At 37.1% G+C, this 72089-nt stretch overlaps 1 protein-coding gene across 2 annotated transcripts; it reads right to left on the bottom strand.

Annotated features, from left to right (window-relative positions):
• Positions 1–25479: 25479 nt before the first annotated feature.
• On the bottom strand, positions 25480–36353 carry LOC148028185 (UDP-galactose transporter 1-like). Of its 2 annotated transcripts, XM_087689936.1 has the most exons (8): positions 36075–36353; positions 29805–29971; positions 29542–29722; positions 27692–27941; positions 26899–27106; positions 26481–26712; positions 26211–26396; positions 25480–26006 (listed from the first exon to the last, which is right to left on the bottom strand). In XM_087689936.1, exons 3-8 carry the CDS (start codon positions 29650–29652, stop codon positions 25953–25955), a joined length of 1041 nt encoding a protein of 346 aa, XP_087546062.1. In that variant the 5' UTR covers positions 29653–29722; positions 29805–29971; positions 36075–36353; the 3' UTR covers positions 25480–25952. The 2 variants fall into 2 exon arrangements, with proteins under 2 accessions (XP_087546062.1, XP_087546061.1); XM_087689935.1 differs by lacking the exon at positions 29805–29971 and having other exon boundaries at positions 25481–26006; positions 36075–36352.
• Between the last annotated feature and the right edge of the window lie 35736 nt (positions 36354–72089).

Here is a 72089-nt window from a genome sequence, read left to right as displayed (position 1 = left end):
CTCTCAACGAGAGCTCCAAAATGCAAGGAGGGCTCGTGATTTTGGAAACCTCCCATTGATCCTTGTGTCCTATAGGTTTTATTTCTATTATCCAATTTTTCTATTCTTTTACCCTTTCCACCATTGGGAGTTTTAATGTTATCTTTGTATTTTGAGCATTTTGCATCTAGGGACATTTGAGCAACAGGTCCTAGTCAACTTCTTTCATTACAACAAGCTTGTCCTTGAGCACCTTGAAAGGGTGAATTTTATATTTTTCCATGAGTTGAAGTGTACTTATTCAACTAGAGGGTTTCCCCAAGCTCAAAGAACTTCTTGGTTAAGGATGATTAGTCCAACTCCTATATCAAGTATTCCTTACCTTATGGAGTCACCTAGGGCTTCCACTAGGAGGACGACATGATGCTCTACTCCTTCCCAAAATGTATTTACATCCAAGACTCTTAGATTCATAGTGGAAGGGTTAGATTAGGTATTCTATGTCATTGTGGCTTCAAGTGCATCAATCTCATCAACCCAATTCTTAATGCATCACTCCCCTTCAACAAGTTCCTAAAGAAATTTGATGTTTGTGGAAGCCCAATGTACTAGGCTCAATTTCTTGAAACTAAAATTGTTGATGCGCTATACAATCTCTTAGCAATGCATAGATTATTATTGTCATCCTAGTTTCGTGGCTCGACAATAATATTTCCAAGGATATGAGGGCCATTAGAGGGGTAGGTGTGTGATATGTTGTACAAGTCAAGTATAATTGATGCCCTCATCAGCTTGTTCTAACGAGTAGTTCTTTTTGAGTTTTCTTAACCAAATGTTTATTTTTATCTATTATTTCCAATTACTACTCGAGGTTAGGATAGTTTTCTATCTTGTCCATGGTAGCTTTTTCACTTTGGGGTGTAATCATGGCACTTTTTGCACTAAAAGTGGCTATAGTTCCTTGAAGGTTTTTCAATCCTTCACTTTCCAACTTAATCCTAGCACACTTGTCTTTTTGGCGCTTCTCTTTCCTATTCTTGATTACTCATTAGTGATTTTTTGTCTAACAATGTACATTCCTTATATTTTACTTTGCACATGTGGTAGAATTGACCATAATTGGGATCACATCTTTGTCTTGGGTCATCTCAACTCCAAGGAGACTTGGAGGGTCCAATGATACAATTTTCTTACTACTATTAGCTTTTTGTTTGTGGAAACCAAGGTACATATGAGTGATTTTTCATTCAACATACCATTGGTTAGCCTCATTCTCCTTAGATTGTTCTTACTTTTGAGGACATCATGATGACACATGACCTCATCATTTGCAAATCCAACAAGCTATAGTTTCTCACAGTTTAATATTTCCATTTCCCCTTCCACATCCTAATATCATGATAACATCCATGAGGATGGGATGTTCTTCTTCATCATAGAAGATAAGGGGGTTAGCATATGCTTCATCTTTCAATGGTTCCTCAACATAGTATACAAGAGCATTGCTAGGTGCATGGGTGATGACTTAGAGATCTAGGAATTCTTGAGGGATTGATCTCCTCTCTCAATTGATCTATGGTCTATCAGGGCTGTAGTACTAGCTATGATTGCCTTAGAAATGGAGGCCCCAATTGTACTCCTGATTAATTAAAGTTTAGTTTGGGTCATGGGAGTCTTCTACCACCACTATGGATGCATTGCACATTCTATGTGCATAGATGAGATTATTTCAAGGCTCTCATCATTTTTAAGGGCTCCTATTGTTGCCACTTAACATTGGTCATGAGGTCTTGTGTTGCATTTTTCTCAATTCTACTTCTTCTCAAATGAGGATCTTGGTAGAATCCTACACTTTTCTTATCCCTACTCCTTTCTATATGGAGTTTATCAATCTTGATGGCTTCATCTAGCATGTCATTAGTGCTCGATTGATTTAGAACCAAATTTTTTGGCATAATTTCATAGATCTTTGTATCCTATATTCCCTTGATTATTTGGAATTCTTTTGAGTAAACTCCTAACTTTGGAGACATAATCCTCATACTTTCCTCTTCTTATTACTCTGACTTCACTAGGCAAAAGATAATGTTGTGTCCATATCTAGCTTTAGCTAATTGCTCTATGAAGTTGTCTTTAAATATAAGGAGTGAGGATTTCTCAATGGTGTCAAGCCCCATGAACCAAGTTCTACCATTCTCTCCTAAGCATCATCCAAGCGCATGTGCTTGCTTTACATCACATGTGAGATTGTTAACTTCATAGAATTATTCAAATTATTCATCAAAGATACATCAATCATCCTCATGTCTATATTTCTAGTTGCTTGGACACAATGGGAACCTTTTCTTAGTCTCTTGTTCCTAGTGTGTTCCATATTCCTATCAATAAGGTCTTAGCTATGTGCTTTCAAACTTGGAGCATATCTATATAGCCAAAGATTCATCTTTGTACAAGATCCGTATAGTGAGTCTTGAGATAACCTTGTAGCTCCTACATTCAACAACTAATGTCATCCATTTCCATTGACATGCTAGCAAGTTGCTACATTGTATCATTATTGATATCTACCAACCTATTGTGAATTCTAGCTCCTTGGTTCTTCAACTCTATGAGCTTTTGCTCCATATCCTTAGATATCATGTTTGCAATATCAAATGTTGTGGTATTGTTGAAAGCATTCATAAATGCTTCAAAGTCATTTGAGAGATCCCTCAAATGTCCAGATCTGCCCATGGTGCTCTATGGGACACCTATGACTTCTTCATTGATTGGTTCAATGACTTAGTGAATCAATTCCGAAATTTAGGTATTCTCAATATCAAGTGTCGCTATTGGAATGATAGAGACAAGGCTTCCTCTTTGTTGCTATCATAAGGCTAGGGCTAGGGTTAGGGCTTCTTGTGGGAGTCAAGACATCAAGACCACTCCTCAACCACATACACTTCCATGTCTTTCTATGCTCCTCATAAGCTAAATAGATTGTGACAAGCTCGGTCCTTAAAGGTTTAGGTTTAGGCTTTTCCTTTTGTTTGGATGGTTTTTGTTAAGTTATTTGATTTTTTTCTTTTTATTTTCCCTTAGTGAATGGTCTATTCTAACTGAATTGTTATGAAAAAGAATATGTTTTCCTTATAATGATACCCTATGTATAATGGTGATCTTGTGCTCAAACAAATTTTCCCTCTTTGAAAACCAAGTTGTGGGTGCTCTTGTGCTCAATGCCTACATAAGACAATGCACTTAGGGCTATGGACCTAATTGATGTTAGATCCTCAAGAATGTGTTATTAGTCTATGGGATAGATGAGTGAGTAGTCTCACTTCAGTCTAAGGGATATTGGTCTTGGATTACATGGTCCTTAAGGTACATTATGGTGAGTGGCATGGGTGCAGTGGTGCAATACTATTGGTGATCTTATGGTGATGACCTAGGATGTTCAGACATTAAGTGGGCTATGTGATGTGAGGACTTGTGATTGTGTTAACTTAACGTGTGATGTGATTGATACTATGAGAGTAGTTCTAACATAATCTAGGACTTATGATCTAGCCTAGAGACTTGTAAGGGTCCCAACCGAAGTAAGGAGGCATCACCCTAGCTTCCTACATGATAAGGGTTGGCTATGTGCTAACTTGTAAACCCTAGGCTCCTAGTCAAGATTATTATGAATCCTAAAGTCTTGTGGTCCTAAAGTTCCTAGGTTACAATCTAAGTCTATCTAGAGTGGTGGGCTAAGGGATGAGTGTTCTATGTGGAGGTGTAGTATACACCTAAGTCTATCTAGAGTGGTGGGCTAAGGAATGAGTGTTGTATGTGGAGGTGTGGTCATAAACCTAGTTGCAAAGGTTGGGCCTAGGTGGAGTATGGGTTGCCTAAGGTTGTGTGCCTAGATCGATCCTAGATGAACGTGCCTAAATTAATGTGTGGGTGTTGAGTACCTCTTATCTAGGATTGTGCTAGGATAATGTGGTATCCAAGTTGTTTTGGTGTTTACTCATGTCATTAAGAGTATGGTTATGCCTATGTTAGTGTGGAAAGGGGTGTGCACATTTTGCCTCCTAACATCATGTGTGATCTACACTTCTAGATGCAAGTGCATAGGTTATGCATATGTTAGTGTGAAAAGGGGTGTGCACATGTTGCCTCTCCTAACATCATCTATGATCTACACTTTCAGATGCAAATGTACATGTTAGGCCTAATCTATGCATATGCAAATGCTATGACTTGTGCCTTAAAGGTTTCTAATCCTTGCATGGGGATGGTTTCTATATTCATGAGTGTACAATCCTTCCCCATGCATACGAGTGTTTGGAAAGGACTATAAAGGGGCATGTGTGCAAGTGTGCCTAAGAATGTGTGCAACAATACCTAACCTATGCATGTATGAAAGAAACCTTTCCTAACATTATAAAATCCTCTCTTGTGTCCTATGTGGATGTTCAACTCGGGGGGGCAGGGGATGTCACTATATGTAAAACTTTCTATGCTGGGTGCGTTCAAGGCCTATTTATAAACATTCTTATCTATAAATTTTCCTTGAATAAAACAACCCTTTTTTATTCAATCTATAAATAGCCATGTTATTTTACACCCTTTTGTATGTATAAAAATGGTATTTTAAAAATCCCTTATTCTGAAACCACATGGTATATACATATATCCATGAGTGACCCCCCGCCCCCAATTGTTCAACCATCAATTATTTTAGAAATTCTAAAAGCTCCATAAAATCTAGGGGCAATTTTGATATTAGGATTTTTCTCAACATTTTGTTTTTCAATTTTCATCCAAAAACAAAGTTGGCTTTCTTAAATTTCATTTCTTGTCCTTTCAAATCTATAAGATGCATGGCTTTAGCAAGCATCTCTTTTACTTGTTCAAAAATAGTAAAAAATCTTGAACTAGACCATCAATGTTAGCATATTTGATGAGTCGGCATGTGAACTATGTTTATGACAATGGATGGATAAGGATAGATGAGGTGGCAATCACAAAGGTCACACACAAGTGGATAGAATGTATCCCATAAGCAAAAAGAGGGAATAGCAGCATAGTTAAAAAGCTATAAAACAATGTACTAGCTTCACTATCAATTCATTCAATACTATTTTGGTGGCATCATGCTTTTCCACTTGTATTTCTTCTTTCCCCCATAGTTGATCTTCATTTTCTAACTTAAATCATGTTTTGCAACATGGTATCAAAGCCTCTTTCCTTGAGGCTATGAGGTAGAATGGCATCCATAGCTACGCAAGTTTGAAGGAGTTCAATACAAGGAGGAGATGCTTCTCAGGAAGCTCAAGGGTCGAGCAAGGTATAAGGAGACAATCTTTTCTAGGTCCAACATCACATTTCCTTTGAAGTTTTTTGTGGCTACCATTGAAGATTGTAACTATTAGAAGGATCCTCTAGGTATATTTTGCTAGTACTTTGTATTCATTATCATTAAGCAAGGGAATAACTTAAGTCCCCCTACTTAAGGGTTGTGCTTAAGCCCCTAGCTCAAGGGGGTTGCTTGGAGAAGGAGGGAGCCTACTTATTAGTGAAGTAGGGGGCCTAGTCCCTATGACAGAGATAGACAAGTGAAGAGGAAGAAAAGAGAGAAAGCTGCTAATTGGAGCTCATAATCAATCACCCTATTGTCAAAAGACATTCTCCATAGATACGTCATGGCATCAACATCCTTAAGGCTAGCGTTAATTAGGCAATGGCAGTGTAGCTCGATGGCTTGTTTTTCAAGAAGATAAGGTTTCTTTTAAAACCTTTTAATAAGAGCTAAGGTTTAAATAACCCCTTACTAAAAAACCCCTTTCACACTACACCTTCTCAAACTAGCTTATCTTAAGTCCTCTTCACACTAGTTGTTGTTCTATACTTGTTCAAGTCACAAAAAGGTAATTCACACATGTAAGAGGTCAAAGGTTGGCATTTTAAAAATGAAAATGGAGATTATTGTATGTGGGTTTTATTGAAAATCTTTGTAATTACCACAAAATATATTGTACAGAGTTAGACATTATTGGTCATTTGTTTATAAACCCAAAATCTTTGTAATTACCACAAAATATATTGTACAGAGTTAGACATTATTGGTCATTTGTTTATAAACCCAATAAGACCTCTCCATCATGTCAACTCAAGATGTCATTGATAAATTTACGGGATTTGGGTTCCACACTTGGCAATCAAAAATGATGTATCTTCTTATGTGGAATAGCTTATGAGGCATTATCATTGGAATTTGAGAGAGGCACAATAAGTTTGGGAGAAGAATATGAAGAAAACAATGAGAAAGCATTGGGATACATAATAGCAGACTTAGGTGATGAATGCATACATCACATTGATGTATTCCAAGTGCAAAGTTAGCATGGGAGGACCTCGACAAAGTCTTCAACCCTAAATCCAAGAATTCTAAGATGAAGCTACTAATGCAAATTTATAACCTATAGTTCAACCCAAAGGAAGATCTCACAAGTCACCTGAATAAATATGAATGCATTAAACAACAATTGGCTAATATTCTGAAAAGAACACTAGATGAAGATGTGGCCAAGGCTATTTTATTACCAAGCTATGATTTAGATAGTTATCAAAATCTAGTTTAAAATTGTCTAATATGGAAGGCATGAAGCTAACAATATTGAGGCATCCTTATATATATATATATATATATATCCACTATGAACACTTCAACCACTCCTCGAAAATTCAATCATTGTGGACTAACTAATCATGAAGAAAAGAATTGTAGAAATAAAGATAAACATCAATGCACAATCCATAGACACAAGTTTGGTCATTTCGAAAGGGAGTGCTACTCCAACCAAGCAAACTATGCAAACAAGTCACTTGAAAATCATGATGAATCCAATTATTTAGCTCCATCTAATGGATACCTATTCTAAATCCTACAATTGTAATGTCCACCTTTGGCACCAATGATGTAGCCAAGGGGACAATAGCCCAAATCAATCCAAAGCTATTTGCTTACATCCTATTTTTTGTCACACCACATACTTATGACATGATAGAGGACTCAAGGGGGAAATATTATTTTGTAATCACATCCCTAATGATAGTGTCAATCGGTAATGAGATTGACCATGCATCAAGGAGGTCTGTGAGCATATTTGATGCATAGGCATGTAAACTATGTTTATGAAAGTGGATGGATAAGGATAGATGAGATTATAGTCACAAAGGTCACACACAAGTGGATAGAATACATCCCATAAGCAAAGAGAGGGAAGAGTAGCACAGTTGAAAAGCTATAAAGCAATGTACTAGCTTCGCTATCAATTCATTCAAGACTATTTTTGTGGTATCATGCTTCTCTACTTATTTTTCTTCTTTCTCCCATAGTTGATCTTCATTTTTTAGCTTGAACCATATTTTGCAATAATCAATACTTGGAATATGATTAGATAAGTAAAATGCAAGACTAGGTATTCTTCTATCAAAAAAAAATTGAAGTAGAAGAATGTAAGTGTTAGCTATGCAAGTTGTGAAATATTATATGCAAGGAAGAAGACATGAATTGTGCTTTTAGTCCTTCAATTTCACCGTTAGTTTCATGCTACAAAGTGGAACACGTGGCAAATCTAGCAAATCAAATCTCAATCATAAACAACTTTATGGCACACATAATAGAACTTAGTGGAAAAATCTAACAAATCAAACATCTCAACTATTAAATACAAACAATATTATAATACATAAGAGGATTTGAATAACTCAATAGATTGAGAAAGACAAGAGAAAAGCACACGATTGGGTCCAACCTCCCCTATGGCAAAAGCCATGGTTTACCATCCTTAATTATATATTATAGTTTTATATGGATATATGCATTCATATCTTACATATAATTACAAAGAAAATACAAATATCAATTGAAATACAGAGTTTTAAGAGTCAAGAGGTATCCTGTAACACATTGTAGTTGTTGTAGAAAATTCTATACTCTGAATCTTGACGTTTTGACATCACCATCATGTCTGGAGAGTGCCAAAACCCCCAAATGACTCTTGAAGCTTTGAATTTCAATTCCGGATGAGGAAGAAACGAAAAAACTCAGTTTTCATCCTCTTTTCCTGTTTTGCACACAATCATGTTACTTTTATAAAGAAAACTAAAAAAGCCTTCTAAACTTAACCACATTAAGAAAATAGCAAGGTATTCCATAAAGAAAGCTTATTTCAATAAAAGCATATCTTAAATCTCATATTTTAAAATAATGTATATTAAAAATAAATAAATTAATAGTACTAAGAACAATGATCTAATTATTACTAAAGATCAACTGAAGCATTCACAATTGCTTATAAATAAAATAAACAAACAATAGTGATTATCTAGCAGTCTTCAGCACAAATCAACTTCTCACACAAGGAATCCACCTTATGTATGAGCTGCGGAAAATACATATAGTTTTACGGAATCCACCGAAAAACCTTACGGAATCCACCGTGGAATATGCCTCCTGGCATCATTTCAAGATAAGATAATAAACTGAAGTCATTTATAGTCCCAAATTAGCAAACAAGGTAACATTAAAGTTATTGCAAAAACTAGAATCACGATCATAAATAATACCTTTAGTTAAACCATGATGCACAAAAATGGTTTTGAAAAATACATTAGTAGCTTGAGGGGTAATATTACTTACAAAGAAGAAAATAGTCTTGTTCACCAAAATAACCAACAATGGTCGATATCATATTTTATTGAGAAGGGGTAGTTGAAAAACAAGTAATTGAATCCATAGATAATTATTCCCAAGGTAAATAAGGATTAGAAGAGACATAAGTAAGCCATACTATTTTCCATGATTTCAAAAGATAGATTTACATTTTGATAGATTTGGTATTCAAAAACAAAGGTAGCAACTTCTTTATCTATATACTGCCAATGAAGATTTTCCTAAAGATTTTGAAGAGTCCAAATAATACATTGATTGCCTATATGATGAGGGTTATGGACTTCTTGAAGAGGAAGAGAAAAGAAGAGATGAGTTACACAAAGGTATTTTCAAAGAAAAGAAAACTATCAACGTAGGTAAAATCATCAACATGAATCCAATTATTGCAAGAAATATGAAGAAGAATCATGAAAATCAAGATCATTTAAATAACTATCTTTGCTTGAACCCAATAAAGTAGAAGAAATGACAAAAGTATTATATCCGGAAGGGTGATGACTCATAGTATCATTGAGAACATTCTAACAGTCAAGTTGATATTGGTTGAATGGATGAAAAGATTAAGCAAAAGAAGGCCATTAGATATTATATTCAGAATCTTGAGGTTGGGTAAGGAGATGTTTCAAAATTTGTTGATCAATGTTAATCATGATCCCATATATGGTTTCCACATGCATAATGGATGAACAATAGTGAAATGTTTCATTATCATAAGTACTATACAAGTTTACACTTACAACTTGAAAAGGCAATTAGATGTGAGTTTTTGCATTTAAAAAATACCAAATTCAAAATCATTTGCATTAGTAACAATTAAAACGAAAAACAAATTCATTTGCTAAAAGAGATAATTAACTAAAATGAAGGAATTGCAAAATAGGTAATTGGGTGAGTGTATGCTTTAAAAAATAAATTTATTTCTTAAAATAAAGCAACACTGCCAAGTTTTTAAATAGGGAGTAGAGGTTCCTTTCTCAAGCAACATTGTCAAAGGTAAAGCAATCAAAGAGAAATTACATTTGTTTTCTCTTTACTTTCCTTTCCTCAACTCTACATGGCCTAGCTTATCAAAAGTAATCATAATCAAAGTACTCCCCATGGTGCATCTTAATCCAAGTGTTAGTTATCGATCTTATATAAGGTGTAGAAAGAACGAATCACATCGTGTATGTGAAATGTATATTGTCTACACTATCTAGGGTGTAGGTTCTTGGATACATTTGTGCAAAGCACAATGAAAAATTTATTATTCAAGGAGATGGCATAGGCAGGAGATAAGCAAACGATATGCATACCATACAAAGGGGAGGAGCTAGCCTTCCTCCCTGTTGTATTGCACACATATTACTAGTCCCCTACTTACACCCTTAGCTTGAGTAGCCTTACATCATCACTTTTTGCATCAAAAAACTTGCATCCTAGATGGTGCTTGCAATTTTTATTTGAGGCATGCAACATGGTTCATCCACCATACAAATTTTCATAAGATTGATTATGATAAGATACATTGTTTGCATTTAAAAGAGGTAATATTGGTTTAACAGGACATCTTACATTCTGCACACATTTATTAATTTTTTGTGCCCTAGTGCTATGACTTTTGTAATGCATGCTCATTGAAAAGATGTGATGTCCATTCACCACAATATGTAGATCCCTTAAAGGACAACTAAACTTGGATCATCTGTTTACTAAAACTATATTATGCTAGCATAGAATAATTGAGCCTTTTAACTTTAGGCTTCCAACTATTACTTGTAGTTGTGGAGAACCTTATCATTGTAATTATCCATTTGAGCCTTTTGATTCATTCATTACATAGTCAAGTTAACATTTTTATCAAAGAATGACTACATCGTGACATATTGCACTAGCAAAGAACAATGACAACAACATGATCAAAATAGATATCTTGATTATCAAAGAAATGAAAAGAAACAAAGGTTTTATTCTTGAGATAGTCAATGTTAAACCCTCAAATTGAAACGACGTTTCTTTGAGCTTCCAATGCATACTACAAAAGAAATATTTTATGCCATTTATAAAACCTTCAAGAACTTTAAAAATAAGTTTACAAATATCATTGAGGATTGTGGAAGACCTCATCTCCCTACACCTTTTTAACTAGTTGTTCACGTAATATTGAGTATACTAGAGAGTATTTTTTAAAGGATATGATACTGACAATAGTAGTGAACACTTTCAAAGTGCATATGATCCTTTTAAGTGTATATTATCTTTCTCCTATGCAAGCTATCTTATTTGGCTTTCAAAGCCATAAAATTAGTTTTTTTGTGATAATTGGAGCCACTTAGAGAAGAACACAAAACTATGGTTAGAATACTAAATATTTAAATTATCACATCATTACTTGAGATGGGGTACTTCCTAGAAGTTGCATGATTCAAGTTTGACAATGTGCCACAACTTTTGTAAATGGGAATTTTATTGCTCACCACAATTTTTGGTCCCATCAATATTTCAGAGTTCTTATGATATTATCATATGATAGTGGGGATAGATAAAAGATGTGGATGTAGTCAAATGTGGGATAACAATTGTGAATAAGATTCAAATAGATCATTAACAGATAGATGTGAGTAAGTTTTAATCTGATATAACACATGATGGAAGGGGGATGTGTCAAAAGATGAGTTAAAAGAGGATGACTCAATGTCCTCATGGCGATATTTCCTTATCCATTCCCTACATGCCAAATTGTTATTCATTAATCACATTTACAACCTATAAATCAATTAATGCAATTTTATATATACATGATTTATGAATTATGTTGTCATTCACATGCTACACATGATGACATCTTTGTAGAAGATAATATGAGAGGATTTTGGTGTAAATATATCATCATTTGTATGATTACCAATGTATGCAATCTATCATAGCATATACATGTGCTACACCTTTATAGAAAGAAAATAAGAGAACTTTCCAAATATGAGAACTACAAGAAAGTTGAAGAAGAAAATAATTTGGAACATTTGAAAGTTTACTCTAGAAAGGGCAAATCTCATTGGAATTGGAACCTAGTGTGAAGGGTCTCCCAAAATTTTCTAAAACATTGAGTTTTTTGCAAACAAATTATGAAAAAAATCACAAAAATCCATTCTAATTCCATATACATATCACTTTTTAAATTGCCATGTTTTAAAAAACACATGCTTGCCAAGCTACATAAAATGTTGCATTGTTGCAGTTGTTGTACCAATAATAACAATACAAGAAAAATCATATGAATTGACACAAGAAGAAAGAGTGCATTTAGTTATACTTCAAACAAAGGAAGATTCATTGTTATACCCCTCATTCTCAACTTGAGTAATAATGAGGTTAAGAAGTTACTAAAAAGTCACTATGTAATGGCTATAACAAGCTTGCTCTCTTTAATGTGTGATGTATGCTTTTGTTGCTCAATTATGACATAGCCTCCTAATTTCTACACCACACTTCTTTGACTTGCAAAGTGTAACAGCTTAATGATGTGAAAATAACCTTCTTCAAGCAATATAAAGCTAAAAGAAAAAGGAAAGCCCATGTAACTATTGATTTGATGGATTCTTGCACATTAGGTAGCTTTTGTTTGATTTGATATGTAGAGATCAAGTGGTTCCATTAATTATATTGATGGGAAGGGTCATTTGGATTATTATTGAAGAGATTGTTATGCATATGTTCTAGTCTCATTTAAATATTTGTGTTTTTTATATTTAGACAAGTTCTTAGTTGGTGAAGTCTAGTGATTTTTGAACAATGGTCTAGTGGTTAGTCACACATCTATTTCTTGGCTATTTGGGTGACATTTTGTATTCTATCAATTTAGATTGGTTTCTATATTACATGATAAATGCAAGAATCTCGTTGATGTAATCATGTAAATTTTAACATGTAATCATCACAATGTGATTACATTGGCTACTTATGTCTAGAAGATTGATATATCAAGATATCCACTTTAGACTTGTCCATATGAGTTCTAGTTGTGCATTAGAGTGTATTGGATATACATATGTCTAGAGCTTAATCATGTCTTACTTATGCGTATGATAATTTTCTTTTTTACAATGGATTCCTCGTAATGCTTTCAACAATATTCAAATTATAGTTTAGTAGGGTCCTAGTAACAATCGTATATGGACAAACACATTATAGACTAAATGGGGTTGCTACATGAATCAACATAAAAAATTGAGCATAATGTTTGGTATAAGAATCATATCATACTCACAATCCATTGGGGAAAGATTACTTGTCATCCTCAAAAATTATATGTGCCCTTCATGAAATGCATCATCTATATTAGAAAAGGGAAAAAAAGTACTTGGTCTCCTAAGAAACTCATCCATATTATGTCAAATTGCACAAAATTTAAGCTTCTATATACGTGAAATTCAAGGAAAATAAGTGCATCAACATGCTTAAAATCCATATACATTATGTTGAGTATAAACATGACTACATTTTGACATGTAAGCAAAACATGACTACATTTTGACATGTAAGCAAAATTTATAACCAAAACAAGTTGTCATTTTAGGGGCCAAGGTTTTTTCTTCTTCTTCTTCTTCTTTTGGGGGGGGGGGGGGGGGGGGTGTGGTACGTGCACACATGTGTTAGTTCATTCAAAATAATGTAACTTCTATGTATCTTGTTTCTAATTTCTAATTCATGCATATGATTGAGGTCCTTCCTATTAAATCAATATAACTCCCTAAAAGTGATGACTTTGTTTCACTATCATAAATACGCCTCTACCTAGCCACCCCCTAAGGACTAGGCCTCCTTCCAACACCCTTCTTGGCCTTCAATCTAATTCCTTTTATGTACCATCAATAAGGTGAGCTATGCTTGTGATCTATTGCACTCTCACAAACCATGGGGAAAGATAATCTTATAGTTGTGTGTGTGCGTGTGCATGTGCGTGTGCGCATGTGCGTGTGCGTGTGCGTGTGCGTGTGCGTGTGCGTGTGCGTGTGCGTGTGCGTGTGCGTGTGTGTGTGTGTCCCAAAATGTTGTATAGGGGTTCCTACACACACACATATGATTATCTTTCCCCATGTTTTATGAGAAGACAATACAGCATGAGCATAGCTCGCCTTATTGATGGTACATAAAAGGTATTATATTGAAGGCCAAGAAGGGTGTTGGAAGGAGGCCTAGTCCTTAGGGGGCAGCTAGGTAAAGGCATATTTATGATAGTGAAGCAAATTCATCAATTCTAGGGAGTTATATTGATTTAAAGGGAAGGACCCCAATCATCTCATGTAGGAATTAGAAATTAGAAACAAGATACGTAGGAGTTACATTGTTTTGAAAGAATAAACTCAAACATCTTGGGTATGCCAATGGGGTCATTGAATTATATCCTCATGATGGTGAAGTAGTCAAGGCAAACAAAAGGCTAGTGCCTACTAATCTTTGCACATACTCTGAGAGAGAGAGAGAGAGAGAGAGAGAGAGAGAGAGAGAGAGAGAGAGAGAGAGAGAGAGAGAGAGAGAGAGAGTGTGTGTGTGTGTGTGTGTGTGTGTGTGTGTGTGTGTGTGTGTGCGCGCGCACGCGCTTGTGCATGTATATAGTTGTATAATTATTGTACTTTAGCCTATAGGCACATCTAAGTATAACTTTAGTCTACATGCACATAGATATACTTTAGTCTACATGCACATCTCTCTCTCTCTCTCTCTCTCTCTCTCTCTCTCTCTCTCTCTCTCTCTCTCTCTTATGGTATCAACCTATGGAAGTAAAAAGTAAAGAAGAGAAGGAAGAGCTTCTCTCTCACTAGTCCCTTACTTTCTCTCACTTTCTCAATCACCCTCTTCCCCAAACTCAAGCTATGAAGTTGTAAGATTGTAGAAGAGAAGATAGTGAAGAGCAACTCAAAGTTTACACATGCAAGAAGGATCCCTTTATTGGTGTTTAAACATTACACACATAGGGATTCCTTTTGGATGGGCACCCTTAACCCTTTGGTATTTCCCCACTACAATGAAAGAGATAGAGTTCAAGGTGGATCATTGATAAGGAAAGCCATAAGATTGATAAAATGAGAAAAATAGAGCTTACCTCTTAAAAAGGCATATGAGTACATTGAATGCATTAAATTGAGTCCTCTTTGACTTTCTGCCTCAAATCCTTATCCCTATAGCTCAACATCCTCATCTGCCCACTATCTCAAGTCTAATTCATATTACATGTGCATACAAAGAAGGCACCACACACATGGATACACATTTAAATATTTTTAACACTGCCCCTTAGTGCCTTCTTTAGCTACTACAAGGTGGTCAAGTGAATTATAAGATTGATTTTACTAGCCTTAAATATATTTAAAAATTACTCTAGTATTTTTCTAGGCATGCCTCTTGACGCTACTTTCAACAATAATTTAGCATTTTTGTAGTTGCTTTTTCTAACAAAGTTGCTATTTGTAGTAGTTCCTAAAATAAGTTATTATTTGCCTTCTCCTAGATGAGTGTCAATACCTTTGGCACTCACCATATAAGATAGCATTTGGTAGAATGCATTATGTATAATGTGAGGATTGGAGTGATGTAGCTCGATGGAGAAATGATTATTGTCAATATGTACATGTAGCTCATGATGGTGAAGGTGAGACATGAATGTGGCCTCCTTGGGTAGCTCATGATTGAGGATAGAGTGGATGATATTAAGGTTTTGTAGAGGATTATGATGTTTTCCTTGATGGTAATACTTTGATTGGCGGGTCCCTCCCTAAATTTTACCATTTGAGCTATTGGAAAGAGGAATTTCTTAGTGAAGGATGAAACTAGGTTTTGGGTTTGAAAAGGTTGTAGTGCAATTGTATGTGCTTAAATAGGTTAATGCATAAGTGGAAGACAACTTCTTTAGTTTCTTCATTTTGAAGGTTGTTATAGTAGCAAGGGTGATCTTAATGGTGGAGGGATAAGAAGATTGTTGTGAGATAGAGGGCCAAGTGGAAAAACCCATGAGTGACCTATGGTAGTATATATGCACATCTCTAATATAATCACAACCATCAATTGAGATGGCAGCAATGGGTGTAGAAGGAGTCTTCTTGATTGAAGTGTCTTTTTTTCCTCGCCATTATAAGTTCCTTCTTTCCACTAGGATTAAGAATGGTGTTAGAAAAAGGGAGGTGCAAGGGGCTTAGTGAGTCAAGTCTAACACTAAGCACACAAGAACTTATTAGGTGTGTGCTGCCTTGATGTGCCCTAAGCATGTGTGAAGGTAGAGGAGAGGGGCTAGGGGGTTAAAGATGGAGTTAGTCAACCAAGGCCAGTGAGCATCTGTAACTTGAAAACCCCTAAGTGTGATGCATTCTTTGTGGGTGTATGTTTTTTTCCTTTTTTCCCTTTTCTCCTTAATTTTTGTTTTTCCAAAAAGAATACTACACAGTATCATTTTATAAGGCTTCTAGTCTTGTTTAATGGCATTTTCAAGTACAAGGCTAACAAGTGTTACATTTTTAACTCTCAAGGGAATGCCATGCGGATGATGCATATGCAAGATAATATAGTCTAGGGTGATGATAATGTATCGTGTTGGATGGCTTGACTTCTCCTAGCTTTGATCAAGATTTGAAGCAATCAACTTACCTTTTCCTCATTTCCCTTTGGGAATCTCCAAGCTTCGTCTCTTGTGAGATTGTAACTTTTCCTTGGTATTTGCAAATGAACGATAAGAGTAGCATGTACTTGTGAATCCAAATTCATATACATAAAGGTAATGCAATTTATTATTTTACAACCCTCACATCACCTTGTGATGTACCTCCCCCTTCACAACAAATGGGTAATGCTTGTTAATGTTGTAGGGTATGATGCTTGCTTGATGGGCGTTGGTAGTTTTCTTATTGTGTGTTTTATGACTCTTTGTGATTGTTCGAAATTATTTATATACATATGAATTGGATTGATTATTATGTATAAGATTGAGAGTGAACCTAGGCCTTAGGCATCCACCAATTATAGCAATTTCAATTATACTATGGGTTTGCTAATGGGTCTAAGTCACTTGGTTAGCATACTAAGACAGTCCCATATGTGACGACATTTGAAAGTAGGTTAGGCATTCCAAAACAACTTGCTATATGAAGCTATTCTTCTAGTAGGACCTTATTTGGTAGAGGATATGTAATTTTGGTGGGGAATATAGTTCTCACATGACAAGGATGGCTCTAAGAGATGTGGGGATACAATACATTTTGGGTTTACTTGCGTTGCTCAATGCTAGTCATAAGACAACTACCTATGTGGGCAATTTCTACTCTATTCATATACCATTCTCTCAAGAATGGATTATATGAATATGATTCAAGTTTGATTGAGATCCTTGATTTCTCCCTCATCTGAGATATTTATGATCGTAACATAAGGGGAGATGAAACAAAGGGTTCTAGCTTCCTTTTTTGTCACAATCTTTAAGGAATCATCTTCTATCAAAATTCTTTTGAGATACACATGTTCATGATCCTCCTAGGTCATAGACCATAGTGACATACTCTTAACAACATAAGATTTTGTGATATCCATGTCTATCCTCTCATACATTCTTGCTAAGCTATTAAAGATCATGTCAAGCTGAGTGAAATATTTTGTTACAATCATGCTTGGCTTTGCTACTAAGTCTTCAACCACTATGCATATGGTTCTTTGAATATAATCAAGATTTCAACTTGTAGGGGTTTTGGGTTTGGAGGGGCTTACTCAATTATGCATTTAGTCCTTGACATCCAAGTACCTGTTGGTGCACTTTTGTTGCCTTAGAATCTTTTGAGTGTAGGTTTTAGAAGATTGGGGGGTTGCTATTGTTAGATATCCATAGTTGAAGATGCCACGATTTGTTTGAATTTTGGAGCTTCAATTCCACTTCGTGGAACAACACTTGTAGCAAACATGGCCTAATGCTATTGTGGAACTTGCATTGTGGGTTTGTTAGGCTCAATGGGTTTTATTATGGTTCTGGGTTGCACATTTCTAGTAGCGGACAGACGAGGGTTGTTGCTTGTCAAGCCTCTCATTAGGGAAGTCATTACGCTTGTAGATAGCTATATGTTTATTGGGATCAATCTTCTTTGAAGGTGTAGCTTTTTGTTGTTCATTAGGCTTTGCCCATCAATTTCTTAGGTGAGAAACTTTGGTCTTTCATCTCTTATTCTACAATTTGTTGTGGTTGTTGAATGGGTTTAGGAAGCCACAATCTATAATTCCCTTGGTAATATCCCTACACCTTGAGGAGTGCTTTAGTCACTTATCTAGGCAAGGAACTTGAAAATATTGAGGCTTGGAGGGCTCCTTTTTTACTTTGGTTGTCACCTTTTCATCAATTGTGCAAATCCACTTGTTCCAAATATTCTTTTTGGTCCATTTGGCTCATTGGTACTTACTTACTAGTTATTTCTTCTTAACTTGCACTTTATGATTTTGCTAAGTAAATCCTTACCTCTCTTACTAGAGGTTGTGATCAATCCTAATGCAATTTTATTGCCTTTATTTTGACAATAAATAAGATTATCGTTACTAAAATCTATAATGATTTTGACATTGAGAAGGCTAAGGTGTATGTGTTTCACATCAAAGTCGATGCTATACTTAGATGCTTGCTTGAGTACTTGCTTGAAGAGTCTTCCAAGAAGAGTCTCTTTCCCAAGATCCTTGCCATTTGGAAGCACATAAAACAATAATGTCATACTTTAGTCTCTACTAACATTAGAAACTTGCACTTTCCTAGCAAGGAGTATGGAGTTCTCACCATATAGGTTGATAGTTGCATTCATTGGCACAAGCTCATGTTATTCAACTTCACATCAAAATATTGGAACCAAAGAGTCATTTTGGTATGCTCTCTTTTTGCAATTAGTTTGACCCTAAGATATGTGGATAGTACTAGCTCCTCATCTTAAAGGTTGATTTTAGTGACCTTGACTCTTTCTTATAGAATGTTAGGACTTGTAGATCTAACAATTGTGTGTGTGTGTGTGTGTGTGTGTGTGTGTGTGTGTGTGTGTGTGTGTGTGTGTGTGTGTGTGTGTGTGTGTGTGTGTGTGTGTGTGTGTGTGTGTGTGTGTGTGTGTGTGTGTGTGTGTGTGTGTGTGTGTGTGTGTGTGTGTGTGTGTGTGTGTGTGTGTGTGTGTGTGTGTGTGTGTGTGTGTGTGTGTGTGTGTGTGTGTGTGTGTGTGTGTGTGTGTGTGTGTGTGTGTGTGTGTGTGTGTGTGTGTGTGTGTGACATTTCCCTTCAACAAAAACTTGAATCATATATATTATTGAAAGATTTCAATAAATCACATTACATTAAATAGTCAATCTAGGAGAAGGCATAGAACAAACTAAATAATATATCTAGATTATTATAAGCAAAAATATCACCACATTTTTAAAAATTGACAAAGCATATAATTAAATAGTGATCAGTTTGAGTATAATAACGCATGCTATTAAAGTTTCAAAATACATACAATTTTGAAGACATAATTAAGTAAGTAGACCAAACACATCAAACGATTAAAAAATGATCGATCTAAAAAATAAATTTAAAATTTGTTTGAAGATTGTAATCTCACAAAGCTCCTAAAGGCAAATTGCCATTGGAATAACTTTAAGTATACAAAATTGTTGTAATCTGTTGAAGGTAGTTCCTAGAAGTAGCTTTTCTAAGCTTGAATGGGTGAAGAAGGTAGTCCCTAAAAGTAGCTTTTCCAAGCTTGAGTGGGTGAAGGGTCTAGCTATTACTTGCATCCATACAAAAGATGAAGGTAAAAACATTACCATATCTGATGTGTATTATAGGTGTCAATGCGAGAACCAGTTGTTATCTCAATCACACCTATAATGATGCTATTAAAACAAACTCTAAGGACTTATATCGATTTTTCCATAGAAAATGGAAAGTTAAGAAACCAAAACACACATTTACATCAAATTGTAGAATTTATAATATGCTCCTTTGGAAAAATTTAACACACTAAATCATCAACACATCTTCGATGCGAGATGTAAATCTTAAAGGTCCAAAATTTAAATAGCAAGGCCAATACTAAGACCATAAAGGTTCTCAAACTCCCAAACCATTAGGCAAACGTATGAAAAACTATCCAATAGTTCTTAAAGTCCCTTGTGGGAAATATGTCTAGTACCTTAGAAGTTGCAAACCATTATAGTCTGGTATCTCCCAAATTTTTAGGGCACTTAACCACATTTTATAGCATTTTTCTAAAAGAAATTCATACCAATTTTTCTAGAAAGAACATGTTAGGTCAAAAATATCCTAGTCAACACAATTTCCAAAAATTATTTCCTCCCTACTAGTACATATCCAAGTCATATCACAAAACAACATTTAAGACTCTTAAAGTATCCATGCCAAAGATTTAGAAAATATATAAAGTAGAGCTACAAAGGTCATCGTGTAGAAATCCTACTTATTTATTACTAGACAAGAGACACTTATTAGCCATGTATATTAGTTACTGGATAAGAATATAGTAGGTCATTAGTAAAATGAAAGACGTAAGAGTCCTATGGATGAACCCCTACTTATAACCAATGTAGGCCAAGGTACACAATGATTCTAACATGACTAAAATGAAAGACATATGAATAGTACAAATGAACTCCTAGTTTAGCCACAAACATTTGTCAATCTTTGGATAGAAATTATCACTGAAACACTTAAAAAGTAACAAGAGCATTTTTCTCGAGGCCCCTCTAGGATTTTAAACCATAGAAGGTGATAAGAAATATTTGGAGAATAAGACCCTATGCAACCCAAGACTGAACACTTTTAATACTATATATTGTATGTCAAGGTGCCAAAAAGGTCATAACTCGACAACATTCGTTCTTTTGTATAAATATTTTTAGTCCACTACATGGGTTTGTATAAAGAGGCATTCTTATTCATAAAGATATAAGTGAGTATGTCCAATGGCTATGGTAGTCCTTTCATATATTGCTTCTTCTTAGAAGCCATTATGGATCGAAAAAGCTATTGGATAATAATGACTCTCACCTCAGAGGCTCCTGTATCCTCTCACTAATCCATGGATACCATTGACATCACCAAGCATCATATTGATCATGGTAACTATACCTTGGGTACTCCCAACCTTCATGCTGATTATGCTCAGATATCTTAGTCGCCATGGCGAATTTGATATCTTAGTCGCCACGGTGAATAGTCTCGGCATGCATGCAACAACTATTATAGAAAGATATCTGTTTTTCCTGCCTGCAATTACTCTGTTGTAAGGAGGGGGTTGACGATGAATCGGATGACGAGGGGGAGATGAGGGGTTCACTGGCCAAGGTTCACAAGATGAGTAAATGTTTACAATTCACAATTGTTTTGCCTAATGTATTTGTAATGGCCACTTCTCATTCCTAACATTGTTTTCTAGGATTCCATGTAGATATGTCACTCCAAATGTTTCGCATGTCACATAAGATATTCTATTTTCAAAGGTTTGGGGTCTGTAATAAAACATCAATGCTTGCCCACTTTCATGAGGATATCCAAAAGTGGGTGGAGTAGATATGGGTATGGAGAAGAGGAATGTAATCCTTCGTGCAATGCAGCTAAGATAGTTTGCAAGGTGGGATGTCTTATTCATTTACGTATGTGTCTTGTTATCATAAGTCCTATGATAAACAATTTTGTATGTCCCATCTATATTTCCAGTTTGTGGAGGCTATCAAAGCAGTGGTTGATAATCTAAACAAGACTAATAATGGTGATTTGGATTATAATACTAAATATGAGGAGGCCTTCAAGTAGGTTGAGACCTCAACTAGGGACCGCGATTATAAGATTTGAGACCTCAACTAGGGACCGCGATTATAAGATTTGTGTTATTGCTAACTATGCAAGGGTGTTTTCTAGCAATTATATACTTATGATTGGGGTAAGAAGGACGTGGTGCCTTTCAAGAAGGTAAAGCTAACATTCTCATGACACATGAACTCGAACCTAATAGCTAGAGTCCTTTTGATTTAGGTGATGCTTTCATGCCTTTCTATCAAATGCTCAAATGTAATTTTATTGGATGACTACACTACAAAAATGAAATGTTGCACCTCAGGATGACCAGCAAGGCAAAGGAGCCACTCATAAGTAAAAATTTTGGGAATAATAAGAAGATGCACATGTGTCCATAAGGAGATGTATTAGGAGGGTATTTTTTGAGATAGCTTAGGCCCTAAGGTCCTAGTAGACGTAGGAGATGAATGCAAGTTGGATACTACCACCCATTGAGGCATAGAATATGCACCCACCCTGACCTACTTATTTTTTAATTAAAGGAGTGAACTACAAATATTTCTTGATTATCTTCTAGTAATTGTTGTGTCATATTTTGAATTTCAAGAGTCTCTAAGATTGTTGTGGAGACATGTGCAATATGGTTCCAAAACCTTCCATGTAAGTACCTTGTATCTAAGCTACTAAATAGACACTCTTCACGTGTGCTCTCCTTTCCAATTGCTCTCACAAGCATGTCCATGCTACTAAGAGCATGTTGAAACATTTTGGAGAGGCTTGTGTCATGGTGGTGAGCTAGTGTGGGTAGGATTTTCCTGTAATATTTTGAGTTTTGTTAGCTCAATCTTAGCACCCAAACATTGGTATGTGAAATTGAGTCTTGTAGATTATTTGCCAAAAATAGTGAAGTGTACAAAGAAGAAAAGCTTCACCCATGATCACACATTGACACTCCTACTAGATTATAAATACATGTATGACAATGAGAAAGACATAAGAAGGGTTTCTCTCCACAAATATTGCACCTTATGTCCACTTATATGTTTTGCATGTAGCCTATGTCAATGCTCTCCTCTTTTGCATGTTAGAACTTGAATGATAGATTTATTTTCAAGAAGAACTATCTACTTCTACGGCTTATGCAAGAGAGGGGAGAAGAGTTTCAAATACCCCTTTTTAGTGCAAAGGGCAACATGTTGGGGGTCTAAACAAGAGGTTGAAATATGAGAGGCAAAAATGGACAACAAGTTGAGGTGGAGCAAACATCCCATCTCTACAAGTGAGTATTTGCAATGTTTAGCAACACAAGGATGGCCACTCCATAAGAATCATTGTAAGTAGAACATGAATGTTGTGTTACGTAAATGGTTGTTGTCTACAACTATTGAGGAGAATATTATAGTTATCAACCTATTTGCAAGTTGTGGTGAGTTAGGAAGGCAATGCAAGAACATGGACCATCACTTTCTAGGCCTAGAAAATCACAAACATGTAGCTTTTCCTGTATTGCATGACTTATAGTCTTTAGACATGCCATATAATAGCTTGTGCTCTAATATTTTGGCTTTTAATGTAAGCCTTGTTTAATTTTCCTACTAGATAAGATTTAAGCGCTTAAATATCATTTTTCAAAAGATGTGTACCCCAATTTCATGAATAGTAGCTATTGTATGACTTTTTTTTAATGAATTGCTAGTATCACCTTTTATCTCTACATATGCCTACACCATTTCTTTACAAAGCAATAGTTTGCTTACTTATAATCAATTGTATATCGTTACATTCTTTTGGATTTCTTCCATTAGTATCTAGATCCTTAACATAAACAATTCATATGCTTTGATTTTGAATGGATCTTACAAGGGGATTCACAATGCATCATTTATTTTTTATTTTTTTTGTGGATACTGGTGCAAATCTATTTAGAAGTTGCGTGTGTGTGTGCGTGTGTTTTTTGGGGGGGGGGGGGGGGGGGGGGGGGGAGAAGGGGGCGTAACTTGCATCCATGCCTATGTATGTCATTACATGCTTTTGAGTTTGGTGTCCTATTGAACTTGGTTTGATGTATTCTAAATGAACTAAAGGCTTACTCTATGTGTTCTGATTAAACTAAAGGCTGGAGTATTTGGTCTAGGGTTTATCCTCCCTATATATGTTTGGTATAGCTTAATGAATGTAAAGGGTGTGTTTGAATGCATCATAATCCTACTTATATATGGATTCATATTGATGTGGAAACAATGTGCTCAAATAGATAGGCAATACAATAACTACTCTGATATATCTACACAAAGATTGGATCTAACCACTACAATTAAAGTTATTTATTATCAAAAGTGACATGTAAGGAGATTGCAAGGGCCCAATATGTAGTCATCTAAATGCTCTATATGCTGAAATTTGAATGTAGGTGTACAAAACCTTTTGACTGTAAATTGCATACAAGCACCCATACAAAAGAGGAATAAAGTTGGGCACCTATTATACATTTGCAAGTCTACATGTAGAGGAAGGTGAGGAAAAGTTGATTTGGAGAGTTCTAGGTCCACAAAAGTACCAAGACAGAGAAGAGGAATGCCTATACTATGACGTTATGTTTCATTGATTAGTATAACACTACATAGATCTATGGAAAAGGGCGATTTTTGAGCCATTTCCAAACATGGCGTGGTAGCTTTCCTTGTTATATCTTGATCCTCATGCTCCAATATGGAATTGACATTTTTTATCCATGTACCTAAGTTCAAACTCTTGGTAGATACTTTAATCACCAAACAAGAATTTGCGTTAAGACAACCCATCATTTGAAACATAGTGCTAAAAGCCCTTCTTGTTTGATACATCATATCTTCATAATCACCTAGAATAGTATCAAAGGTTGTTCACATATCATAGAATTGTGAAGCAACACACTTTAGAGGCTCTTTTAAACCCATACAAAATGGCATTCTTTAACTTGAAAAGTTTGTTCTCAAAATAAGATACCTTAATTCTTCTAAGTGGATATAACTACTAATAATAGTTTCATTGTTAGCAAAGTATCTTTAAAAAGTAAATCCATCATCGTATGAAAAACCTTATGCAACTAATATGATCTTATACTTTTCTAAGGGCCCATTGACCTTACTTTATCCTCTAGCCCCATTATGTGTCAATTGTCTTCCTCTTAGTCAAACACTCCACTAGCTCCCAAGGTATCATTCTTCAAGATGTCATAATTTAACTTGTATAGGTGCTTTCCATGTTAGATTTACAAGTGCTACTTTCGCGGCTGGCTCCTTTACTTTGCCCATAATATCAACTATCAATGTCATGTTGACTATATGAAAAAAAACCTTATGTGCTCCTCTATTCTTTGAGACCACATTGGGCCACTCGCCCTTTCAAGCACTTCTTGATTGTCATTTGTTAATCCTCATCTAGATCGTGAGCATAAACATTCACCCAAAAAGTTCTAACATGGGAAACATATGGCTTGTCAGCCTAATGTGTTGTTTTGCCTTTCAAATCCTTTGAGTAACTTTGGCTTAAAGATGTTAACTATAGTGTTTATAGCCTAGGCCCAAAAAGGGTTGGCCAATCCCTTGGCCTTTGACATGCCCCCATTTCCACAATGGTTCTAGTAGATACTGTCTCCTTATGTGTGCATAGAGCAAGACCAGGTTTACATCCTTGCCAGATGCTTACCATTATTAACACAACAGAAGCCTTCTATTCCCATCTTTTCTAATTTGGGCACTACGAAAAGATGTTACCCAACACCTTGACTATGGCATAAGCAAGACCAAAATTAGAACATGAGGTAAACGGACAACTAAACAATGTCACTAGTATGGCAAACATAGATTGAATGTAAGCACTTCTAAGGGTCCCCTGCTCGCCATGGCAAATAAAAATTTACATTAGGGGGATGCAGTTACATTTAAAATGCAAGGAAACTCGGTTGAAATTGTTTACAGCAACTCAATCATCATTACACTAGTGTTAAAGTGAACTCTATTGTGATTTCAGCTCTTTTATGTATTTCACGCAGGAGGTTGTGAAATGAGACAAATGCAGTTTCTCTCTCCGTGTATTATGCAACAAAGATGGGATCTTCAATATCAGAGAAACCACTTTACATCGATCTGAACCATGCATTCAGACGATCTACAGTTCTTTTTGTAGTAATAAATAGATAAACTTACACCCACTTGTTTTAAGATGCACCCATCTTATTTGCCTTGACTTGTTTGATTTCACATCCTGTAAATATCACTAATCTCTCATTGATGGAGTCGGATTTCTCCTCTTTCCCTGTTTTCTAAGCTTTCTTATGAGTTCTGAAAAATAGATTGCATAACTCAAAAATGTTAGATAAGGGGCTTTTCCTAAGGGTCACCTTGTGATACCACTCTAGGAATGCCACCACTCTTAATTTCTTGACAATTGTGTGGGCAGTAAATGAAAGCCTTTGGTTTTCAAAACCTTGACACACAAACAATCGAGACCTCATCTATGGGTAAGCTTCCCTTGTATATTATCAGCTCTGTATGATCCATTTACCTGGACAAAGAAACTTCAGATTATTTCCCTGCAATTGCCATGTAAGGGCCAGCTACATGCTAATCATGAACTCCATTTGATCCACTAAGTTAAACTAAACGTTCCAAAAAAATAAAGAATATTTGCTGAAACCTAATCACGGTTGCATGATTGGGCTCAACTAGTCAAAACATTTGAAGAAAGTTTTCCAGGTTCTTCATTCACCAGAGGAAGCAGGTCGCCATTTTTGTCCAAAACTTCAAGACTCGCAGCCTTTAAATCTTGGGCAAGCTTGTGCCGGACATATCCATAGAAGGTGCAACCCAATAATGTGATGAAGCACCCAACTGCATTCAGTAGAGAGATGGGATTTCGAAATATGAACCAAGATACAAGGATGGCCACTGCAACCTGAAATAAAGTGATGCCTACCCAAGTCACATCTTAGAACTTGTTGTGGCTTCAAAACATTGAAAACTAGATTCACAAGGTTACCTTCAAATTTCCAGCTACATTGAATGTGACAGCAGTGGTGGTCTTGATCACATAAAATATTGAGAAGTTCAAACAGAAAGCAAAAAACCCTGACCCTAAGATTATGATCAAGGATGCCCAGAGCGACGGCTGAGAGACCATCCATTTCATAACATCTATGCCCTCAAGAATAGCTGCTGGAATGAACATTATCATCACTGCATATGGAGCCATGTAGTATACAATATTGATACTGTGAATCAAACGAGAGATTGTTTTCAGACTAAGCATGCTTTCACCCACAGGCAATGATTAACAGTTCTTAAACACTCCCTTGCTTTGCAAAATTTACTCTTGCTAAACTATGTAAAGCCAGGACAAGAAGAATAGAATAAAGAACTTCAGAAAGAAACCCTTCACAGCAGACAAAATCCCATACCTATCAAAGTTGTAACCCTGAAGCAGAGATTCTGCAAGTATAGTTTTAGTCGATGTAACCATGCAGCCAAAGAAGGCAGCTAAAAATCCAAACATGTTGAAGCTCATTTCGGTAACAGACGTCAACAATATGCCACCTACTATAGGCACTAGGGAAAGCCATACTCTCCTATCAAAACTTTTACCCCATATAAGCCACTGTAGAACCACTGCACTCAAATGAACACAAGAAAGCAAGTTAAGGGGGAAGCATTCTAAATTTCTGCCTGTTATAAGATAACAAGTAAAGATCCTTTCATGTTGTTGCAACCTACAGTCGATGTACAGCAAAAGTCACACCTGGCAGTTCTAGGACATCATGAGCAAGTACAAATTTACAGAGATCAAAAAATTTCAGACGCCAGAGAGACTGAAAAGTTAAAAACTGGATTTGCACATTCTGGCACATCTTTTGTACAGTGTGCAGCAGGCACATTATATGAAATGTGTGACAATAAATTGCACAAGAAGGCTCATCTGAGGATTGATAATCAGTGCAGATCACTGCAGGATGAGTCACAGAATTTTCTAGGATGAAACACGCGTGGAAATAGGTTGGGTCCATCCATGGGTTATGAATGGCTGCCTTGTCATTTTCTTACCCTACCAGCACTTTAGCTAATGTAGGTCTTAAAGGAAAAAATCTCTTTTGTCAACATTTGCTATAGTGATGATTAATACTGAATACTTATCTACGTGCTCAAGAGAAGACACTAAAGGAATTATGATACTGTACTAAATCAAAATCACCAAACCTGTGGTGGCCGGAGTGAAGGACTTGATAGTTTGCATAAATGATACTGGAATGTAACGCAAGCTCACATTGCCAAGCACAATGTTGATACAAAATACAAAGGACATAGGAAGGATGCGATTCCAACGATCAGCAGGGTTAACTTCAATCAAGGGCTTTAATTTCAATATCTTAATAGCCATAAAAGCTCCAATTGCTGAGCAAATGAAATGTATCGTGGATACAGTGAGGGGGTACTTGAAGTCAAGTTTCTGCAGAAAAAAAGACAGACAAATAAAAATCCCAAGCCAAAGGCGTTGTATCAGATAACTTAACATCAGACTTGTGCTTCTTATTAAAAGGAAATTTTTCTGTTATACAATACAGATTTTCAATCTTTTCAGGTACTGACTCCTGAAAGAATCAACTAGCCAGCCCATCAACTGAATTTCCAAATCTGCAAATAGTATCTTGCTGTTTTCGGTATGAACAGGGCATGAACCTCCCATTTCAACCATCAAATTTAATCGCTTGTTTAAAGTCAGTTCAAGTTCCAATATTGATGCGTCAACAAACAGTCCCTGAATAGTTTACCCAATCACCATTTGGAATCGTCTATCCAGACGGTCCAGCAACAGGCCAGCAACAGGCCGTCCCTTGTGCCTCAAGCCTCAATCTTTTCCTTCCAATCCTAGGCATCTCTCTTTGGTTTTGGTTACAGACTCCTTTTTCCCAAGTTTGCTTGGGATGTGAAAGCTTTCTTAAAAGTCTGTTGTGCTCGTGTGTGTGTGTGTGTGTGTGTGTGTGTGTGTGTGTGTGTGAAAGCTAGTTCATCAAATTATTATTCTCACATTGCATTCAGTTGAGAATTTGGCAAAGAAGGCAAGGCCATCCAAGGCTTCATTAGCATAGGCAGTAAAACTTCAAGCAATTTCCATATCTCAAACTAGTAGAGTATTCTCATCCAAAAACAATGTGAATGATAGAACCAATGTGACTAAGAAATTCAAACCTATGATCCAAAATTTCAGTATCATGTCTCACAATTGCAACCATCCATATTCTTTCTAGGGATGAAAACCCTGAGAAATTTCCTTCACCAACAATTCAACTTCTGTAAAACCAGAGTCGATTTGTAAACCATGTAGGGGGAAATTCAAAACCTGTGTACATAATCAGCAGAAGACTACTGCAATGAAGCAGCACTCCATCCTTGCACAAACAGTACCCTAAGCTATCGAGGGACTGGTACAAAACATGATGGCAAAGAACATAAAAAGATACCAAGCATGCATTAACTTTGATGACCCTAAATACCCTCTGGTACAGCAATCTAAAGGATTGAAGTGTTGAATACACCTCTCTTATACAAGTAAACTCAGCACTTTTTTACCAGCTCTTCCCTTGTATTCATGTAGCCAGAACAAAAGCCAAACAAGTAGCTGTCAGACTGAACCACTCCTACCTCTTAGGAGTGAGTCACAAGAACCAAGCAACCACGAGAACAAGACCACAAAACACCCCTCTGCAGATACAAAATCTAAGGAAACCCTGTTTGAGGATCACATGTCTGCAATTTGTACTGACATGGTAGAATTCATCAAATGCTTGGTAATACTATTGGACCAAACATCCTACTCAAATGACTGCTTCAACACCTGCAGTAACATCTGTAGCACTAATAATCTGACTCTCAAGTGTCTAGAAAATCTCAATGGTTTTCTAACCTGCTTCCCTCATATTTGGTAAAGATGTTTGTATGAAGCATATATAAGCACTCAGATAATATGGTAAATAAAATATTTTTCAATGAAAACATGAAATTTAAAACATGTGCCAGAATCTAAAACATTAAAATTGATAATCACCAACCTGGAAGATCCACTTGTTCATAATAACAACAAGAACATTGAAGCACCACCACTGAAGAACGGCAACAAGGGCACGTATATCTGCCCAGCCTGGTTTAGGCTTTCCATCCATTGACTTGAGATAGATTAATGTTATCTAATCAATTCTAGTGTAACTTCTGCATTGAGTGGATAGCTATCACCTGCAACAAGCTGATATGAGATAAAGATATTCCACACATGATTGCTACTTTAACCTACCTACTCAATTCAAGTCCTACTCACCAATTTTCTGTCACAATCCACTCATGTGGCATGATAACCATGCATTGCCTTGTAACAATGTTATCATTGCAGCTCCAGAATGATCAATCAGCATATTAAACAACAAGACTTTCAGTGACTTGTGCTCTTTGGAAGCATCGTGCAGCCATGATCCCCTTGCTTTCAAACTAGGTAGTCAAGTATGATCCATCCAAACCATGGACTTAGTAAAGTACAAAACATACACACAAAAAATGTCGAATAAAATCCGGTGTTTCATACGGTCATTTAAAAATACATAAGAAATTAAGGGTCAAGCTAGTAAATATTCCTTGTTTTAAAATGAGAACGGTGGCTACCCATGAGAGTGTCACAAGGTATTATCCATTCAACACTATTGCAGTTTACATACCACAAATATCTTTGCTTCAATTTTCAACAATGAGTCGTGAACATGATGAGAGGTTGAGAAAAAATGTAAATGCAAGACTCTAGTCACAAGGAATTTCCAAGATCCAATTCATTTAAAAAATTGGAGAAATGTACAATACATCAAAAAAAGGAGCTAGTTGCGATGACGGATCATGATTCATGGATCATGGTATGGCAAGTCATAACTCACAAGTGCCAAGTGGCAAGTACAAAAAGTAGTAGATACAAAAAGAACCTAAAGACTGAGACTCAAGGTGACCTGTGTATAATGTGAAGGCTAGGGTTGTCATGTCCAATGGCGTCCGATTAGTACAATCCAATGCTAGTACGGTACTAATCAGACTAATAAATCTTGGACCTGCATCCGATGAAAAGAAAGATACATATAATTTTAAGTCTATGCTTAATGTTTGAACTTGAAGCATAAACTTGAAGATTCAAGTCAAAAGTAAGCGCAGAAGAGAGTCAAATCAAGACTCAAGCATCAAGACCCAAGAGTATAGTATGAATAATGAAACCAACAACTTTATTATGAGCCAAATGTGCAATCTCATACAAAAAGTATACAAAAATGGATTGAGATAAAAGCCATCATCCATGGCTCAATCCGAATCAAGATACATGATTACTCTAAGTGCTCATATTACTCTCAGCATCGAAGCTGGAAGTATCCTCGTCACCACATCACCCTCCTCAACAAAATCACCCTCACTAATGGCATTGCCCTCGTTATCATGCTCGGGCTCTCTAAGCTCTATGCAAGAGGCAATGATAGGTATATCCTCCTAAGCCGAACTAGGAGTACTTCTCGAGCCACTCCCACACCTCATGTACAATCTAAGGGCCCCACAAGCATCATGGGCAGCCAATGTGGATGCCAAATTGAAAGATCCATCACTACCGGCACAAGGGCGAATAGCAACACAAGCACAGCATGCACAAGTGCAATAGACTTACCAATCTATCTCCTCCAGCTCCAAATAAAGCTCCCTAAATATTTACTCTTCTTTCAAGTCTCTCGTAAGTCACATTTTTTAAGTGTGCTGATAGAGAGCTCGAGTGAATCCACATTTACCTATACATTTAAATGATAAAAAACTTAGATTAAACAAATAAAACTTCTTTAAATATATTTCATAATCTATTAATAAAGTTATGAACTAAAAAGTATAAAAATTAGATATACAAGCTTGTCTTGCCATAAACATCTCATCCATATTGCGTAGCGTGCATAAATTGGAGCAACAATAAATTAGTCGCTCCAATTGCCACGTGCTAAGCTTATTACAAATTTTGGTGTGCACAAGGGAATAAGTGGATCAATCCTCTCACATGCACCCAACAAACAATCCTAAACCATATGCCAAGTGAGCAAGAGTTGAAAATGTTCACGATCCCCCTTTTTTTATGGTCACTCCATCCATCGATAAGGATAGAGCATCCATACTTCGCCCAACTGGCAAGCACAAGCTCAAGGAACTTGTCAATCCTCTCTCTCTCTCTCTCTCCTCATCAAGTTTCTTGATATGCATACCATTGTATATGACACCACACCATTCCTCGCATGGACCGACGGTGGCAACGGACGGATGAGATTTGGAGCTTTGAACAATACTTGCAAGTGTTGGATTTCTCCTTCACTCATTCGAAGTAGGCATGAAGTGAAAGACCTCATGAAGAGAGGGTGCCATTGATGATGTATCAAGAGAGCCTAGAGGGTCACGAGTGGAGCATGAGATGATTGAAGAAAGAAGTGGAAAGGGTAGAGAGGTTGAAGGAGTAGCGAACTTGACAGAGTAGAGAGAGACTAGAGCTTGATGGAGCAGGAAGTTGGAAGGGTTGAGAAGTTAAGGGAGGAGAGAGCTTAAGAGAGTAGGAATAGAGAGCTTGAAAGGAGAAGGGGTGAAGAACTTAAAAGGATGAATGAGATGGAAAAGGAGGAGGGGGGGATTTTTATAGAAAGGGAGAGTGCTTTAGCGTTTAGGGTTGGTAGAGAGAAAGAGAGAGAGAGAGAGAGAGAGAGAAATATATATATCTATTAATGTCTCTAAAAGGCCAGAGTGGCCTATGAGACCATAACCAATACAATTGGTATCATCATCTCTCATCAAAGAAGAAGAGATAAAATTTATATGTAGGTCTACATGGTAGATTGGAATGAGAAGTATAGAAACTGAAAAAGCTGAAAAAACTAAGTTTAAAAATATTAAAAATATTAAAAAGAGTGTAGAGTATCTCCCCCTCAATCTATGGAATCCACCAAGACTTTGCAAACTATCTCCAACTGAGTCAATGCGCCAATTTGCCTCTGTAACGAGCAATTGTGATGCGAATGTGACATATATGGGCATGCCTATGTTGTCGAGTAGGTACTCTAGAGCATTGTGCTCTGCGTACACTGTAGCTTTGTCAACTGTGATGCCACTCGATGTTGTACCTCGACAACACCTATCAATAGAGGGGAGAGAGAGAGAGAGAGAGATTTCAAATTCCAAAATTTGAATGATGGCCCATGGGAGAGAATGGTCGCATTGTGATATTATGTGTATATGAGAGATAGAGAGAGATGGATGAATCATGAGAGGGAGAGGGAAGGAAATAGAATTTTTTAACTTGTTAGTTTAATATTTAAACTTTTGTCTTGAGTTTTTGTATAAGAGAAAGAAAATAATAGAGAAAAGAGAAACAAAAGAGAGAAAGAAAAAGGAAAAAGAAAGAAAAGAAAAAAAGAAAGTACAAGAAAAAAGGGAAAAAAACAATCACAAAAGTGACCATTTGGTATACATGAGACAAGGTGTAGTGGGTGGAGATCAAGCACGACCAATCCGTCTAATGAGCAAGACTGAACGTGTCAAATGGGACAAGACAAGTCGAACGAGTTATCACGTCCATCGGACATGGACAACCCTAGTGAAGGCTTCATGAAGAGGCTTAGGAATTGTTAGGGATAAAGAATATAGATGCATAGGTAGAGGTAGGGGAAGGGAAAGGAGAGAAGGCAAAGGAAGAGGAAATAGAAATAGAGCTACATGTAGGGGATGAGACAAGAGGCAAAGAAGGATGTAGAGGTAGAGAGAGGTGGATGGAGGGAAGAGGAGTAGAGAAGCTTGTGTGTGTGTGTGTGTGTGTGTGAGAGAGAGAGAGAGAAGAGGAGGTGGTGAGATATAGCTAGACGTCAATGAGGATAAACAGGAAAAGGTTAAAGCCAAAAACCACTTTTCTTTTAACACCAACTCAAAAAAGGACGAAAACCATACAAATTGTACATGTTTGATCGAATTGGACGGATCACACTATATGGATCCGCCATGGACCAAATGCAGCCATGCTTTCAAACCATACTAAACCAACATGAGATTAGTATACTCTTATCACCCATTTGAGCATACATCTACTAGAAGCTGTGGATTATTCTATCTAACATTTCTTATCATTTATCTCTATACAATCTCTAAAAAGTGCCCTATACATAGTAAAGTCCCAAGGGCTATACAAGCAAAGAATAGAAACTATGATAGGCAAGCTTGAAAAAGCTTCACCACTTCAAAACACTCAAGAGTATTCAAATTGTTGAAATGCCATGCCCAACTAGAAGCTTTCCCATGCCTTTGGATTCTAAGCTGTCAAATTGATTAAGTGAATACGTTCCCATAATTGAGTAAATAAAGATTGACGTGCACAATGACACATCATAGTTCTCTAAGTATCAAGCAGCAATCGCTATGGGGCATCTTTTCATGTTGATAACTTTCTTTTGGAAAGTTCCAAAGTTCTTTGTGTTAAAAGTTAGGAAAAGTGGTTTTTGTCTTTGATTCCATTCTCTAAAGCATGCACATTGCACATTTTCCTGTGTTGGTTAGACACACTAAGGCATAAAGCCTATTTTTTCCATTAGTTTATGAAGCTCTGCTGCTGTGCAAAATCCTTTTTGAGGCAATGTAGCTGTTTGCGGTCCATTTTCTCATCCCTTTCGAGCTACAACCGTTGATCAAGTATTTTGGCAATGAAGATCTTTTTGCCAACATAACAAATTGGAGCAATATCATCCAATTTGATGTATCTTTTGCATTTGTTTGCATTTCTCATGCTGTAATTTTCTATATCATCGGACGTAATGTGTATCCTCTTATTTGAAGGTAACTGGAGCTTTCTGCATGCACATATCCGATACGGATATCATTTGCACTATCAATCAAGATTCAAGTGTATTGATACCATAACTTTAAAACCTTTAGTTGAAAGTGTCCTTCTACATCTTGATTTTTGCATTGCAACTCTGATTTCAAATCCATGTCCACCAAAACATTAGATTCAATCTAAATTCCACCTCAAGAGCCCCTCAATTCAGCTATGTAAGCCACATATCTAATTCACAATCCAACTCTCTAAGAGTTCAATAAAAGCACATCCATCAAGAGTTGAAAAAGAGAGCAAAGCATCACTGTGACCAAAAAAGCAAACAGAGTTTCCATGAGTTTGGGAAACAAGAGTTTTGGAAAAGGAAGAATTGGAGTTTGAGAATTTCTGCCATTTTAAACTTTTGTGGAAACAAAGTTTCAAAATATAAAAATAATATAAATAGATAATATCTGTGTGTGTGTGTACACAGACACATGTTGTAAGAACAAGCACACATGCAACAAACGAAGCAGAGGCAAAAAACAATATAAGAAGGTGAAAGCAAAACAGGGGTTAATTTTCTGCCCTGAAAACTCTACGGCCCAAAATGCGTTGCCAAGGAACTCAAAGGGTCCAAAACAGCTGTTCCATTTCCGGGCTCCCAAAATGCTGTTTCTGGAAACTATAAGAGCAAAACATCAAACTTTGATTCAAATATTAGAGTCAAAGTTTAGACTCGCATTTGACCTAAGCAAATGCAGCAAAGAACACGGTTACAGATGGTTCAAAACTGTGGAACTAGGCGTACACTCTACTCAGGACATTGATATCCATTAGGGAGTATATTTTTGTGTGGTCATCTAATACCTATAAACCACATCACTCAGTCAATGCCAAACGTTAGAAATACTATCCACTTTTAGGATCATGGTTCATGACTTTTGCAGCTCTGGCAGTTTGGGCCTATCTATGTTCTCATGTGTCTCTCATACATGCTTGTGCCCAGGCCCCATACATAGTCAGCCCTAGCCTGATTTTTCTTTGGCCATTTTGGCCCTTATCCTTACTCTAGATCCGTGCTACATATCTATTAAGATTCATCAACCGCCCTTTTCCCTTGAAGCTTTCCCATTACAGATGTTTATGCATGCACACATCCTGAAATGTACGGAGAGTGCCAGGCATCGTCCAGCAAAGGGGTGACATTTTCATTGCAAAGAATTACAGAACCTGATGTAGCAACAAAATTTGTGGTGGTTCGTGAATCAAATATGCATCCTCTCTGCCTCACATGTCTCCCATGCTGTGGTAGCCTTCCCAAACTGCAGGTGGCCTGTTCTAGAGCTGTTTATGGTGAGTCAGACCTGTTTCCTAAACATCCGCCTTGTGTTTGCTGCTCTGGAAGGTTGTGATGCCGGCATTTTCATCCGAGGATCTCCTGCTGCGTGTGCTGATCGTGAAGCCTTTAAGAAGCTGTCCTGACTCCTAACTTAGGCAGATGTTCTAACTATGGCGCTTCGTGTTTAGAATGAGTTTAATAGGTGTCCTACCCTTGGCTATTGCTTTAGATACCATGCACACCTCTCTCTCTCTCTCTCTCTCTCTCTCTCTCTCTCTCTCTCTCTCTCTCTCTCTCTGTAGATGTTGTGCTACTCTGCCTCGACGGATTCAGATCGAACGCAATAATGAAATTGCAGATGCAGAAGAAAAAGACGTAGGAGAAGAGAAGAAGAAAAGTACTTGCTGTCCAATGCGACGTGGTGTCTTGGAACTTGGACTCGGCATGTATCGTAACAGCAGCGGCGGCAGCAGCCGTTTGAGGGCAGAAACAGCGATGGCGTCCAATGCATCCTGCACCACCTTAAATCCCTGCGACATGGAGGAGGAGGAGGAGGAGGAGGAGAAGCAGGACAGTACGATAATGATGACCATGTTGACCGACGCATCATCAGCAGAAGGCCTTTACCTTCTCAACTACATCATGTTGCTGTTATTATTTACTAGACAGATCATGCAAACAAGTTGTTTCAATTACCCCCAACCAACCAATAAATATATAACTAGGTTCACACATTCAACTAAGTAAAGGAGTATGAAGTTCTATATACAATTCTTGCATGTTTATTATGTAGTATTTTTATTGATGGTATTTAGACATGTGATGTGTTTTAAAGTGAAGTACCTTCATAGATAAGATTTAAGGTTGTTTAAATATATGGAAAATCTTGAAATGAGAATGTATACTTGTGTAGTTCGAGTTAATGATTGTGAATTTAAACATTCACATTTTTGTAAACTATGTTAAATGAAGTTTTTTTCTTCCAAAAATAATACTTTTTACATCTTACTAGGTGTCCGTACAAGTTGTTGTACCCTATCACGGTTGCATTTTTCTTATGGATGATGGCTTGCTCAAAATTCCTAGCCTTGTCTGTGCTATCAACTATTATTTCTATGTTAACCTCAAAGTTATCCTTGAACGGTTTGAATACTCTATGTCTTTCTTCATTTTCTTAACAGCATTTTTTTAGTATTATCGGATTCTTTTCTCGATATTGGTCATCTGTTCTACGTACTCCTAGCCATTTTTTTTACATCCTATACTCTAGGTGAAGTACTTGCTCTTGTGTCTCTGTGTTGGCGCTTCTGAACTTGCTCATGGGTTTTGGTTGTAGATGATGCCGAATGATATGGAAGTACTTGAGTTGGTGGCAGGATTTGGAGTGGTTGAGGCTGCAAGTTTGGTGTTGTGGCAAAAGTTTGGTCTCTTCTTAGTTTGCTTCTATCTGTATTTTCTTATAAAAGTTGATATTGTTAGTTTCTTTTTTAATGTTTGAGAAGAAGTTGTATTTGAAAACTTGCATGTTACATAGATTATGTTGCTGAATGGATCGAAGTTGGAACCATGTTTCTAGGTGTAGACCTCTCTACTCAATAGATATGTGGCCTTATCGATTGTTATTGCAAGATTGTCATGACCGTAATTGCAATGGTTCTTTTTCATGTAATCTTCTAGTATGTTCTTGCCTTCTTTTTTTGGGACTTCTACCAACTAGTTGAGCGAGATGTTAAATCCATAGTGCAGCAACTCAATTGGATATGTTTCGATGCCATTTGTTCTTGTGTCCAGAAGCACTTGGGCTACACTTGTTCGTAGTGGATTGCCAACCAAGTCTTCGTATCAAGTTCGAGTCTGTCAAGTATGTCATTGAGGAGTCCTGCATGTTAAGTACATATACGTTAGCATTGTCGTTTCAAGTAAAAATGAAGGTTGTGAAGTTTGTAGAAGGTTAAGTATCATTGCGATCTTGTTATCTTATGCAAGTCACTATTCATTGTTGAGAATTCGAGTGGATGTGGCTATCAATTTTAGAGGTCGTTGTACATTGTGTAGCCATTGACATATGTTGATGGCTTTTGCCCAACGATGTATGCCATTCTCATCTAGTTTATCATTATATACCTATGATTCTGTATATTTGTAGGACAGTTCTTGATTTGGCACGAGATATTCATGTGGTTTTGAATGTATAGCCGAAACATCTGCATACATAAGTCAATGTGGTTAGGTGAAGTAATATGTCATTTGGATTGTGTGTACCTCATCGGGAGTCATCTTTGCCTTGATAGGTGATGTGTATTTATAAAAGAGAAAATGAGGAAAGTACATTAGTATGTTAATAAATCTATTAGTAAGAGAAGAAAATTAGAAAAATGCATTAGTATATTAATAAACAACATTTGATAGAAGATTTAAAAGATTGCTTTATTACTTGCTACAAGAAGCGTATGAGATTGTTGTGTGATGGAATGTGTTGTGTTTAATCTTTATTTGTTTCTTGTTGAGTTATATTATTTCTTTACTTGAGTCATAGTGTCAAGAAATGTGTTAGACCAAAGACATATGGATTTGGAAGGCCGACGATTTGCAAATTTCTTCTTTTGATTATGTGGGAGAGCATTATATAAACTAGTCCAGATGATGTGAACATGCTTCTTATGCTTTTTGGTTGACTATGGCTCCTTGCAATTTGTGACCGATGATCGCATATTCATCGTGTGAGTGTCAATGAGAACGTGAATTTATGGTACCACTTGTTATTTAGTGCCTTGTGTTAGTGCTTACTACGTTGTAGAGTGAGTTGTTGGTTCATTGACTAGATTGTGTTGAGAAATAGATAAATGAGGTATGCTGCAGAATGAGGTGCTTTGTATCCCATAAGCACAGTGAGGAGAGTGGAACAAGCTGGAAAGCTATAAAGACATGTACTTGGTTCATTTTTCAATGCAATGCTATTGTCCTTTCAATCAAGTGTCAGTGTCATTGTCCTTACACACAAGAATGTGTTTATGAGTTCAAGTCTCAATCTTGAAACCTAATTCACTTGTGTGACATTTGGTCTTGTCTGTGTCTATGTACTCATGAGTCTTGTCTTCATCTTCCATCCTCCATAGCTCCTGCCATGCTCTAGATCCATGTTTTCTCACATGGTATCATAGCTCAACTGAGCATGGCATAGCTCAGACACTACCTCTCTAGTCTCTCTTCACCTTTGGTCAACTCTGTCCAGCTCATGACTCCATTTTCAACTTCATCTTCTTCGTGTCTGCCATAGCCTATAGGACCTACTTGCCTTGGAGCTCCTTGATCTCTCCATACAAGGCATATCTCACTGAGGTGTCTTCAAGGGAGTTGTTCCTTGACTCAGGGCGCAGCATTGTGTTACCTCACAGCATAACATTGGGCACTATTCACTCCAGCATTTCGAATTTTCTCCCTCGCTGCCCTGTTTTTGACAGTCGTCTAGTCGTACAGCCAAGATGACCTGCACTCATCACGATCCATCCTGCGAGCTTAGGGGTTTTAAAGCTTGCCATATGAGCCTCCTTCCATCTAGAGATCTCGAGAAATAATCACCTCTAGGAGCTACTACAAGCAAAAGTTTAGTCACCTGTCTACTAAACCCTAGTTCCAGCCATAGCCATTGACCTTCAAGGTTATAAAACTTTTCATTTTCTTACTCCTCTTAGTCCACTGAAGACTCTATCACTCTGGTCTTACTAAGCAGTTAGTTTCCAACAAACCATCACACTAAATCAACAAGCAAGAAGAAGACCAAGCATCAACATCCGACATTGAGCTCCAAGATAGTATCTTTTTGATACTCATGCAGTGTTGTTAAACACTGATCGTCTTGTGTCTCTTGACATGTTGAGGTACAACTCTTTTGTTGGCTAACTTGCTGCTGATCAAAAATGGCAAAGCTCGAACAAATAGCCAAGTTCAACTATGAGGGCTTTCATGCTTGGAAGGAAAAGACCATGTACCACCTCATGAGAAAGGACCTTTGGGATCTCTTTGAAGATGATGAAGCTTATGCAAACCGCGAGAAAGAAGATTCTGAAAGTGGGATCCTTGCAGTAGCTCCACCAAGAACCAAGGAGTGGAAGAGGATGAACAACAAAGCACTAGGCATCATTGCCTAGGGTCTATCTGATGATGTAATGCATCATATCTCTGGCATCAGAGATGTAAAAAGGGCTTGGGAAGAGCTTGACAAAATCTTTGGAACTCAAGCAAAGAATTCAAAGGTAAAATTGCTCATGTAGTTTTATAAGCTGGATATAAAAGATAGTGCTTCCATGACCACACACATTAATAAGTTCAAGAGTTTAAAAACCCAGCTTGCAACTCTTAAAAAGAATATTGATGAAGATGAGGCAATAGCTGTACTACTTGCAAGTGTAAACAAGGATCCATATGAAAATCTTGTGTCCACTTTGAGTAATGTTCCAAGCCTCACACTTAAAGAATGCAAAGTAAAAAACAAGAATGCAAAAGACGATGTCTCATCATCTAGGGACAATCTTTTGTACACCAAAGAAGCTGTTGGACCTAAAGGAAGAGGTCGAGGATTCATCAACAACAACAATAAGGATCGAATTATATGTCACTATTGTGGTAAGACTAGCCATGTAGCCAGCGAATGTTTCCACAAGAAAAGAGCCCAACAAGTGCAAAGTGATCATCACCAGAACCAGTTCATGGAAGAAGAAGAAGAAGAAGAAGAAGATGCTTCCACTACCATCAACAACTCTGACAGATTGTTTTGAAGAACTTTCATTGTATCTTTCATATGTTTTTCCCATAGTGGATCTTTCTTTTCCTTAGTGGATTTGACTTTATAAAAACCCTACCAAAGATGTACAATTTCAAGCCTTAACTTGACTAGGCTTCCACATAGCTAGTCTCCTGGTGGCCAGTCTTTGTATGCAGGGGGGGCAAAAGCCAGCAAGGGTAGAGATTCATCAATTGAGGGGGGGTGTTGAGAAATAGACAAATGATGTATGCTGCAGAATGAGGCGCTTGGTATCCCATAAGCATAGTGAGGAGAGTGGAATAAGCTGGAAAGCTATAAAGACATGTACTTGGTTCATTTTTCAATGCAATGCTATTGTCCTTTCAATCAAGTGTCAATGTCATTGTCCTTACACACAAGAATGTGTTTCTGAGTTCAAGTCTCAATCTTGAAACCGAATTCACTTGTGTGATAGTTGGTCTTGTCTGTGTCTATGTTCTCATGAGTCTTGTCTTCATCTTCCATCCTCCATAACTCTTGCCATGCTCTAGATCCATGTTTTCTCACAGATTGTGACATAGATTCCTAATATCATTTCATCATTTGATGTGTCGATATAGTTGATCTTACACATTGCATTGTTTGTTGCACCTATGATAAGGTCAATGTTCTCAGTTATCATTGCAATCATCCCAGCTGCTATCTCCTCTATCTCATGGAAGTTCTTGTCATGTAGCCAGGTCTACAATGTTGGCTCATCGTTTACATTCATTTGAACTTTGACAATGTGCATCTTTTCGACTGTGTAGAATATGTTTGTTGTAGTTGTGAACATCTTCCTTGTGTGGGCATATGATTGTTGTTTTTTGGTCGACAAAATCTAAGACGTTATTCTCATCGATCATGCACTAATGTAAGCATTCATCTTTCTCTTGCTTTATTGGACAATGATGCTTGATCACTTGTAGAAACTGTAGGAATGGCAGGTTGCATGTGTGTCGAATTGAGGTTTAAAGAGTGTGTTGTTGTCCATGTGCCAATACAATGAGAAAGTGATGTGACATTGTTTGCAGAAACTCGATTTGATTGTTGCAGATAACTGGTAAATGTACAAGATTGCCAAATAGTATCATGAGCTTCTTGTTGAATGGACTGAGTAGTGAGCCTTGATAGATACTCACTATCTAGCGCACTATTATATCAAATGTTATCCTTGTTAACATGGACATATAATCAATTATGATTGCTTTAGTGTCTCTTATTGCAATGTAGCATTTGTCCATCTCTTGCACCTATGATGGATATTGCTATGCACATACTGGTATCTTGAACTAGCAGTGGATCCTGGTGGATAGATTGCATAGTCTAGTTGTAATTGCTTATATGCTTGCTATCAGTAGTATACTCTTATTTCTACCAATGAGGTTGTAACTGTAGTAACGTATGAGGAAGCTCTTTCCATCGCCTGAGGTGTCACAAATGATTTATAGACCGTATATATCTCATTGATGAGATGGTTGTAGATAGCTTGTTATTCTATTATTAGAGTAATGTCGGGAATTTTTTGGAACTCTTTTGTGAGCTATAACATCTTTATCCATATTGATACAACGCTACTTTCGCAATCTGAAGCTACTAGAGGTACTATGAAAGTCATTGGGTTGTCTTTGATAAAAGGGATATTTTGAATGATCATGTTCATCAATTGGTAGGTTCGGTCCAAGGCAAGCAAGTTTCTTTGCATGTAGTCCATGATGAACATTTCAAGGTCTTTCTCATTGACCATGAGACCATGTAGTTGGCACTCGATGTAGTATGATTGTGCTGAGTTCTCCATGCTTATTAGTTTGCTCTCTCATCTAAAGCTTGTTCATTACAGTAATGTGTTAAAGAAAAAACCTTCAGTTTGGTGGCTTGGGTGAAAATTGATGAATCGTACAAATCTAGTATGTTGCTCCACAGTATTGCCATAAGCATCGTAGAGAGTGGGTGTTCGACACCAAATGCAATGGTGGTTTTGGTGAAGTTGTATTGTTTGTGGTAGTGATAGAATGTTACATGCTCTAAGCTTGATGGATGGGCACATTAAAGGTCTACAAGATGCATGATGATATTCCCTATCCTTGTGAGCTTTTGTTATCATATTTGTTTAGGGAAGCTGTTGATGCACTCAGCAGACTCACTTTGTGTGACTATCGAGATTTGCATGCAATTCAACACCACTTTAGTTGGTGACATTGGCTTGCAAAATATTGTAGTGAAATTTTCTTTTTGCTTGTTTGAGACCAAGTCTTGCAATCCTAGTATCTTGGCATATTTTATCTAGATATTTAACTTTCTGATCAGCTCCACCTTCATTGCATACTTGAGTAGGTGGTAAGAGATTGGAAGAGTTTATTAATCATTGAATATTCATGTGTGCTCCCTAGAGGAGTAGTAGCATTGGGTGATATGGCACAACATTTCAGTGCTGATCTCCAGGATGGTAGTAGATGTATTTTTGAGTTTTAGGGTCTATTGTTGGTTCTGGATCATCACGTGAGCCATACTAAAATATGTACTTGAATTTACCATGGCCATTACTTTTGCTTATGTAGCAAGCTTGATGGCACCTACGAATTTACTTTGCCATGATGGGGGCTCTTAGTTTTCTTATCAAAATGCACCGATAATCGTTGGATGGAATGTACATGCATATCTCATTTGTCGCATTCGCAATGTCTGCCTCATGTAACCATAGGATCACATGTGCAGGTAAGGAGCCCTTATGTTAGATCTCATACCTAATGACATGGTGCTAGATGCACCCAACACAAGCAGCTCTGCCAAGAATTTATTGATTGAAGAAAAGGTGGAACCTTGTGTGGAAGAGGATGGCGCACTTGATGGGCAATCTTTCCATAAGAATTTAGGATTGAACTCCTTTGCAATGCATTCCAACTTGTTGATCTTGGCCCATCTTATACTAGTGACCTCGTCTATAGTGAATGTAAGGAAGAAATGAGGCATGCCCCATACATCGACAATTGTGATAAGTTCCTTCAAGTTACGTCAGTACCAAGATAGGGATCTTGGTATTGAAGCGAGAACATTATACTAGAGGATGTGCATGACGACCTCCTCATTAGAGCTGTTCTTATTTATGCCCCTGTAGTTGTCAATGTCTCTTTGTAGGCAAGTTGTACTTGTATTGTTTGCGATCAAGATAGTTTGTTTTAGCTAGTATAGAATCAAGATGTAAGAATTGTGTAAGGTCTACACAGAGAACACGGTTGATACCTACATCTTGATGTATTCACTAAGATAGAAGTTACCATTGTAGGCACCATGGCCAAGTGGGAATAGGAATGAAAAAACTAAATTTTCCAAGGTGATATCTAAGCAGGGCGAGCTTCTTATAGGCAAGTTGTCTCTCCTAAACGTTGTTGCTCTTTCTACGAGATAGTTATTATTCTGTAATATGATGCATGCAGACTCATATTAATCAACTCTTTGGAATGCCCGTCATCGTCTTGGCTCGACTATATTATCGAGAAAATTGTAACCTCTTTCATTCTCGTGTTTTGCTTGGAGCATTGGGTTGATTGGAGAGCTTTCATGATAGAGCTCTAGAATCCTTTCGATGGATTATCTCTATTAAGAATGCAAAGCCCTATCCTTGGATGTGGATGTTCTGTTATAGCCATGTACTTCTAGATTAGTGGATTATTTAGCATATTGAAAGTGAACACATCCGCAATATTAGATGTAGTCGAGTCAATTCTAGTAGATGGCTATGAAAGCGATACATCATTCCAAGAGACTATAGGATTATCAAGAATTGATTGATGGTCCAAGGTTTCGTTCGCAATCGCTTTTGTCATTTTCGAGACTGAGATAGACATATCAATGATGCTTATGAGTTGAAGCTGTAATGGCTCTACATTGAGAATTCGTTTTGTGTAGTCTACCAGACCATGTATTTGTTTTTGTCTTTATTCGCGAGACATGGTCGACATTTCATTATCATCATGTTGACTTCATGTTGTTGGTGTGTAAGGATGAGAATAATGCTTGACAAAGCCATTGTTCCTTGCATTTCTTCTATAGACGCATCATTTTTTTGCGAGGTGACAATATGATGTTGCATTGTGACTATACCACATGATATGCACATTGTTAGTGTTCCAATGATGCTTTCATATTTTGTTGCCTAAGATGATTCGAATTTGTCTATGTCATACCAAGTTGCAGCAAAGGGTTTTAAAGATGTTTTTCTACAAGCCATAGGTTTCCTTTTCTAGAAGTCCTAAAGGATGCCTTGTAACTTCATTTTTGTGTAGTGTCCGTTGATGTTGATGAGAACAATACATTTTTATCGTTCAACTACACTACACTTATTCATGAAAAAAACATGCTATACTAATTCAAATAAATAAATGAAATAAATAAATACTAGAATGAATAAATATTAATAATTTTTTAAAAATAAATGAAATGAAAAAACATAATATATAGCATGTTGAAGAGTTGGCATATGTCTCTTTGTATTTAAATAATTATGGGGGAAGGTGCCATTCCCCCATCCATCCAAATATTCTGTTTGTTCAAAAGAAATACGATTTTGTTTTTTTTAGTACATTTGAAAGATTGTTACACTTTTATTTTTTCCATATGTTCAAAAGATTATTATTTTTTCCCTTTTGTTTCACTACTAATTAACTATTAACTATTACAAATACTACTAATACTGCATAAGTCTAACTACTAATACTACTAATAAGTCTAACTAATTAACTAATAATATTTAAACATAAACTAATAAGTTAATAAATGTTTTACCTCTTTTAACTTATTGATTATCCAAAACATAACAAATTAATAAACATAAACTAGTCGATGCAACGATACTAATCATAACTAATTAGTGCCACGATGTTGTGCTGCTACACGCACACCGTGTAAAAAAATCTAGAGTGTGGCTTCCTTTTAGATTTAGAGAGCCAATGCCGCTTTAGGCATTAGTGTTAGTGTCAATGGTTCAAAATATTAGTTTTTTTGGACAAGTTTTTAGTCAATTTTTGATATTATAGATATTATCTCTTGTAAAAATCCATAAAACTATAGACAACTTCTAGATTAGGATGATATGTAAAAGAAAACATGTAGCTTTCAACCGATTTGAGCGGATTTTATGTAAAAAGAGAGATTGACGAAATCGCATGATGCGCGGTCGTTGTTTTTAGGCAATGAACAACACTCCGAAGTGGGAGATGAAGGAGTGATCTGGCAGAATTTTGGCCAAGTGTCCAAGTATTTAACCCCCCTTTCAGAGCCAATGGAGACATCTGATTGACGATCTGAATAGCATAGAGGAAGGTATTATTTTGTACACGTTTTTGTCTATTAGAGTTATATTTTCTCATAATGTTGAAAGAAACTGATAGGCTTCATCTCTGTTAGTATTCTTCTATATTTTCTAATTCTTTTTGGGAGTATTCTTCTACATCTTCAATCTCTTCGAACACCTTCTCTTTCATCTACTCCTCTTCCTAAATCTACCTTCACCCTGCTATCTCGTACCTTCAAGAACTTGGTTTGAAACCTTCAATCCTTCTCTTATCTCTACCATCTCCGGAGTAAAAGCTCTTGAACCCCCATACATTCTTCTCTTCCCAAACCCCTGTGGTAACCTTCAACCCTACGCGCTACAACATTGGTGAACCCGATGTGAAGGTCAGTGTAAGAGAACTCCAAGATGGGGGATTTTTCAGGAGATACTCTACAACAATTGGTGCGCATACTGCAGCAAACTCAACAACAACAAATCCAAATGTTACAACAACAACAACAACAACAACAAAGGCAAGATGAAGAGAAGATTGATTCCACAGCTATCAAGGCCCTAGAAAAAGTTGGGCATGAATTAAAACAATTTAATAGTTAAAATGTCACTATTTTTATTCACTTATATGTTGAAAAAATGCTCTTCTTTGGTGTACCACAACATGCATGGAGTCACTATTTTGCCAGACTAGCCAAGCATGGTCTTCAAGAGAGAATCTATGGTCTTTTTCGGCAAGATGCGGATTGGGCCGCATTCAAAAAAGCCCTACGCGAATAATTCTTCTTAGAAAAATGTAGCCTTATGACAAAGAAAAATTTCACTGAATGGGTTGAAAAACCCAACAAATGTTTAGCTGCAATAGCTTTGTACCACGAGTTTGAAAATAAATTTGGACAACTTGATGCTGAAGACCAACAAAGTATGGAAGGCTAGAAGATTGAATTATTCCTTAAGGCTGCAGATCCCATTTTGCAAGAAAAGCTTGTTGATCGCCTAGAATATGCTACCTTCGAATCAGGGGTCAAGACTGCATGGACAGATGTTACTGATGCAGTTAACATGATTGCTCGAAGAGAGCGGATGCGACTAAGATTGGGCTCTACTTCAACTTCAACAACTCCATTGACAGAGCTTGTTACACCTTCAAAATCCCCTATTCCTTTGACTAATCAACCATTAGGGGAGTTTTGAGGTCTCAAAAATGCCTTTTAGGATGTGGAGAGAGAGTGCTCTAGACCAATAAGAGCAAAGCCTCCGTAACGGAACTTCTATTTTAAAATAATTAAAAAATCATTTTATAAAAATATATAAATATAATAATATTATGAATTTGTATTTTTATTATGTATTTTTAGTCTCTTATATTCGTGATTATGACATCTTTTGCATTAATGGCATAGAGTCTCGGCTACTTTTATTTAATGACATTTCTAGATTAATGATAATGACTGATGTAATCGAAATTCAAATTGGTGAAAAGCATGGCGCTCAATTTTTTCCCTCCTTTCTTTTATTTCTCTATTGTTTTTCCCTTCGTTATGGTAGCCTAGTCCTCTCTCTCTCTGTGCATGTATCTCTCTCTTCTACCATGGATACAGAAATTCGACCTTCAACAAGGCGTCCAAGCTCCCAAATCACATCCATATCAATGTTTAACTCATTCCAAACTGATGGAAGATGGATTCCTACTATCATTAGCAAAGGTAGTTGGATCACCATGCAACAAGCAAAACGTGGAAAAAGGCAAAGACATGAGAGCTCGTTTATCTCTGGTTGGAAGGGCAGAATCCGAGATTTTACGCTTGGAGCAAATAAGAATAGCATCAAAGAGGTACGAGTGCAACATGTGTTCATGCATAGAGAGCTGTGTTTGAAACCTGGATCTTCAAAGCTTCCAATGCATAGACCAAATTGTAAGAATTAGATTCTTAAAGTTTTTCCTTTCTTAAACATGGTTTAGGTTTTTCCATTATAATATTTCTTTGTGTTGTAGATGTCTATCCCTCTAATCTTGAGGAATGTCAACCAGTGGAATCTATTATTGATGTTATTGATGTTATACATGGTTCAATTGGAGAAGAAATGTATAGAGGCAGAAAGAAGACAGAGCTTGCAGAGAATGGAATATTCTTTTATGACCATTCTTATGTTATTCCTATGCGGCGTTGCCAATGGGGATCAATAAAACTCCTTCCTTTGCCTGATTTTTCAAGCTTTGAGTGGCCTTTGCCAAGTCCAGCTACTAGTGAGGGCTATGGATGTAAGATATTTTCTGAGATCCAGAAAGCACTAAAATCTAATATCTCAAGTAGGCTAAGCAAAGTTACTTTATTTATGCCTATTAATATATTTATTGATTTCTTCTCTAATATGGAGATAAGAATAACAAAAACCATGCTTTCAGTGAAGAGACTAACATATGATCATATCATACAATTTGTTGATGAAGGATGGGATACAAGGACAGAAGGAAAAATTATATGTAAGATAGATCAAGACTCTATAGCTTGTAAATATATGATTGCTACTCAAAATTTTATCCTTAGCTTTTACTATAGTCGATGGCATTTTGTTGGTAGTAATCTAGTTGCTTTAGACCAGAATCTTAATGATTTCAGCAAAGATCCTATAGTGGATCTTGATATTTGGTTCAACGAGGATATTATTGCAATCTTAAAGATCAGAAAATCATGTACGCTACATCAAGTGAGGATGGATTTACAAAATGAAGACATTGAACTACCATGCTCCTTTGTATTTCAACTTGACAAGAAACGAGTAAGTTTTCACATCATATTATATCTACTTAGATGTATATCAAGATCTCACTTTCTAACTAACAAACATTTATAATTTATTTTTTTCAGATATCGAAAAGGAGAGAAAATAATATACACTGTAAGGACATTCAAGAAAAGATATCTTTACTATCAATATAAAATATATGTACAAATTTTGTAGCAGATGTCTATCTGCCATCTCTATGAGATATACAAGGGCTGAAGGGCAAATTTCTATATATGAAGGCTTAGAAGGCGATATGGCAAAGCTATTTCTTTTTTGGAGAACTATCCTTTCTAGGAGTCCTTTTGCCTTTCTTTGATGTCTTGGGTATAGAAGGTGTTGAAGTTGTGGCTTCGCCTTCCGTGGTTATAGGCACCGCATCTCCTTCATGGTGCAAATCCCCACCAATCTCTATTGTTGGTTGTATACAATTGACCATTACATACTTCAAGAGCTTTGCTCTGACGTACAAACATGCTCAGATGTATAGCAATCCTTCGAAAACTGTCACACATTTATAGAAAAAAGAGTTTTAGTTCATTATTGTTCTTACAATAGACTATATTTTTATCATCAATGGACTATTTGCAATTAATATCTATCTTAAAGTTTAGTATCTTTCATATTACCTTTACATGTTTATCATCATTAAGATAAACAAAGTTAACCATTCTTCTAGCATTTGCAATCACCCTCCAGCCACAAGAATGGCTATCATCCTGATGGGGACACTGCAACCACCAACACAAAGTAAAACTATAAAGAGGACGGATGGTAATTCATAGAACAAACTCATGTTTCAATTATTTTAATGAATAACTTACCGCAACTTGTCTATATTGCATTGTTGCAAGCAAATCAGACGGCATAGGGGGTCTTTTCTCTAGCTCTTCAATTAATCTTTTGGCACCTCTATATATAAAATATGTTGAAATTTAGAGTACTTACAAAAAAAAGAATTGAAATATCAAGGAGTCCTTGGATAATATAACTTACAATTTAGCATTTCCATGGCTTCCTTTCATAGAGTTGATTAAAAACATTGCTTATCCACAAGGTCTATTGCAATCTGTCAAGAATCGCATGGTGGGGGGAGTTGCTTAAGATGCTGCGCCGAACACACACAGAATGCACAAGGAGAAGCTCACTCAAGAGATAAGAAGAGAAATGGAGGCCAAAACGTTTTCTTGCTGATTTCTTCTTCTTCTTCCACACTCTTTACAATGTACACAAAGTATAGATAAGATACAACATAAAATGAAAGTGGCCTACTAAGTCAAACAATGCATAACCGACTACACTAGTCGACTGACGCTATAACTATGCCAGCTGTAAATAGGTGTAACAACCAAAATATAATAAGTAATGAGTCAGTGGCCATGTGAGAGTCATAATGACCATCGACGTGCTAAGTGTAGACATGTGGACCCATCTAACCAGGCGGTCCATCATCAATGTCCGCATGTGTTGAGCTTGTCATCTCAACACTCCCCCTCAAGCTCAACTGCATCTCTGCAACTCCAAGTAAGCTTCGAAACTTTTGAAGCTTCTCTGTACCCAATGCCTTTGTGAAGATGTCAGCTATCAGATCCTGTGTGCTGACATACACCAAGTCAATCTCACCTACTAGTACCTTCTCTCTCACAAAGTGGTAGTGTACCTCAATATGTTTTGTCGTGGCATGGAACACAGGGTTCCTAGCCAACTGTATACTGCTCATGTTGTCACAATAAATGACAACTGGACCTTCCACCTGCACATCCAAATCAGCCAATAGTTTTTGCAGCCATACTACCTCACATGCTGCAACAGCAGCACCTCTATACTCAGCCTCTGTACTCGACAAAGCAACTATAGATTGCTTTTTGCTGCTCCATGCAACTGCTGCACTACCAAGAGAGAACATGTATCCACTGGTAGATCTTCTATCAGACATACTACCAGCCCAATCTGCATTTGTGTATCCAAACACCTGTACATCTGTACCTGCCTCATAGAAAAGTCCATAATGTAATGTGGACTTCACATATCTCAATATGCGTCTGACTGCATCCAAGTGTGGCTTTCTAGGTACTTGCATAAACTGACTCACAAGACCAACAGCGTAGCTCAAGTCTGGCCTTGTAATGGTCATGTAGATCAAACTCCCCACTATCGTCCTGAACATAGTAGGGTCTTCTATCTCATCCCCAACATCAGCACTCAACTTTACATTCTGCTCCAACGGAACTGAAAGTGGTTTGCATGCTGTCATACCATACTTGGACAACATATCCAAGCCATACTGTCTTTGGGACAGCCATATACCATCATCACATCTGATCACCTCAATGCCAAGGAAGTACCTTAGCTCACCTAGATCCTTCATCTCAAACTTCATCTTCAAACAGCCCTTGACTTCAGCAATCCCACTATCACTATCACCTGTAATAATCAAGTCATCCACATAGATGACTATGATGACCAAACCTGCATCTCCCTTTCTCACATAAAGTGAGTGATCAACATCAGAAACATAAAAACCAATATTGACAAGATACTCTCTAATCTTGTCAGACTATGCTCTAGGTGCTTGCTTGAGCCCATAGAGTGCCTTCTTCAACCTGCACACATACGTGGGATGCTCTAAATCTTCATAACCTGCTGACTGATCCATATACACTTCTTCCTGCAAATCACCATGCAAGAAGGCATTCTTTACATCCATTTGGTGCAACCTCCAACCTTTGGCTGCTGCCAAAGCAATCACACATCTGACAGTTGCCATCCTAGCAACTAGACTGAAGGTTTCATCATAATCTATGCCATATGTTTGGGCATAGCCTTTTGCAACCGGCCTAGCTTTGTACCTGCTAATAGAACCATCTGCATTGTGCTTAATCTTATAAACCCATTTACATCCAATAGCTTTCTTTCCCTTTGGCAATGATACTAGATCCCAAGTCTTATTGGCCTCTAATGCAGCCATCTCCTCATCCATTGCTGCATCCCAATGAGCATGACCAACAGCCTCCTCAAAACATGTGGGCTCAACATCCTCAACTAGTTTCACCATATAAGCATAATGGTGAGCTGCATAACCTTCAAAACCAAATCTTTTAATAGGGTATCTCACCCTACTAGACCTACGTACCACTGGATCACTCAATGGAGTCTTTGCATTAACACGTGCTCTCTGCACATCTGGAGTCCTCACTGAAGAAATGCCAAGCTCATCATCCAAGCTCTCTGAGCCACTGGAGTCTCCATCAAGAACTGCATCAATGCCTTCTGACACTTTATTCTTTCCTTTGTCTTTACCTGTAGTGCTACTAGATGCACCTGAAGATGTAGAGGTACTCCTTAGTCTCCCAGACCAAGGACTACTAGATGATGTCTCTGGTCCACTAAGAGTCTGTGATTCTTGCTTTTCAGCCTGCACATGAGTATCATGATCATCATCAACATCCAATGCATCACCACTAGATGCATACCAACTGCTCATTTCATCAAAGATGACATCCCTACTCACTCTGAACTTACATGTGGCAGGGTTGTAACAGCGATACCCTTTCTGCTCTAAAGAGTATCCAATAAAGATACACTTTTCAGCCTTTGGATCCAGTTTCCTCCGCAACTCATCTGGCACATGAACATACGCAACGTAGCCAAACACTTTCAAGTGTGAAACATCAGGCTTCTTACCTGTAAAACATTCTTCGGGGGTCATACCATGAACTGCAGCTGTGGGAGTTCTGTTCATAATATAAACAACAGTATGAACAGCCTCAGACAAAAAATGCTTAGGCATATTCTTTTCAGCCATCAAGGTGCGTGCAACTTCTGCAATATACATGTTTTTCCTTTCTGCAGCCCCATTTTGCTGTGGGGTATACCTGCATGTGAACTGTCTCTTTATCCCATGAGACCTCAGAAAATCACTGAACTCATTTGAGAGGTACTCTCCCCCTCCATCTGACCTCAAGCACTTTACTTTCAAGCCTGTTTCTCTTTCAAATGCAGCCTTGAAAGTTCTAAAGTGCTCAAACGCTTCACTCTACAGTATGAACAGCCTCAGACCAAAAATGCTTAGGCATATTCTTTTCAGCCATCAAGGCGCGTGCAACTTCTGCAATATACATGTTTTTCCTTTCTGCAGCCCCATTTTGCTGTGGGGTATACCTGCATGTGAACTGTCTCTTTATCCCATGAGACCTCAGAAAATCACTGAACTCATTTGAGAGGTACTCTCCCCCTCCATCTGACCTCAAGCACTTTACTTTCAAGCCTGTTTCTCTTTCAACTGCAGCCTTGAAAGTTCTAAAGTGCTCAAACGCTTCACTCTTTTCCTTCATAAAATATACCGACAGCTTTCTAGAACAATCATCAATGAATGTGACAAAGTATGAACTGCCTCCAAGAGATACATTTTGTGTAGGCCCGCAAATGTCTGTATGCACAACATCAAGGATATTTCTGCTTACATCTCTATCATGTGAAAAAGGTTGTCTTGCCTGCTTACCAAATTGACACGCTTCACATACCTTCTGAAATTCTGCAACTCTAAATGTAGGCAAACATGTAACCAACCCTTTGGACTGCATTAATTTCAGCCTTTGTACATTTGCATGTCCAATGCGTTTGTGCCAAATTTCAATGTCTGCAACAACACCTTTTTCTTTGGCATACATAGCAGCATTCATAGTAGGAATTCCAGCGTCCAGAGTAAACATACGTCCAACTCTACTTCCCTTTGCTACCAACCTGCACTTGTCATTGAAATCTTCTACAAAGCAGCCCTTTGCATTAAATCTGACTTGCAACCCTTGTTCTACCATTTGACCAACTGACACCAAGTTCTTTGTAATAGATGGCACATGTAATATATCTGAAAGACTCTTTGTCTTACCATCATGCAAGGACAAGGGAACTTTTCCAATGTGTGAAATTGGGTGGCATGAGTCATCACCCGTCTGCACATAACCTGCATTCTGCAAATTCTGCATCTCTCCAAACCATTCTGCATGGCTGGTCATATGATTGGATGCACCTAAATCAACATACCAAACATCATCATTTGCTCCCTTTCCTATAACAGCATTCAACATATGCTACATAACAAACAGACGTTCATTTTTGTCTTCATTCTGTCGCGAAGACGATGCATAGTTTCCTTGCTGCAACTTACCACTATGGATATCATCTTTCTTAGCATAACATTGGGCTGCAATATGACCTATTTTGCCACAGTAGTGGCACACAATACTAGAGCTGTTAGAACCTTTGTTCTGCCATCCACCTCTTCCTCTAAAGCTCCCCTTGCCTCTAAAGTTACCACGACCTCCTGAAACCTGCATATCGCCAAATTGCTGATTCAATCTATTTTGCTGGTTGTCACTACCACGTCCTGTACCACGGCCTCTTGAAGAGAACCTGCCACATCCCCTTCCTAAACTGGAGTAGAAAGCTTGGACCTGTTCACCGCTTCTTTCAGATGTCTCACTCTGCATGTTGATCTCTTCAGTGATCATAAGGGAGACCAACTCATCGAAATCTAGAAATGGCTTTCTGACATATACGGAAGTTACAAAAGACTTCCAAGCCTTTTCATTGTTAAGTCCACCCAAGGTAGACGACACCAAATCATCATCATCGGGCATTGCATCAATTGCTGCCAAGGCATCTGCAATGCTCCTTACCTTCAATGCATACTCATTAATAGACATCTTCCCTTTCTTCAATGTATTCAACTCTTGCTTGAGTTGAATCTTTCGTGCCTTTGTATTTACAGAAAACATACTTTCAAGTATGGTCCAAGCTGCATATGCATTCTCTGCATTTCTAATGTGTCCCAGCATATTATTGTCAATTACTGCAGACAACCAATACATGACCTTTTTATCCTTTGCATTCCATTCCTTCCGTGCCTTTGTCTCTTCTGTAGTTGGAGGATCACTCACCTCCGGCTCCTTTTCTTCACCTAAAACGAACTCGTAGAGGCCTTTTCCAATAAGAAAGTTTGTGACACAGAACTTCCATGAAGGGCAGTTGTTCTTGTCAAGCTTCTCAATGATGGGGCTTCCACTATTCTCTGCCATTATCACAAGAATAATACCAAACAACAAGCAAATCTTCTGCAACCCTCGACCTGTAGTGCACAACAATACACCAGATAGCCTTTTTCACCATCTGCTCAACAATACATGCAATCTACAACCAGTTTGCAAATAAACCTTGTGTTTACTCACTAGTAAACACCTTTGATCTTACAGATCTGAAATCTGTAACCTACGCACCCACTTTTAGTCGATACAGCCGAAGTCACAGCGTACCCCGAAACTGTTGTCCACAACCTTGCGGCTCTAAAACGGACCCTGAAACTCACGCCAAATCTCACTGCAATCTGAGATTTTTGCTCTACCCTACTTCCGGTGCCTCCACAGGCACTATCCAAGAGAAAGAGTGGAAGGATGGGAGAGCTTCTTACCCGTGGCTTGCTTGCTCGAACCTTGCTTCTTCTCCTTTGTTTCAGCCTTCAAAATCAGCCTCTCTCAGTGGTGCGGCTCTGATACCATGTCAAGAATCGCGTGGTGGGGGGAGTTGCTCAAGATGCTGCGCTGAACACACACAGAATGTACAAGGAGAAGCTCACTCAAGAGACAAGAAGAGAGATGGAGGCCAAAACGTTTTCTTGCTGATTTCTTCTTCTTCTTTTACACTCTTTACAATGTACACAAAGTATAGATAAGATACAACATAAAATGAAAGTGGCCTACTAAGTCAAACAATGCATAACTGACTACGCTAGTCGACTGACGCTATAACTATGCCAGCTGTAAATAGGTGTAACAACCAGAATATAATAAGTAATGAGTCAGTGGCCATGTGAGAGTCATAATGACCACCGACGTGCTAAGTGTAGACGTGTGGACCCATCTAACCAGGCGGTCCATCATCAATGTCCGCATGTGTTGAGCTTGTCATCTCAACACAATCAAGCTCCAATGAGAACTAAAAGCAATTATATCTCAACAAATTAGTAGGATAAAATCTCAAAAACTCTAATAGAATATTGAATCACTTACTTTTCATTATATGGAATTATAAGGAGCTCCAAAGTATCGAAGTCAATCAGATTGAGCCAGTGCTCAATAAAACTTGTATCAAGCTCGTTCCTCATAAAGAATGAGATAGATGGATCAAGAACCTCAATTTTTTGTTGTATATCCAAAGGAAACTCATGCATTATACACCTAGAAAAGGCATAGAAATAGTGAGTATAAACAAGAAAAATCTTATTGTCAAAAAAAAATCAAAAAGTATAAGTAATTATGGATGGATATACCTTAGGCCAACAAGAATAATACTGTTATTTACTTCTCTTCTTTTATCCTTAAGAATCTGAACACATACAGCATCAAAGGAGATAACCTCAGTTCTTTTGCCTAAGTCACTAGGTAAGAAACAAAACACACTGAATCCTTTTGGATTAGCTGCTTCAAGAAGGGTGGCTAGCTCATTTTCAAAGGACTTTAGTTGCTCTGTTTCCCTTTCTTCAACCCTTTGCCTCCTATTCTCTCTCCATTTATCTGTCTGTTCCTCTTTAGCTTTCTCCTCTTTTTCATGTTGCCTTATATCCTTCTCATGGGTGACATCCTCAACCCTGAGACCAGAATCATCTTTCTTTCTCCTAGCTGGGGGCACATTAAGGATATTAAATGTCTTCACATCAGTGAGGGGAATTGGCTCAAGGACCTTTGAAAATCTATATCTTAGCCTCCTAAGAATTACCATGTCCTTGTCCATAGGTGTAAGCCTATGAGCATGAGCAGCACAAATATAGACATCTTGAAAAAACTCAACTAAAAAATCCTCTGTGGCTTCTTGTATACAATTAAGAGCTGTTCTTGTCCATTTGAAACTATCCAAACTATATTTATCACAAATTTCCCTGACAAGCCTCTGAAAAGACAACTTTGGAATTGCATTGTCAAGAGCCTTTACTGCCTTCCTAATCTCCCTTAGGCACCTGACATTTTGAGAAAACTTTCTCTTTGGCTTTGACTTTCTAGAGAGCTTCTGAGGCTTTGAAGACTGATGAATCTTTGATGCTAAATCCCTAGGATCAATCTTCTCCTTTCTTGCTGTTGCCTTAGTCCTAGCCATCTGCCAAAAAAGACATGTTACTTCTTCTCCAACATGTCCAGTGAAACGCGAGTCCCAGACAAGAGGTATCCATGCTGCATGTCATTTTCGCGTTTCAGCTGAATTTTTCTCGAGCATGTCTAGTGAAACGCGAGTGTCAAGCAAGGCGCCTCATTGTAGCTACTTCTTTTCGCGTTTCACCGGACTTGTTATCCATTGTGTCCAGTGAAACATGAATTTAAGACAGGAGGCCTCCTTGAAGCACGTTCTTTTCGCGTTTCATCGGACAACTCATGAATAGCATAGAAATCGACAAAACCAAGAAAAAAGAGCTTTGATCTAAGGAAAGCTTTTAAAATTACATAAAATATCCACATAATTAGGGAAGAAGTTTGAAGATTTCCTTAAATCTCCACAACATGAAGGAATGCTCCCACTATGGAAAAAATTCTTTTGTAGTGCTGATAAGCTCATAATAACATAAAGGATTAAGGAAAAGCATCAAAATAATGCATTAAATGGAGCCTGTTATTGAAAAGCAAGATACAGAAACCATACCTTCTTTTTAGCTTATTCTTCACAATCTCAGCCTAATGACGAGAATATGCTTGAAGGTTTCCTTTGTTGGGGAAGCAGTGAAATGCTTGGAGATTGGAAGGAACACCAAAGGTAAAGGCGGAGTAGCAATGTTTTCTGCTTACTGGAAATGCGGTGAAAGGCGAAGGCGGTGAATTTGCATGGACTCAACGTTCTTGGCAAAGTGTTAATAACACACGTGTGACGTATTCTCACTTACCGGGATTTTTTTAAAACTTGGAAAAGTGTTATGTAACACACGTGTGACGTATTTTCGAAAAAAGAGAGTGCGCACATCTTCTAAGGAGTTTGATACGGTGTGTTAAGTGAGACACGTGTGCACGTATTCTGAGGCATTTCGTGCATGCAAAAATATTGGAAATTTCATTCAAATTTTTTGTCCCGTTTATTTTTCCATTATTACACAAACTTTTTCGTTGGAACTATCACCACATGCTTAACGGTCAATATAAAAGCATTTCAAAGCCATTTCTCCGACATTGTCTTCTTTTCTACCGAAATTTTGTCTCGACTTCCCTTCAAGGTCCTTCCTTCCTATGTGGAGAGCAGTTCAACAATCTTTGATAGGTAACAATTTTTTTTTATTACAAGTATTTTAACAAAACAAATTTGATTAATATAGAAAGAATTTTTAATAACACTTGAATAATTATAGATGTTATGTGCTTTGTATTTTTTAAAAGCAGCGTAGATTTTCCAGAAAGGATTTTATCATAAATTTTTGTGTTTCCATAGAATTAATTTATAGTTCATGTTTCTCTTCTTGATTTGCATCTTTTGACCGGTGAAACGCGAAATAATATCCTTGTTAGTGATATTTTACTAAGTATCGCGTTTCACCGGTGAGATATTGAAATAATTTTCGTCTTCAAGGTAGTGTCCGGTGAAACGCGATTTCTTCACAGGCATTTGCCTTGGACACTTTAATTTTCGCGTTTCACCGATCAACTAAAAAAATTTCTCATTTTTTGATTTTTTTGTCTTGAAAAATGCAATTTTGGGGCCTCTTTCCATGGTTCCATCTTGTTTTATTGGATATTGGTTCTATTCTACTTTGTTTTCAGGGATAAATCTTTTCCTGGTCAAGATGACAAAGAGGAAGCTATCTCTGGAAGGAATGGATGAGGAGGAGATAATTGAGACATATGATGATAGGCTCTTTGATTTCTTACACACCACTGGAAATTCTTCCAAGTTTGGCTATATCTGGGAAATTTTGAATGTTCCTTTTGATTTGAAGGAGTTATTGGAGGATCTTGAAGATAAACTTAAGGAGTACATATGTTTTTATGATAGACATGTGCAAGGTTTGAAAGTCAATGGATTTGTTCATTATAGTGATGTCATGGGAGCCACCAGTACATCCAGGTCAACTTTGCTAGGTAGGTTCAACCTCATTGATGAGGAATTCAGAAAGAAAGAAACATGTTGCCCTTTCCACAGGTATCAACACCAATGCCTTCTAATCCACAAGGATGTTGGATTTATTGTGTATCTTCAGTACATGAAAAATTCTTCTCCAGATATAGACCAATAGGGAAAGCTAGAGGATATTGCAAGTATGGATAAGGAGGTCGAAGAGAAGGAGGAGATGTTCCAAGAAGATGTTGAAAATCAACTTGTCCAAGGTTTTGATGTAGGTTTGTTCAAGAGTGACAATATCACAATGGTGGAAGAAAAGGAGATCGAGCCAAGTGCACAGGTTGATGGAGAAGGTCCTCTTGCATGTGTTCCAACATTTCCCACTTATCTTATCAACAAGAAGAGATATGTGTTGCTAAATGATATTCAACATCTTTTTGATCTTAGAGAAGATTATTGCTTAGCAATCCTTGCAAGTTGGGGCAAAAATGACATGAATTTTATAGGTTATGAACAAGAACCACTAGCAAGTCTTGATCTTGAGGGAGAGAATTTCCAAGATAGCTCTATAGCCTTACATACATGTATTAATCAGATCATAGAATACGAAAAGGGGGGGCTACCTACAGAAGAAGAGTTCTTGCAGGTCCAGAAGAAACTTCATATTGATGATGTAGGGTATGAAGAGAGATTGAAGTCTCCATAAGATGAGAAGCCCAAGAGTTCAATAAATCTTTATGATGATAGTCTTCTTGAAGAAGACGAACACCCTAAGGTATGAAATATAATTCGAAGTTACCCATTGAGTTTATGTTAGACTTTATTATGCATTATAGATAAATATCTTATATCTTGTACTGTTGTGGTTTGTTCTGTAGATTGAGATTGAAGATCTGGACAACTTTCTTGGAAGGGCCAAGGGCTCTAGGCCAATGAAGCTTGGAAAAAATCAAAGCCTTGGCCATTATATTGGAAACTTAAACAATAAAACAATTGTAATATATCATAGTAGATTGTCAAGCTCTCCAAGTCTACCAATGATGGCTTTGAGAGCTATCTCAAAGGCAATTGGATCTCAAGTTTTCAGTAGAGGTTTGGACAAGATCATTTTAGTGGAGAAGGAAGAAGCCATAATAGTTTTTGGCTTCATGCCTGGATACAGTGGATCTAGAGTTGGATATTTTGGAGTTCTTGGCTCCTATTTGCTCTCTTATGTAGGAGATAGTAAGAATTTGAAGCTTCTTCCAGGCTATTAGAAACAAGAGTTTTTGAAATACAGAGGTCTTATTGAGTGGGATGAAATAAAAGATTCCTCTAGAGGCCATCGAGCTACCTGAAACCAAGGACTCCTCTGAAGGCCCTGTTGAGGTGCCTGAAACTAAGGACTCTTCTGCAACACAATCAGACTAGAAGATGCCAAAGATTAAGGGTTTCTTGAAACCCATCTTTTCCCAACTCTTTGTTTGGTTTGTAACCATTCTGTAAATCTTTGCTTTGCGCAAGAATTTAAATATCTATCTTTTCTTCTTTGGGTAACAATTTGTATAGTCCTTTCTAAAGATGATGTATTGCTTGATGTGGTTGTATCTTTAAGCTTGAATTTATGCCAAATTTGTCGATAGAACCATTGAAAGACCTCTAATAAACTGTTGGCTTTGTGTCTTCCACCTCTATGTCTTGTGTGTCTGAAATATTTTGTTCTTGCTTGATAATGTGATTTTTCCATACCTTGGGTTGACCAGATAGATAGAGATCCATATTGTTTAATAAAGTATGGAGCATGGTTGTATAGAATATGCTGCATAGTCAACAAATAAAGAAAGTTATTAAAAAACATTATATGAGTTCGACAATGAAGAAACAAACATATACAAACTTCTTACCATATAGTGAGTAAAGTGTTGATCACCCCAAGCTTCTGTCATTGCCTTTTTGAAAAGGTTCAATTGGTTTTTAAAGTCTTTGAGATCATCATCATTCCATTCAGTCTTATCACAATAAAAAAACACTTTGTCTAGTGTTTCCCAAACTTTAGCTTTTCTATTTCAAGCTTGTCCATTATCAGTGTGATCCTTAACTGCATTATGTAGGGATTTCCACTGATTAATTTTAATAGTTGAGCCACCATTTCTCGAGTTTATCTTGCCAAGTCTCCCATGAAAGCCTAGAAACCTTCTAGCCTTCACTCCACCAATAGATGGTTTTTTTGGGACACAATTACCATCCTTAGACTTTTGAAGATTTGGTTCAATAACAACATTGCCACCATGCAAACCAATTGCAGAGAGAAAATTTTCAACCTTTGTTATAGCATCTGTTCCAGTTGATAATGGCTTCAGCTTCCATGCAAATCCTATATAGAGATGAACAAGCTTTTCAATTATCCTGCAAAGTGCATGAAGTTTACAAATATGGGCATTCTCTAAAGGAATGTCCAAGACTGGTTTAAACTGTGGATCCTTATTGTGCCTAGAGGGAGCTCTATTCCAATTGCTTGAGTTTAACTCTGCAGCTAGTGACATGCAGTATAAGCAAGGAGATCTCGAGTTAGCTCCCTTTGATACATTATATATACATTTGAGTGTCTTTAGGTCACCAGCTATGTGCCACTCAATCCTGTAGTTCCCAAATCCTTCAACAAATAGCTATTCTCCTGCTTGTTGCCTTTGAATAACATTAGGTATTGATGTTTGATGAAAAACCTAATATAGTATATCAAAATTCTCAGTATCTACCCCAAATGCTCCTAGCCACCAGATGTTATATTCAGATTGAACACTAAATGATGTTGAGTGATTGCAATGACCTGACAAAAGTGCTCTATTCATCAAGGTGATAGAGATTCTCTCCAATTTTTTACATTTCAAAATCTCACTTTCATCAAGTTTAATCACAAATCTAGCCACTCCCTGTGGCTCTACTACTGACAAGTCATAAAATTTGATCATTAAGCATTGTAGGGTGGGCAAGTCAAGGAAAATATTGTTAAATTCATTGAATGTAACCTCCTTTTTCTTGCCCTTGAAGCTAGCCTTGATATGAAAAGGCTCACCTAGAATCTCCATCACTTTGTTATTAACTCTTTGTCTGATAGTCCTAACCACAAATGGCTTCGGAAGTATGCAATTGCGTACTTGTCCTTGCTTCATATTTGATTGTAAAAGCTGGAAAAGTTGCATATAAGCATCTCGATTGATACCAATACTATCCAATGTCTTCTGTACTAACTCAGAATCCAAAGAATGATCCTTTACAAATGACTCCAAGCATTGTTTCTTTGCCTTTTTAAATTTCTTCTTCTCCAAAATATCCTTTAAAACTACTGAAGGAAGAAGATGATAATAAAACTGAGCTGCTTTTAAAGAATCTCTTTCACTTGCATTTGGTTGTAGAAGAGATCTTAGAAAAATTAACATCACAAATCAATGCAAGTAGTTTAAATAAAGCCATATTTAAGATTTTTCAAGTGAAAAAAAATATACATTGTTGCTTGGATTCTTTTACCACAGCCTCCTCCTCCTTGTTTGAGATTCTCAATATTTTTAAGAGCTCTTTGTCGATTTCGAAGGCCTAATAAAATTTGCTTTCGTTGATAAGCTTTGATACGCTTTTCCAATGAATGAAATTTTTGTTGACAATCCTCTAGCTTCTGCAACAACTCTATATTGTATTTCATCAAAAGATGATTCTCTAGTCCAAGGATATCCTTTTCTGCAACAAGATTAAGTGTATAACCTAAAAATCCATTGTAGTCGTCACCAATAAACCTCATTAATGACGAGCTATTATAGAAAGGAGGAGTACTATTTCTGCTAGGATCTTTGGGATATAGCTTTCCATCTAACCAAAGATCAATATTCTTCTTTCCTTCAAACCTCAGTATATGTTTCATAGACTCTGTAACCGTGATAGATTTTGTTCTCTTTCTTATTGGTTCATACTCACTGTCCAACTCAATATGAAGATGATAGAGAGGTCTTTTATGAGAGCTACAGAGATCATTAGATGATTGATCCATAGCTGAGTTACATAGATCATTGGGTGATTGATCCATAGCTAAGGATATGATTAGAAGCAAGAACGAAAACAAAGAAGAGACTACTAAGGAGGAGAAAAAAAGAAGAGAGAAACGATGGAGGGAGGCAATCGAGTATCCACCAAAATTCAATTGAATATTACTTTTCACTTTAATGAGGAGAGGTAAGATCTTCATTATGACAACCTTGCCAACTTTATGGCGACCTAGATTTCTAAGTTTGATGTGACCATGAGAATATCACGACAATGACTTATTAACGAATTTTGATATTTTAACTTACCAAAATATAAACCTTTTAAAAATTCTATAAAATGATTTTATTTCTTAAATTGTTTTCTCTCTCTAGGATCTCTTATAGGGCATTTTCGAGACCTCAAAACTCCCCTAATGCAACTCTTTCTTCTTTTGTTCCTTCTAAAAATGATGTAATGGATGAACTCATTAAAAGCATGCGTGACCTTCATCTGAATCTTACAAGAATTAGTTCAAAGGTGGAGAAGTTGGATGTCAAAGTTCAAGAACGGGGACGATCATCAACTCAAAGACCCATAAGAGAAGGCTGTAAGAGGCACTGTATTTGGTGTGACAGCCAAGAATATGACGAGAGGGAGTGTTCTGCCTTCCATTAGGCTGAAGCACAAAAGCTCATCTTTTGGAAAGATAGAAAAATTCATGTAGCTGAAAATGGTCTTCCACTGGAGCCAAATTTTGGCAATGGTGAAATGAATAAAAGATTAGAAGATTTAGTTGTAAAGAATGCATATGCAGCAATTGATGCAGCTATCTATGGGCTGCAAATTGAGCAAATTAAATCAAGTTTGAAAGCATGTAAAGCTAATGTGCAATCTAAAGTATGGATGCATACACTAGATCAAATGGAACGTGGTAAAGCAGCCAAAGAAGATTTGTCTAATGCCAGTCAGTGCATTAAAGGAATAACTTGTTGAAAAGAACCAGTAAATTCTTTTTCCGCCTTTGCACATTTGGATGACGTCAATCATAAAGAAGTCTTGATTGAATAAAAGAGAAGATCTTCTAGCCCTCCGAAACGGGTAACTAGAAGAAGGCCTAAACAACCAAAGCTGCTGAAAATATAACCCCAGATCAAGAGATGGAAGATGCGCCACAAACAAAGAAGACCGAAGGAAAGAAGAAAGGCAAGTAGCGAGGCTACAAATTGTAGTCTGACATAGAATTTGCAATCGATCTCAAACGAGTCTTAGAAGAACAAATTCTGGGAAGTAAAATTGAATTCACCTTAGTCGAAATTCTTGGAATTTTCAAACATGAATTCCATGATGTAATTATTAATGTAATCAAAAGGAAAAGACAATATGTTGATGATGAAGCTAAAGAAACAATGCATGATTTTTTGCAAGTTCTTCGAGTTTTTGTGCAGGATGAAGAGAAGCTGACTTCACAAGGAATTCATCTTGAAGCAGTTAAAGAATTAATTGCAACAATTAAAGCTAAAGATAAAGAAAGCATGAATGCAAAAATTAAAGAAGTGAAAGCTGAAAATGTAATGGTCGGTTGGTCCAAACTAGTTGGGCAGCCCACCTCTCAAAAAGAAGGCCGTCTACAGCACATGCATAAGGAGGAAGAGGCTCAGTTCATTCCAAGTAGTCACTACTCCCGTACACATTGGGCAAGAGCAACAACGAAGACAGGCATCAAAATTGGAAAAAAAGAAACATCATGTATTGTACTCTTAGACTATGGCTTGGAGATAAACGTCATGGCAAGGAGTCTCAATGAAAGCGGCGGATGGCCCATAGATGTTGATCCAAGATGGCAAATGAGAGCTGCAAACAACTCTTCTGGAGAGTTATATGTTGCATGTCCTTATGTACAGGTAACTATTAGAGACATAAAAGATAATTTTCACTTTTTTGTTCAAGACTCTTATAGTTACTCTATCATTCTTGGGCAACCTTACATTTCTGAAGCCCGTTTGGAAACAAAATCTCTTAACGATGGTTCTTTCTTTGCTCGAATCTGAAGCAAGGATAATGAACGAGCTATCCAAAATTTTTGCTATGTGTGTTAATCATCATCGAAATAAAGATCGACTGTGTGATTATCTTGTGCTTCCTAATGCCCGAGAATTCAAGGGTTTATCGGGCTGCACTACTATAAAAGGAGGCTATGGTAGTGTGTCATGTTAAAAGATTGAACCTCCTTATGCTACAGAAATTGTGTCTCTAGCAAATTTGTATGTATGTATAGCCGATAGTATGGGCTGTTATAAGTCTCTTCCAGCCATGACTAAAGCTGAAAGAAAATATTTATGTCATGTAAAAAGGGAGTTGAAAACTTATGACATGATGGCTAAAAATGAAGATATTTTGGGCATTTTTTTTGGAGTGATTACTACTAACACATTGGCTGAAATATATGCAGCTGCTCATGGAGAAAATCAAGCGGAAAACCAGTCCATAGAAGTATGTACATTGGATTTTTATCAAACAATTCAAGAATTTGTTGAGTAGGAAGACATTAGTTTACTCAACAAGGCTGAAGTGCAAGTGGAGACAAAATACAAGACAATGGATAAGAAAGTCAAACTTGTGGCAGTCCCACTTCCTCCTGAAAGTGAAGGGCTCGCTGATAGGGCAGCAAATCAGTCAAGTCTTCGTGATCCTTCCAACATTGGTCACAAGTTCACATCTAAAAGTATAAAAGAGCTCAAAATAGAGACTGAAAAACACTCTTTTATGTAAATGCAAATGAAACATGGAAAAGCTTTTGCATTTCAACCAAGTGAAATAGGCTGTATGGATCCAAATATTGTGGCTCCTATGGTCATTTTTACGGTCCCACATGTGCCTTGGAACCTCAAGCCCATTCCCATTCCAAGGGCGCATTTGCCCAAATTATTGGAACTTCTAAATGAGAAGATTAGAATGAAGATTTTAGAACCTTCTTCAGCACCTTACTCAAATCGGTGGTTTATCGTACCCAAGAAAAATGGATCTTTATGATTCATCCAAGATCTACAACCTGTTAATCGTGTCACAATCTGAAATGTTGGTTCGGGTCCAATTGTTGATGAGTTTGTTGAAGCTTTTGCAAGTAGAGCAATTTATTCTATGGGCGATCTATATTCAAGATATGAATAATTTCAGCTTTCATTAGAAAGCTGAGACATTACCACAATGAAGACACCTCTTGGATTGGTCCGCATGTGCACTCTACCACAAGGTGCAACAAACTCCGTAGCCCATATGATGAATGCCATGTGCAAAGTCTTAAGGGACTTTATTCCACAACTTACTCTTCCATTTCCTAATGATGTACCTATCAAGGGATGTGAAGTCAATGAAAAGAATGAGGAGCTTGACAAAGATGGTTGCAGGACATTTGTAGTTAACCATATTCATGATTGTGATAGGATTTTGACAAGGCTAGAAGAGGTACATCTTACCCTTTCTGGAGCTAAGTCGATTTTTGGAGTAGAAAAAGTCCTAGTGGTCGGTCATCTATGTGGCCCCTATGGATGCAAACCTTCTCCAATCAAGATAGATGCCATCAACAGAATGCAAGAAAAATGCACAAATGTTTCAGAGGTGAGAAGATTTCTTGGCGCATGTGTATTCTATCTTATATGGATACCACATTTTGCTTATGTAGTCGAAAATCTTTATCAATTATTAAGAAAAGGCCAAAGATTCTCTTGGAATAAAGAGCATACTCTCACTATGCGCAAATTAAAGAAGCTGTTAATTTCAGCCCCCACTCTCAAAAGGGCTGACTATTTAAATGGTCAACCCATCATCCTTACTATGGATACAAGTCCCACTGGGATAGGATGGACTGTTGGCCAAGAGGATCTTGAAGAAAATAGGTATGCAATTCATTTTGGAGCAAAAGTTCTCAATGAATGTCAAAGAAGGTATGCACAAGTAAAACGGGAATTGTGGGGAGTTGTAACAGCATTAAAGTGTGATCGTGAATACTTTATAGTTGCTTCCGTAGTGGTAGAAACTGATTGTCTTTCACTCTTGGGCATGATTGCCAACTGCTCTACACCCGACATTGCTATGCTAAGATGGATTGCATATATTAAGTCTCTCAACCCCAAATTAAAGCATATTGTAGGAAAGGCGAATCCAGTTGCTAACATGCTATCACGTGCAATATATGATAATGAAGAAGAGGTGATGGAAGAAAATGAAGCTAAAGAATCTATACTTGCTGAATTTCATTCCATGGCTGTTGAAAATACCTTTTCAGTTTACTGCATATGCTTGTCCAAAGCTGAAAACAATAGGATGGTCAACTAAAAGCCAACATGCTCATTGCATTGCTCAAGTTCTAGTTCATTTCCTTGGAGAAGATTATGAAGAAGATTGGCTAAAGATCGGCCAATATTTGAGCACAATGAAGAAGAAGGAGACTTGGACTGATGAGGAGTTCAAGCATATCAAGAGGAAAGCTCATGGCTTTTTTCTTAAAGAAGGACATCTATGGAAGCATTCAAAGAAGAAGAAAGGAGCGTCTATCCGAGTTTTAGGTAACAAAAGATTGCAACAACAGGTAATGAAGGAATTTCATGAAAGCCTATGGGCTGGCCATAGAGGCATATGGGGAACCTTTAGTAAAGTCAAAGAAAAATATTGGTGGAAAAACATGTATCGGGACATAGCACATTTTGTTGAAACTTGTTATGTGTGTCAGATGTATTCTATGGTCAAGCATGGAGATGGGTTACAACCGACTTATCCCTTGTCTATACATTATAGGTGGGTTATTGATATTGTAACCATGCCTACAGGAATATGGAATATGCAGTATTTAGTGCTTGCAAGAGAGGATCTAACTAATCAAGTTGAAGGCAAAGCCTTAGCAACCAAATCCACTCATGCGATTTGTCGTTTTTTGCTTGAAGAAGTGTTTTGTAGATATGGTTGTGTGGGTAAAGTAACTGCAGATAGAGGAGAGTTGGATGCTGATGAGGCACGCAACTTCTTTGCTCAATTGAGTATTAAGTTGGATTTAATATCAGCCTACAACTCTGAAGGCAATGGAAAGAGTGAGAGAGCTCATCAACCTATTCTCAAAGCTCTAGCAAAGTCTTGTAGAGGAAAGATCAAAGAATGGCCTAAAATGCTACCTTTTGCATTATGGGCTGACCGGACTACTCATAGTTTAGTGTGACTGGCTATATGCCAGCTGAACTTATGCATGGACAACAACCAATTATGCCAATTGAAGAATCTATTCTCATATGGATTCTTCTACCTTGGGAGGAAGGCATAAGTAGAGAAGAGTTATTGACTTTGCACGTATGGCAGCTAGAAAGAAGGTCTGAAGATGTTCAAGCAGCTATTGAGAAGCTAATGACAGTAAGACTAAAGAACAAAAGAAGATTTGATAAGCGACATCAACTTCAGTCAAGAGCAATTCCAGAAAATGACTAGGTGCTTGTCTATGATAGTAGCCTAGACAATCAATACGGTGCTTCTAGAAAGATGGTAAAGCATTAGTTTGGCCCATATGTGGTAAAGGTCATTCACGACAATGCCACATATTCATTGGTTGAATTGGATGGAACAAGCATGAAGATACCCATAGCTAGAAAAAGAATCAAGCTCTTCAAATGAAGAGAAAGTTCAACATATGAGCTAGAAGACTTGAATATAATTCAAGATCATGAAGACATAGAGGAAGAAGAAGAGGCAGAATATGAAGACATTGACATGGCAGAAGATACTTCTTTTGACACAGTAAATCCGTAAGACTTTGGCACATGCCAGAGGATGTGTATGTTAGGAGGGGGTGGATGTCGTGCCGCTATGTGCACATCGTGTAAAAAATCTAGAGTGTGGCTTTCTTTTAGATTTAGAGAGCCAATGCCACTTTAGCATTAGTGTTAGTGTCCATGGTTCGAAATATTAGATTTTTTTTGGACAAGTTTTTAGTTAATTTTTTATATTCTAGATATTATCTTTTGTAAAAATCCATAAAAGTATAGACAACTTCTAGATTAGGATGACATGTAAAAGAAAGCATGTAGATTTTAGCCAATTTGAGAGGATTTTATGTAAAAAGAGATATTGACAAAATCGCGCAACGCGCAATCACAATTTTTAGGTAGTGAACAGCACTCCGAAGTGGGAGATGAAGGAGCGATCTGGCAAAATTTTGGCCAGGTGTCCTAGTATTTAACCCCCCTTTCGGAGCTAATGAAGGCATCAAATTGGCGATCTAAGAAACATAGAGGAAGGTATTATTTTGTACATGTTTTTGTCTATTAGAGTTATATTTTCTCATAATGCTGAAAGAAACCGACATGCTTCATCTCTGTTAGTATTCTTTTATATTTTCTAATTCTTTTTGGGAGTATTCTTCTACATCTTCAATCTCTTCGAAGCCCTTCTCTTCCATGTATTGCTCTCCCTTAATCTACCTTCACCCTGCTATCTCTTATCTTTAAGAACTTGGCTTGAAACCTTCAACCCTTCTCTTATCTCTACCATCTCTGAAGTAAAAGCTCTTGAACCCCCATACATTCTTCTCTTGCCAAATATCTGTGGTGACCTTCAACCCTACGTGCTGTGACAACGACAATATAATCAATGTGCCATGAGAACACAACTAATCTATGCCATGATTAATTAATCATTAATTAGGATGTATTAAGTGAAAGCATAAGAAGGGAAAGTTACAACGTACGTATGTCTCTTGCTTGCACGTTAATGTCTTGATTGTTGGGTCTAGAAAAAATGAGAAAATAGATAAGTAAAAAATGATGAGTAGCTGAACATGCAAGATATAATGTTACTAGACCTTAGCATGCTTTTAAGATATAGAAAAAACCTTTCCAAGAATTACACAAACACTGGCTTAACAAGTTGTGGTTCAACTAACTGCAAAAAATACCACATATCCAATTCTCTCAAAAAGGCCACTTGTTTATCTTAGATACGTGGATGCCAATAATAAAGGACCATATTGATATCTTTTGCATCAAGCCTTTCACCTCTTTCAAAGCCGTCATAGGTATATGTACCAGAGTAACGAGACATGTGTTTCTTGCTAAATACTCAATTATCCAAACTTTACCAAACCAATTGTCGCTTGATAGCATCACCAAATCATGCTGTCTGATCATCACTGGATTGCCTCACTGAATCACGCTGAAGGAGCAACGTTGCCTTATTGCACTAGCAATGTCATCGAATGGTCACACAACGCGGTAGGAGATGGACCATGCATGATGTTGAGCATTTGAGATTATGAGTTATAAAGGGTAAAAGGGGTAAAGCTTTTTATTTTTAGAAAGCTAAAGGTAATGTAATGCATGAGAAGTAAAATGATTTTCTTTTCATGCACACATGATAAGTTTTTTTTAAAAAAAGTAAATTAATTTTCTTTTAATTTTCTACTCAAAAGAACAAGGAAAAAGATAAAGAAAAACTAGTCAATAGCTAAATGTCTAAATAAGTAGATAAACAAATCAAGCAACCTCATAAGTTTAATTGGAAACTAACACTTGTAATAATTCTTGCAAGTCCCATAAGAAGTAAGAAAACATTGGAATACATTTGTTAATTCTCAAGGTATACTCGACAATTCAAGCATAATTAATCCTTTTGAATTTGTACACAAGCTTTCAAAAAACAAGGCAATGCTTAGCCTACATGAAGTCTTGTAGGCACTAGGGAAGTAGCTATCATAGTAGTCCTCCAAAATCATTTAAGGATAAATAAAACAATGAAATAAATCCCAATTATTAAAGTTCAAGACATAATGGGCATTTTAAGCGTCAAATATTGTTTTCATATTTAGAAGAAAGATTCTAAATGAAGTAAAGAAACACTAAGGATTTCTGAGCAAGTATATATGTTATTTATATTATTGGTGATGGCTAAGGTGCAATCCTAGAAAGGACATCAAGAAACCTTACTTTGAAGGGAGAAGAAGAGTAAGAGTTTAGGCAAGAAATTGTGTGTCTATTAGGAATCCTCCAAACTATTGTGAGACACTCATATCTCTTCCCTACCCCACATGTAGGGAAAAAGAGGAGGTGAGGAGCAAGGACAAGATGATAGTGTATATATTGAAATAAAATTACTTGACAGGGATTTCCTTCATGGGATGCCTCTTGTTGATGTGAGTAGTTCAATCGGGAGTGTAATTTGGGTCTTCTTCTATGTGGTGAAGTTCTCCCATATTGATATTCTATGGAGGCATCTTGACATGACAGTCAACATGAACATGGCTATGCTTTTTGCATCGATAACAAACAATGTGAGATCATTTCTATTGAGCAATTAGATTGGTGATTTGGGGCTTATCTTTAGCTTCAAAGGGTTTAATTCCATTTCTAGTTTTAAGTGGTTCATTACATACATGTGGTTTGGAATTCATGCCATCATAAAAAGAGTTATAAGGTCTTTTGAAGGAGTGATTGCTACTTAAAAACTGATGACTTTTTCATTGGTTGTTTTTTGGACGATGTGAGCTATGGTTTGGAATTCTTTCTTAGCATCATGAGCATATGAAATAGCTTTATAGAGTAAAGAAGGTTGAAGTGTTTTTAACTTTGTTTGAATGAGCAACAAACTATCTTCATACTTTTGTTCTAGGGTAGCCTCCACCATATCTTTTAACATGCATAAAAGATAGAGACATTGCCAAATCTCTCAATGCATGGGGCTATGGTATCTCCTTCTTGCCACAAGAGATTGGCCCAATTGTATCTAGCTTGGAGATGAAACTGTGGAGGCAAGAAATACCTTTTTACCTTGGAATGGAAATTTTTCCTTGTAGTTGGCTTATTGACACTATAGTAGAGCACATTCCACCAAAGGGAAGCTTTATCAAATAAGTAGTTATTAGCACATTTAATTTTGTCCTTCTTAGTGAAAGATTCTTTGGCAAAATAATAATCAAACTGACTAAGCCAAGCTCGAATAACTTTGCCATCCTTGTATTCATGTCACATTTTATAAATTGGAAGGACTTACAACTAATCCTTTTCTCCTTACTTGTTGTGCATTAAAACACCACAAAGGATGCATGTGATGTGATCATCATCATCTTGGGTTGCTTAGGCTTATTGTTGTTTGCACTCTTGTAGCATGTGTGTGACCTTTGTTAGGTTGTGTTGAAGAAGGTCCACTTGTTGTTGGAGGGTAATCTTGAGCAAAAGTGAATAATCTTGTAGCATGTGTGTGACCTCCATTAGGTTGTGTTGAAGAAGGTCCACTTCTTGTTAATCTTGAGCAAAAGTGAATAATATTTAGTAGCTTCCTACTCCATAGCTTGGAATTACTTAAGGAAATTCTTGTTGAAGAACTCCTCATGTTGGCACCAATAGGATTAGGAATACAATAGCAAGATGTTGTGTAAAAGTTTGTGTCTAAGTGCAAGGAGGAGAGAAAGAAAAGAGGCTCACATATTTTTGACAAAGGAACAATTTTGATTACATTTTA

The sequence above is a fragment of the Lygodium microphyllum genome, chromosome 12, assembly GCF_053477565.2.
Source record: "Lygodium microphyllum isolate KBCC chromosome 12, Lygodium_microphyllum_v1.1.10, whole genome shotgun sequence".
NCBI lineage: Eukaryota > Viridiplantae > Streptophyta > Polypodiopsida > Schizaeales > Lygodiaceae > Lygodium > Lygodium microphyllum.
Note: the sequence above shows the minus strand (reverse complement) of the source record. Positions and strands in the feature narration are given on the sequence as shown.

Coding starts and splice junctions, on each gene's coding strand:
- LOC148028185 (XM_087689936.1), bottom strand. CDS start 29,652: ATGGATGGAAAGCCTAAACCAGGCTGGGCAGATATACGTGCCCTTGTT. Junction 26,397..26,480: donor ATGTAGCTGGAAATTTGAAG/GTAACCTTGTGA, acceptor ACTTTATTTCAG/GTTGCAGTGGCCATCCTTGT. Junction 26,007..26,210: donor ATGGCGACCTGCTTCCTCTG/GTGAATGAAGAA, acceptor TTCTTTGTCCAG/GTAAATGGATCATACAGAGC.